This window comes from Lactuca saligna, chromosome 8 (genome assembly GCF_052625555.1).
Source record: "Lactuca saligna cultivar CGN05327 chromosome 8, ASM5262555v1, whole genome shotgun sequence".
In the NCBI taxonomy this organism is placed as follows: Eukaryota; Viridiplantae; Streptophyta; class Magnoliopsida; order Asterales; family Asteraceae; genus Lactuca; species Lactuca saligna.
The window spans coordinates 83,314,961-83,387,049 of record NC_136424.1 but is presented as its reverse complement, the minus strand read 5'-3'; the positions used below and the strand labels follow the sequence as shown (position 1 = coordinate 83,387,049).

General features: G+C 36.4%; 1 protein-coding gene, 1 long non-coding RNA gene and 1 other non-coding gene across 3 annotated transcripts; 1 reads left to right on the top strand and 2 right to left on the bottom strand.

The window, feature by feature from the left end:
• Positions 1 to 31,679: 31,679 nt before the first annotated feature.
• LOC145013581 (small nucleolar RNA R71) lies at positions 31,680 to 31,786 on the top strand. The gene has a single exon (XR_013665131.1). It is a non-coding gene; the product is annotated as a small nucleolar RNA R71 (small nucleolar RNA).
• Positions 31,787 to 37,880: 6,094 nt separating this feature from the next.
• Positions 37,881 to 40,274, bottom strand: LOC145012492 (chaperone protein dnaJ-like protein). The gene is made up of 7 exons (XM_078971293.1): positions 40,119 to 40,274; positions 39,823 to 40,020; positions 39,287 to 39,353; positions 38,860 to 39,194; positions 38,639 to 38,780; positions 38,446 to 38,571; positions 37,881 to 38,348 (listed from the first exon to the last, which is right to left on the bottom strand). The coding sequence occupies exons 1-7, from the start codon at positions 40,138 to 40,140 to the stop codon at positions 37,964 to 37,966; spliced, it is 1,275 nt and encodes a 424-aa protein (XP_078827419.1). The 5' UTR covers positions 40,141 to 40,274; the 3' UTR covers positions 37,881 to 37,963.
• A 7,959-nt stretch (positions 40,275 to 48,233) lies between these two features.
• LOC145008062 (uncharacterized) lies at positions 48,234 to 63,674 on the bottom strand. The gene is made up of 3 exons (XR_013663246.1): positions 63,537 to 63,674; positions 62,384 to 62,415; positions 48,234 to 48,446 (listed from the first exon to the last, which is right to left on the bottom strand). It is a non-coding gene; the product is annotated as an uncharacterized LOC145008062 (long non-coding RNA).
• Positions 63,675 to 72,089: the final 8,415 nt, after the last annotated feature.

Genomic DNA, 72,089 nt, shown 5'->3' with positions numbered 1-72,089 from the left:
AATATGGATTAGGACGGCAATGAATGTGCCCAAAACAACTCTGGTGTAACGTCGTGTTCTAAAATATTCGTTTATGGAATTTCAGAGGCCAAGGCCAGGGGCATTTTAGTCCTTTATTAAATTTGGAGTTATTATTCGAGAAGTTTTCGGGTCGGGTTGTGTTGTTAAAAACGTAGGGTTTCTCATCACCTTTCCGTGGATATAAAGTTCATCAAAAACGGATCTAGAATAAAGGAGTTATGACACTTTGAAGATTTGGCATAAATGGACCTTGTAGCGAAAAGTTTGCATGGAAGGCCATGCATGAGTGTTTAGTGCACGCATGTTTAGTTAAGTACGCCCAACGTAAGGCTGGTGCAAGCCCAACGTAAAGGGGCAAAAGTTCACGGGTCTTTTAGGAGTACGTTGACAGCTTAAAAACCCGAATTCTTGGACAAGCACTATATAAAGGACATTATACCTCCAAAACTAGCCCCCATATCAACCACTCCAACCTCAGAAGAAACCCTAGAACGTGCCTACCTTCATATTGGAGAAGCACTATATAAAGGACAGTAGAGTGTTATAAGTCTGTGGGGTAGCCGTAGCATTCACTAGCAGTCAGATAGTAGTGGAGTGTTGTAAGTCTACGGGGGTAGCCGTAGCACTCACTAGCAGCCAAATAGTATTAGGGAGTTTTAAGCCTGAGGATGTAGACATAGCATTCGCCAGGTTAATAGTCAACATGAGCGCGTTGTTTGGATGCGGGGGGGGGGGGGGGGGGGAAGCAGTAGTACCCACCAGTTCGGGTGCAGCAGTGAGGATATGGGAATCCACGGGTTAGATTTCGGATTTCCCAAATGGTTCAGTTATGGTTAAGTCGGTGATTTGTTAATGGATCATCACCTCAGTCATGAGATCAGGGAAGCACTGGATCGTTTGGGTTCATGTATGTTAAGAGCTACCGTTAGACTGGGAGCCATCATTTTTAGTCTTGGATTTGATGATGTCAGGATGTGACATTTGGACCTGATCGGTGGATCGGGATGTAGTTAGAGCCACAGTGACAGGATGGCTAGTGAAAACTAGTTCCAGAGAAAGATTTCGTTCAGAAGTCGTGGGAACGACTAAGTAAGGAGTCCTTGGGTTCCACAGTTGAGTTGGAACTCGGTGTTGCAAATTACCGATGAATTATTGGAGACCAGGAAGGTCTCAAGATATTTTGGGAAGCAACCATATAGCAGTTCAGTGTTTCAAGCAGTTCAGAGTTTCAGATAGTTTCAGTGTTATAGACAGCATTAGTAATTGCGTCGGAATGCAAGTGTTGGCAGTATAGTTAGTTGATTTGGAAATGGCAAGTTCCTCTCAGCAGGATCAGTGGAGTCATCTGCCAAGTATAAGTGATATGCAAGGATAATTAGGCAGGTAGCCTTTCTTTCAGGATGGAAGACTCGATTTATTGGAATTCGAGAAGTCAGATGAGAAATAAGCAGGCTGATTCCAGCAGCATCGACTCAGTATGAGTGTCAGAGTGGATATAACATTTATAGATAGCCAAAGTATCTTTAGAGGTCGTTGGAAGCGACTAGGAGATTGCGATGGGGGTGTAGTGACCGGTGGAAATCCGGTAACCCAGATATCGGCAGATTGGTTGGACCAGGGTGGTCTCAGTGCATCTGGCCGGTGGATGAAGGGCAACAAAATTTTCAGTCAGAGGCAGTAATGATAAGGGAAGTATGGTAAGGGGTAGCAAGTTGACAGAGGGTGCTACGCCTCTCGCAACAGGGTTGGATAATCTCAAAGGGGAGGGTTTGAACTTATTGCGCAGCTCTCCTATGAGTCTTAACCGTTGCAGGGATGAATTTTTTTCACTCAAAGGATTGTATGATCCATTCGTTGGGACGGGTGCTCGGCACTAAGTTATGGAAATACGAAGCATTTAGTGTGTACCAGCAGTAGTGACCAACACTGAGAGTTGCTGGAGTGATGGACAAAAGGGTTACAGTCACCAGACAAGGTGTTGTGAGATAATTGTTCATAGCGGACTTCGAGGACGAAGTCTAGTTCAAGTGGGGGAGAGTTGTAACGCCATGTTCTAAAATATTCGTTTATGGAATTTCAGAGGCCAAGGCCAAGGGCGTTTTAGTCCTTTATTAAATTTGGAGTTATTATTCGAGAAGTTTTCGGGTCGGGTTGTGTTGTTAGAAACGTAGGGTTTCTCGTCACCTTTCCGTGGATATAAAGTTCATCAGAAACGGATCTAGAATAAAGGAGTTATGATACTTTGAAGATTTGGAATGAATGGCCCTTATAGCGAAAAGTTTGCATGGAAGGCCATGCATGAGTATTTAGTGCACGCGTGTTTAGTTGAGTACGCCCAACGTAACACTAGTGCACACCCAGCGTAAAGGGGCAAAAGTTAGCGGGTCTTTTAGGCGTACGCCCGGCGTACGGGAGTTATGCCCAGCGTACGCTGACAGCTTAAAAACCCTAATTCTTGGTCCGATGTAGTAGTTCAGGGTGCTTGATGTCTTTGTGATTCAAGCATGTTTATGTGTTATGTGTTCCAGACTTCAGTCCGATGCAGTATGCAGTATATGTGTTTATGCTAGTTGATTTGTGTTTATGCTATGCTATGCTTGGTCAGTTCTGTACTTCGGTCCGATGCAGGGGACAAGGTCCCAGTCAGTTCCGGACTTTGATCCGATACAGTTAGTCCCGGACTTCGGTCAGATGCAGGGGACAAGGTCCCAGTCAGTTCTGGAGTTCGGTCCAATGCAGTTTCCAGAATTCAGTCCGATACAGAGGGCAAGGCCCTGGTCAGTTTCCGGACTCCAGTCCGATGCAGTTTTCGGACATCGGTCCGATGTAGTGGGCAAGGCCCAGTATGTGCTTTATATGTTATTGTATGGTATGTGGTAGTTTGGGGGAGCTCACTAAGCTTCGTGCTTACAGTTTCAGTTTTGGTTTCAGGTACTCAGTTTTCAAAAGAGGAGCTCGGGAAAATTGCAGTGCACACACCATTTGTTCCGCCTGTGATGTTTATACTCTGATATACTTGACAATTGTTTTAATATTTTGAGATACATTGTTTACTATTTTTATATGAGGTTTATTCACTATGGTTTTTATTATTAAATTAAATGAAATTTTCAGACTGTGTTTTTGGGATGTTACAAGTTGGTATCAGAGTCTTGGTTTAAGGGATTCAGACATACTTGAGAGTGTGTCTGGACTCAAACTGAAGAAACGATGAAAGGTTTTCAAAAGAAAAACATTTTCGAAAGGAATGTTTTTTGTAAAAAGGAGTTTGAGAAAAGAAAAGAGTTTTAGAAAAAGCGAAAAGAATATTTAGAAAGAAAATAACTTGAAAAGAGAAAAAGGGTGTGGTGCATGCAATCAGCCGAGCTCAAGTAAGTACTCCCAAATTACCCATACAAGTTTACGATTATCAGTTTCAGTTTCAGTTTTAGTTCCAGTTTCAGTTTCAGTTTCAGTTTTAGTAGAACAGCATGCTAGTATAGGACGAAGGATCTAGGAGGACGCCTTATGTGCCTAATTATGTGTTTCAGCCTTATGAGAATTGCATACTAGTATTAAGTAAATAGTAGTAGGATAGCCTGTTTAGGTTATGCCTAAAAGTATGAGTTCAGCATTCTATGCTAGTACAGTTTCTTGATTATGAGAATAGTTTGCACGAGTATATTTCCTTTATCCGAATGATGCTTGCTATGTGCTTAGTGGGACTCTGAGTGATGGGAGTTAGCCATTAGGTGAATACGTCACATCACATGTGATCAGGGTTGAATAATCTCAGAGTGCTAGATTTGGCCCTATAGCGCAACTCTCGTCTGAGTCTAACCGTTGTGGGTACGAGTCTTTTACTCGAAGGATTATCTGAACCTCGTCACAAGTGATGGTATTCAGGTGGTGGCTAATTGGCATTACGAGGAGGCCTTCAATAGCTGAGGACTGTTTGGGTGGAGTGAGAGGTTACCTAGGGCAAGCCTAGGATGAGAGTAGCAAAGATTAGCAGTAGAGAAAAGGGACTTGGTGGAGTTGAGGTAACTCTTGAGGAAAGTACGGATAGATGTGGAAGGTAGTATGGGTCCATACTACTGAAAGCAGAGGATCCGTACTCTATTAAATAGGGGTCGAGACAAAACCAGGGAACTAGCAGAGGGTGTGAGAGGTCCCTCAGCATCAGTGTGTATTGATCAGTAATGTGTTATGTTTTCAGCATGGTGATGTTGCGCAAGATATCAGTTGGCAGTTCAGGTGCCAGGGAGGGATCTGGCTCAGGTCCTAGAGTCGGGTAGCTTGATGATCAGATGAGGGATTTTATTTCCACATAGATTATGTGCAACATCATTGATCAGACTCTAGTGATTTTTGGTTCGGTTAGAGAGGCTATCGTAGAGCTCATGGACAGTCATCTTCAGGCCTTTAGGGCCGGGATAGTTGCAGGACAGTTTGGGGCTCGTCTAGAGCCTGATTTCTATGAAGTTTGGGGATCCATTAGAGAGGGGGATTCCATTTCTGACTTTTGCCATTAGGGGTCAGGGGTGAGTGGGACACCCTGTCTCCAGGAGAGACCCTTGCATGATTGGGTAGTTAATGAGGTTTCACTATTCATTCGCGAGGAGTTACCCAACATCATTGGACTGGTCACTGATAGGTTGACCGCAAAGCTCCAGGATCGGACAATGGTTGTTCAGACGATGGATGGGGTCGACAAGGTAACACATGAGCGAGAGACGGGCAGGGAGTCGGAAAGGAAGAGGAAAACGGATGAGACTCAGGTAGCCACAAGTTCGAGCAAGAGTCCCAAGGGGTCGGATTCGAGATCGAGGGACTATCAGAGCCACAGTCGATGCGGGAAGTGTGGTAGGATGCACGAGGGTGCGTGCAGGCATAGAAGTGGTGGTGATGCTCCATGTTTCAAGTGCAGCCCGATTGGCCATTTTAGCAGAGATTGTACTGTTACCATCACCCAGGGACCTGACCTGATATGTTTCCATTGCAGTCATAGGGGCCACAAGAAGGCCCATTATCCGAGTTTGCATACAGCATGGTAGGTGCCAGCTCCTGCCCCTGGGAATTCGAGAGCCACCAGCAGACATCAGGTTTGGGCAAGCGCGCCTACGGCTCGGAGCTGAGTATTTCGGTTGATTTCAACAAGGATTCAAGCAGCATTGAATGATGGGGGTACGTATCCTTTACCTTTCAGTCAATTATTATTCATGATATTATTGTTATGTTGTTGCATTGATATCAATAAGCATATGTGTTGGGGTATTATATTACCTACCTATGGTTAAGTTATATGCCATTTGCATACCTTGGAATTAGAATGGTGAATTGGAGGTCTTCCCCTCTAGATCAGGTTACTTCGGATACAGTAACTATAGCATGTATGTGTAAGATTCACTAGTGCCTCGCTACTTGGGGAAGGTGTTAGTCGGGTAATGATCAGCTATATTCACAGTAATGACAATCTAGAGCTTCTAGTGGAGTAGCCAGCGGACAGTAAAGAAGTGGGTTAGAGATTTCACCCTGAATGCAGGCTCTCAGGATGCAGTCATTAAAACAAATGAAATTAAGGATTGAAGGGTGCTCGGTCAGTTAGCAAGAATGGTTTGGATCTGGTAAAAGTTAGTTGGAGCGCCAACAGAGGTAAGCGTTGGCGGACAGCAGATCGCCTGTTTAATGGAAGGAAGGTTGGGGAATCCTTTCGACCAGTGAGCAGTAAGGAGTTAGCCGGATCCAAGTAGGGGAGAACCCTCTGAGTATACACAGATAAGAGCATGTAGACCCAAAATGATTACGCGGCCTCTAAGAAGAAAAGATAGTAGCTCAGTGAGGGATGGATTGAGGAGTTCAGGATTGGGAGTTTGAGGAACTTCCCAACAGATAGTTTAGGACTCTAGTGAGTTGGAAAGAGGATCTTGAGAATAGTTAGCAAGAGGTGCTTCCGTGTTTGTAGTCAGTAGCATAGGCAACATGCAGAGCATGGTAGAGCGGCAGGAAAGCCGAAATTTTTTTCAGCAGCAGTCAGATAGTAGTGGAGTGTTGTAAGTCTACGGGGTAGCCATAGCATTCACTAGCAGTGAGACAGTTGTAAAGTGTTGTAAGTCTGCAGGGGTAGCCGTAGCATTCACTAGCAGTCAGATAGTAGTAGAGTGTTGTAAGTCTGCGGGGGTAGCCGTAGCATTCACTAGCAGTCAGATAGTAGTAAAGTGTTGTAAGTCTGCGGGGGTAGCCGTAGCATTCACTAGCAGCCATATAGTGGTAGAGTGTTGTAATTCTGTGGGGGTAGCCGTACCATTCACTAGCAGTCAGATAGTAGTGGAGTGTTGTAATTCTGCGGGGGTAGCCGTAGCACTCACTAGTAGCCAAATAATATTAGGGATTTTAAAGCCTGAGGATGTAGACATAGCATTCGTCAGGTTAATAGTCAGCATGAGCGCGTTGTTTGGACGCGGGGAGAAGCAGTAGTACCCACCAGTTCGGGTGCAGCAGTGAGGATATGGGAATCCATGGGTTAGATTTCGGATTTCCCAAATGGTTCAGTTATGGTTAAGTCGGCGATTTGTTAATAGATCATCACCTCAGTCATGAGATCAGGGAAGCAGTGGATCGTTTGGGTTCATGTATGTTAAGAGTTATCGTTAGACTGGGAGCCATCATTTTTAGTCTTGGATGTGATGATGTTAGGATGTGACATTTGGACCTGATCGGTGGATCGGGAGGTGGTTAGAGCCACAGTGACAGGATGGCTAGTGAAAACTAGTTCCAGAGAAAGATTTCGTTCAGAAGTCGTGGGAACGACTAAGTAAGGAGTCCTTGGGTTCCACAGTTGAGTTGAAACTCGGTGTTGCAAATTACCGACGAATTATTGGAGACCAAGAAGGTCTCAAGATATTTTGGGAAGCAGACATATAGCAGTTCAGTGTTTCAAGCAGTTCAGAGTTTCAGATAGTTTCAGTGTTATAGACAGCATTAGTAATTGCGTCGGAATGCAAGTGTTGGCAGTATAGTTAGTTGATTTGGAAATGGCAAGTTCCTCTCAGCAGGATCAGTGGAGTCATCTGCCAAGTATAAGTGATATGCAAGGATAATTAGGGAGGTAGCCTTTCTTTCAAGATGGAAGACTCGATTTATTGGAATTCGAGAAGTCAGATGAGAAATAAGCAGGCTAATTCCAGCACATCGACTAAGTATGAGTGTCAGAGTGGATAGAACATTTATAGATAGCCAAAGTATCTTCAGAGGTCGCTGGAAGCGACTAGGAGATTGCGATGGGGTGTAGTGACCAGTGGGAATCCGGTAACCCAGATATCGGCAGATTGGTTGGACCAGGGTGGTCTAAGTGCATCTGGCCGGCGGATGAAGGGCAACAGAATTTTCAGTCAGAGGCAATAACAATAAGAGAAGTATGGTAAGGGGCAACAAGTTGATAGAGGGTGCTACACCTCTCGCAACAGGGTTGGATAATCTCATAGGGGAGGGTTTGAACTTATTGCGCAGCTCTCCTATGAGTTTTAACCGTTGCAGGGATGAATTTTTTTCACTCAAAGGATTGAATGATCCATTCGTTGGGATGGGTGCTCGGCACTAAGTTATGGAAATAAGAAGCATTTAGTGTGTACCAGCAGTAGTGACCAACACTGAGAGTTGCTGGAGTGATGGACAAAAGGGTTACAGTCACCAGACAAGGTGTTGTGAGATAATTGGTCATAGTGAACTTTGAGGACAAAGTCTAGTTCAAGTGGGGGAGAGTTGTAACTCCCTGTTCTAAAATATTCGTTTATGGAATTTCAGAGGCCAAGGCCAGGGGCATTTTAGTCCTTTATTAAATTTGGAGTTATTATTCGAGAAGTTTTCGGGTCGGGTTGTGTTGTTAGAAATGTAGGGTTTCTCGTCACCTTTCCATGGATATAAAGTTCATCAGAAACGGATCTAGAATAAAGGAGTTATGAAACTTTGAAGATTTGGCAAGAATGGCCCTTATAGAGAAAAGTTTGCATGGAAGGCCATGCATGAGTATTTAGTGCACGTGTGTTTAGTTGAGTATGCCCAGCGTAAGGCTAGTGCACACCCAGCGTAAAAGGGCAAAAGTTCGCGGGTCCTTTAGGCGTACGCCCAGCGTAAGGGAGTTGCGCCCAGCGTACGCTGACAGCTTAAAAACACTTATTCTTGGACTAGCATTATATAAAGGACATTATAGCTCCAACCCTAGCCCCCATATCATCCTCCCCAACCTCAAAAGGAACCCTAGAATGTCCCTACCTTCATATTGTGAGATCTTGATCATGGAAGGCTTATCTTAGTGGTCTTAGCTCGGAAAAGAGAAAAGGAAGATTAGCAAGGAAGAACCTTAGAGGCCAGGGCTTATAGATCTGAGACAACACAATCCTCTGGAACACCTGGAAGGTAAAAAGCTCATAAATTTATCTATGGATGCTTAGATCTAGTATGGGTAGTTATGGTAGTTTATGGACCAAAGGTCAAAGCTTTATAGCTTGAATCTGATTTGCAGGTCAAGGGTTGCCACCCTTGGTGCTAAATGACTCCCTAGAATAGAAAGTTGATATCTTGAAAGCCCTAATGAGTTCATGCATGAGTTAAGACCTTCTTTCATGGAATTAGAACATGTTTTTCGGAGTTGGGACTTATGTAAGTCATGGAAGCCATAAAGTAAGCAACTTTATGGATTAGGGCATGGAATAAGACCTAGATATAAGTTTATGGCTCTTGAGTCGGAGTATTAAGCGTTTAATGGAAAGATTATTAACAGAATGAGTACACCGAGCGTAATTGCAAGTACGTCCCGCGTACTCTCTAGCAGGCCAGTACACTAAGCGTACATTAGAGTATGCCCCGCGTAACGCAATCAGTTGGGCTTATTGCATTTTGGGCCTCGGTGTGGGCTGAGTTGAGACTTAGGGTCCTTGGGTCTTATTGGGCCATCAAAATTCGGTTGCTAAGGACCAAGGATTTAGCATTGGGCTTGAGTAAGGTCTAATTAAGGGTTTTGGTCCCAATATGCAAAATTAGGCAAATAGTGAGCTTGGAAAGCCTATCTTGTTATTGGACCTCTAGAAGTTAGATTATGGGCCAAGGTTATGGTGGAGCCCATATGAGGAGATAGACCCAATTCAAAATTGGGCCATTAGTGGGCCTTTAATGGATCATTGATAGACTTAGAATAATTTAAAGGTTTGGGCCTTGGTTATGACCCACACCATAATAGGGGTAAAATGGTCATTTTACACATCAAAAGATTTCCCTTTTTGATTTAGTGTTTGACTGTATAAACGGAGAGTAGCTGGGACAGCAGTCGGCGATCTTTCACTCGAGTTTTCAGCAGTCAGCATTTCGAGGTGAGTTTCCTTCCAGTAGGAATGGGTCTACCGCCACAATGTCGGCCCATTTAGTTAGCATTTAGTTCCAGACTTCGGTCCGATGTAGTAGTTCAGGGTGCTTGATGTCTTTTTGATTCAAGCATGTTTATGTGTTATGTGTTCCGGACTTCAGTCCGATGCAGTATGCAGTATATGTGTTTATGCTAGTTGATTTGTGTTTATGCTATGCTATGCTTAGTTAATTCCGGACTTCGGTCTGATGCAGGGGACAAGGTCCCAGTCAGTTCCGTACTTCGGTCCGATGCAGTTAGTTCCGGACTTCGGTCCGATGCAGGGGACAAGGTCCCAGTCAGTTCCGGACTTTGGTCCGATGCAGTTTCCAGACTTCGGTCCGATGCAGAGGGCAAGGCCCTGTTCAGTTTCCGGACTCCGGTCCGATGTAGTGGGCAAGGCCCAGTATGTGTTTTATATGTTATTGTATGGTATGTGGTAGTCTGGGGGAGCTCACTAAGCTTCCTGCTTACAGTTTCAGTTTTGGTTTCAGGTACTCAGTTCTCAAAAGAGGAGCTCGGGAAGATTGTAGTGCACACACCATTTGTTCAGCCTAGGATGTTTATACTCTGATATACTTGACAATTGTTTTAATATTTTGAGATACATTGTTTACGATTTTTATATGAGGTTTATTCACTATGGTTTTTATTATTAAATTAAACGAAATTTTCAGACTGTGTTTTTGGGATGTTACATCTAGAGCAGAAAAATGTTGATGGACTCGGCGAGTTAGGCGTGAACTTGGCGAGGAGATCATCAATTTGCAGTAATATCGCGTAACTACACATGTACTCGGCGAGTACTCCAGATGCACTCGACGAGTAGGCGCTGAGTTGAAAAGAAAGTTTTCTGCTTGTTTACTCTTGACTGAGGTGCTAAATCGGGATAATTCAGTGACTCTTGTTCTAATTCCTTCAGTAATAACACACTTGATCACTCCCAATCCTAACGGACTCAAGCTTAATGGAAACACTTCACACTCTCATCTAAAGCAATCCTCACTTGAACCTTGACCCATAAGACTTCTAAATGCATCATAACCTTCCAACCTGAAAAACATGTAACCACGAGTGAAAGCAAACAAATATAAATATCCAAGTTCAACAAAGTTCATAATCAAAAACCATAAAAACATATGACAACATAAAAACAACCAATCTTCAATCTTCCCTTCAATATTTGCCCCTCCTGCGCCACTTCTTCCTTCTTCATTGTTTCCTCTACGCATCCTCTCCTCCCAATTCATGATGTAGCGATATTCGGGCCCGGGCCTTGGGGCGATGTTCATTTGTTCAAAAAGATATTCGAATGACTCATTGTTGTAATTAACACCTCGCCCAATGTCATCCAAGTATCTTCAATATTCCACTTAATTCCACCCATCATTTTCATCTTCCACCGGAATAATCGGTGGGTCTTCTCGGGCCCGTTCATTCCTTTGCCGAACCCTTTGTCCCGGCTCCTCGGGGATAACCACCTCGTCTTCATGCGGAATTGCATAAGAATCTCCAATTTTTTCCATAATTTTCGCCCTCCGATATAGTGTAGTGTTGAACGGAGGAGGAGAAATGACAGTTAAGGCCCTTGCCTATTGTAAGTCTAAGATCCCATATGATCTCGCGAGTCTTGTTACAAACATTCCTCCATTAATTTTGGAGGTCACCTTTTCCTTAATAGCTCCATCCGCAAGATACTTGGCTAAGCAATAGGGCAGGTTGCAGAAGACGTCTGGAGTGATGATGCTCCAAAGGTAGAAAATGTCAAGGGTTGGGACCTTGTCATCATCCGTCCTCATATTGATGGTGTTGGCAATGAGGCGGTGAATGAGACGATGAGTGGGAGAGTGGATATGGCCTTCTTGTGCAGAAGATGAAATCTACACCCGGTTAGCAATGGTATTCCACCACGTGGAAGCAACAACTTCTTCGGGGAGATCTTTGTGGCATTGCTCCAAGAAGGTCTCGAAATCTTCATTCAACATGGCACTTTGATCATAAATGCCTATCCTCCAAGCAAGTTCCGCCATACTGCATTGTCGTAGCTCCCCTCCAAGTGAAAAAGAAATGACATTGGGGTTATAATGTTCACTACCACCCCGGAATGAGATGGTAGAGAAAAATTCCCAACATAGCTCCGCAAAGACCGGTTCTTGGATCTTGAATAGCTGCAACCATCCATCACAAATTATTGTAGAATCCCCCACATCACAAGCTTTCACCAAATAAGGTGTCAACTCTTCTTCCAAACCAATTTTTCCCAACCAATCCTAATTAATTGCATTGGGAAGGTGGATTTCTTTCTGCTTGAGAGCCTCCAATCTGTTCTTACCACGGGCTTGTGAAGATTTTGAAGTTATTTGTCGAAAAGAAAGCCATAGAATATCTCCTTGGCCTCCTCCCATTGAAGTCTGCCCTCTTCTAGACATAGTTCCTGCAGAATAACGTTAAGAAAGCAACAACAAACAACTCCCAACAATTAAAATTGAACAAAACAGATTTGTCTTGGCACCTATTCGCCGAGTTCATGAACTACTCGCCGAGTAGGAAGAACTTCGGGAACATGTTTCAATCGGACCATGTTAGGTCATTCCAATTAAAGTTGGATTTGAATATGAGTTCTTAGAGTTCTCAATTGGTTGCACAACAACTTGGAAGCAATGGCAGGCCCTTGAGCTGCCAGATGGCAAGAAATTAAGATTGAGTTCAGTCCATATGAGTTTGGATTTGTCATTATCCTTGTCTTGAGACTATGGTTTTGACAATTCACATGGATAAGAACACATACACCATTAAATCTAAGTGTCATAAGGTTTATCTCCGATTCAAAAAAATAATGGTGAGGAAACACTTTCATTAAGTAGATTTTAACTAGATAGCAATTGTGATATTTACATTCTCAAAGTCGTTAGTGGAGCGTGTGTGGTTAACCGGCACACTAACCTGGACTTGTGAGAAGTGGCAAAGGTCTAAACAATTGAGACTATGATTACGACATCCCTTTTCATAGTTCTTAAATTGTTTAGATACACCTGTGAGCTATCTAATGAAAGTTGTATGATTTTGATAAAGTCTTATCAAAGCAATCTAGTATCAGAAATCTGAACGTTGGTAAGAAAGTCAATAAAGTATTGATTTCTAAAAGTCCACCTGATTTCTGAGTACATGTCAAAGCTAGTGGGAGCATAAGTGTTATGCTAATAATCATCATGTTAGTGGGAGCATGATAATTATGATAAGTATTACAAGTTAGAAATGTTAATTATAGAAAACAAAAGTTTCAATTCGTTGAAAAAAGGTGTTTTGCTATAATTAAGGGAGAGGAAATTATACTTCGTTTCAATTCTAAAAGCTTAGATTGAGATTTTAATCAAATTTAGTAAAAAGAATATATGTATATGAATTTCATAAGGAAATTCTATATATGGGTTCATTATTTGCGTTCTAAAATTCGATTATGATTACGACATCCCTTTTCATAATCTGAATTATGAGAACTAGGCAAAATGAAATAGAAATATTATAGCAAAAGACTGGTTTAGTCTTTATGTGAGACATCATGAATCGTGTTCCATATGCTTCGGATATAGGATCGGTTACATGTGCTATATTCATCCTTTCTAAAATTTTCCAAATGCCTGGGGCATTAACCAGGGAAAAGGTCTAGAATTGGACATGACAAAAATGATTAAGCAATTGTCGAGGACAATCTAAGGTTTACCAAAGATTGGTTGCTCAAGGACAGTTAGAAGTATAGTGTTAATTGTTGGAAGGACCATATTGACATATTCTGAAAAGAGGCAACTCTTGTTCAGAAGTGAGAGTCAAAAGGGGAATGTGGAAATGATTCCCTTGGTGGAAGTTGTTCAATAAATCTGTGTAAGATTAGGAAACTTAATGCAAGAAGGATGTTTCCAAGGAGTTGATCTCCTTTGGAATGCTCTGTAATGTTTGTTGTCAGGTCTTTGTGACTTTCTGCATAATCATTACAAGAGAATCATTACATATAAGTTTAGAATCTAACAGATTTCGGTAAAATGTCATGAATTTGGAGTTCCTACATTTTCCATAAGAATTCCGGAGTGTGAAATTAGAATCATTGAAAGTTTGGTCAATTGGTTTATTTCACAAAGTAAGGATCATAGACAAACATAGAGTGCATACTTGGTGTATGGAAAAACTATTGTTTAGAAAAAACATAGTGTACATGCTTGGAGCATGGGATAACTAGTGTTTTTAATTCAAGTATAAAATTGATAAAACCGAAACAATGAATAATAAGTAATAGTATTGTGACATCCCCAAAATCACGGCCAGAAAAAACCGATTTTTTTGTTTATGCTTTATAAAACTCAGAGTACTTCATTTTATAAAAAGGTTGCGGAATTTGTTCCCAGAAAAACATGGTAAATACGTTATTAAAACATTTTCGAAGAAACGTATTTATTTCATTTTCAAATGTTTGGGATGTCATCGTTAATACCGAAACATAAGCATAAACAGAACTTACAATGATTTACACTAGTGATCTACATCTCTTTTAAATCTCTCAGTGTAATGTCACTTCACTTCGTCACCTGTGATATACATAACCTGAGTGGGTCAGGTTGGGAAACCTGGTGAGTACATAGGGTTTTCAACCCACAATAATATAATTACTATGTTCAATCAAACAATCAACCCAATTACCCATCCCCATTATCTTCTTTACTCTTTAAGGATTTAACCTAAGAGTCATCTATCCTGCATTCGTTTATTCCGAAGTCCCTTACCTCCAGGGTTATAGGACTGACACTAAATCCATAGCTGCCAATGTTCATTCATAAAGCACTAATTCCATAGCTGCTATGGTCTATTCATCAGGTACTAAATCCATATCTACCAGTCTTTATCTAATAGGTACTAAGTCCATAGCTACCAATGTTCAACAGGTACTAAGTCCATAGCTACCAATTCCCAACAGGTACTAAATCCATAGCTACCAACGTTTAACAGGTACTAAGTCCATAGCTACCGGTGTTTGTCCCATAGGCACTAAGTCTATAGCTGCCAATGTATCATCTTCTATCTCTCATCATTCATCTACCCATCTCATACCCAACATATTCGTATATATAAAATACGTATACAGCTTAAATTCTTTAAAACATGTATAAAACGTTCATCAAGCATAGACAGCAAGTATTCAGATAATATGCACACATAGCACGTAGTTTATATAAAATACTTCATATCTATGTGTAAGATGAAAGGGACTATGCACTCACCTGAGAAGGTGGTGACTCGGTACTCGGACAGCGCTTCGAAACCTAATATTATCACCACTAGATTTTAGTCTAATATTACCGTCACTAATTATTAGTCTTATTATTATTATTATTATTATTATTATTATTATTATTATTATTATTATTATAATATAAGCATTTAAACAATACTTTCCAACTACTATGTACAGACAGGGGTCAGACATAAAACACCGGAGGGCAGGACCATTTTGGCGTATAGCACTTCTGAAATCCAACAACCCTATGCGGCCCTTTAAACCAGATTCCTCGTACCGCGAGTAGTTAAAAGATATTATAACGACACTTATATAAGTCATAATAATAGCTCAAATATTTATTATAAATTTATAATAACAATACTAATTTTAAATATAAACTATATTTAAAATAGGGTAAGCATAACTTACTTTGAAGGGGATTTTAGCTAGGAGTCGGGCTCTGCAGGGGCAGAACTTCGTCGCTGAATCTTTCTAAGAAAGATTCGTGCAGCGCTTCAGCGCTCACCTTACTATACTAAAACTACAGAAAGAGAAGTCGAATCACGAGGGACCGAAATGCTCGGGGGATAAGGAGAGAAAGACTCTTGAATCAAGAGAATGGTGCAAGAAATATGAGAGCCCAAGGCTCTTATTTATACTAATTGAATTTTCAAAAACTACCCTCCATAATTACTTAATGACCTTTTAGTTATATAAACAACTAAACACCCCTCTATAATACTATTTTAAATGGATTTAATGATATTTGTACTAAACTAATGTCGAAAGAACTCAACATTAGTCTTATAATGACCGCATCGTCGATACCTTTCTAATGATATATACATATGTATATATATGTGTACGTATACATGATTTATACTTTATTTTAATACGTAAATATGCTATTATAATTTGTAACTCGTTCATACGAACTCCGTTTTTGACGTTCTTTATATCCATGCGTAGGTGGAGACGTACTCTACAACTTTCGTTTAGACTCCGTCGGCTAATTTTGACTTTATTTTTAAAGTTATATTTTTAACAGGCCGGGACAGGATTGGTCCGTTAAAATCTCATAACTTCTTTATCCGATGTCCATTTTCGTCTGTCTTTTTATCGTTACGCTACTAATAACGAGATATTCGATTCTTGTTTAGGTTGTGTCGGCTAAAAATCAATCGATCTAAAATTCGAATTTCGGGCTGTACACCGCTAATCCGAAACTTCGAAAAATCATAACTTCTGCATACGAAGTCAGATTTGGGCGTTCTTTTTATCGATGTTCTTAGTTTAACATATTCTACGACTTTTGTTTAGAGCGCTAAGGTTAAATCTCTCTCTATCATAAATTTACTATTTACGCTTCCCGGCGCCGTGCCGGTTCCGACGCGAAACTTCGACGGGTCATAACTTCTTCGTTATAACTCGGATTTCGACGTTCTTTATATGTACGGAAACCTTGTGACATATTCTACAACTTGGTTAAGATTATTTATTCTAAATAATCTTTTTGTCGAAAAGTCGTTTTTGACCCCTATTGCCTTTAAATTGACTAGCCCGGATCTGCGGGCATTACAATTATCTCCCCCTTAGGATGATTACGTCCCAGAATCATAAACGAAAAAGGGCTTGTATAATGACTCCATACGTCATCTCTTCATCCTAGGTAATAATTATAACTTTTATATTCCTTCAAGTCTATCTCTTAGACTCATTGACTGTAAGCAGTACTCGATCGTGCACCTGCTCTCTACCTCAGGCTAGACTTTAAATTATGACCTATCATCATGTGATGCACGTTTAGACTTAGGTCTCTTAGAGTTAAATTCTAAAATAGACTATGCCTTCCCTCATGTTCTAATATGATATAATCACACTTTAACATGTAGCGTTTCTGGCTACCAACTTCTTTAACAACGAACGCGATACTTCTATTGATCGCTTTGATTTCAATTGTTTGGTTTAAGTTGGACGCTACATTGAACTTGGTTCCCTGAACCACACAACATACTCATCGTAGTCGGACTCAATTTGGTATGACCACTAGGATCAGAAATCAACAATCTTTTTAGTCATTATCGAAACGATGGTAATGACATACTTGAAAAAAATGAAATCAACTACTAGCTTCTTGGTAACCTTGTGACTTTCCCCGATCCAAGTGTGAGTCCTGTGCTTCCGGTAGTATAGGCCTCTACTACCATTCACACCTACTCATACTCGTCCTAAGTATTGTCTCGCAGTTTCCCAAGTCACCATGCAGCAATTCATACAATCATTCAACACATCAGATAACAAAACGAATGTTTTATATCATTTCTTGAAACGATTACATAGGTGTTCAAGTTCACCCTAGACTATGCCTCTACTAGGCTACATCATACGAAACTATGACTACTGCATAATCCGATCCTCGGGTAAGAAGTCCTCATTCTTGATTCCTCGCATGGTTCTCTGCTTCGTCGAGGATCATGTGAAATGCCCTTGGCCTTGGTGGCGTTTCTGGTCTTGCTGCTTTATTTTTCCTTGGGCAGTCTCTGGACATGTGCCCCTTGCCTCCACATCCATAGCATACTTTGTCATTATGCGTGCAGCCTTTGGAATAGTGACCAGTCCTCCCACACTTGTAACAAGTCACTTCTTCGTTGCACTTTCCACCATGCTTCTTCTTGCATCTATCACACCATCTTGCTTCACCTCCATTTGCTCCTCCAAGCTTTGAGAATTTGCTTTCCTTGTTCGGCCTCGAAGATCCTTCAAATTTCCGCTTCTCTCCTACCTTATCTTTTTCTAGACCCTTTTCTCTTATCTGGGCCTCTACGTTCTTAGCTGCCCTAACAGCTGCTTTCAAGGTAGTTGTCATTTTGACCATTGGGCCAAAGTCAGTGGGCAGCCCGTTAGCAAACCTATCAATCTTGGAGAGTTCAGTAGGCACCAAGTAGGGGAATAGCTTCATCCTCTCAGTGAATGCGGTGGCATACTCATCAACACTCATCTTTCCTTTCTTCAGGTTCTGAAACTCGTTGTTTAGGTCTATCAGATCTATCTCCGAGCAGTATTGCATTTTTAACTGTTCCAAAAACTCTTCCCATGACATCCTTAAGGCTTCTCCTCGTGGCATCGTATCTACCAATAGCTTCCACCAGCTCAAGACTCCAGTTTTCAGCTGTCTTACTGCGAAGACAGTCTTCTGTTTCTCGTTACAGCTGCAGCTCTCAAACACCATCTCCATCTTAGAGATCCAATCCATAATCTCAACCGGCTTCGGGCTTCCTGAGAGACTTGGTGGTTTCGCACCCAAGAAATTCTTTTACATCCGCCCATCCTTGTTGTTTCTCCCTTCTGGGCCATCCCTTTGCTCACCTTGAGTCCCTACTTGACTCACTTGGCGGCTGTAGTTCCCTTCCTCAGATTGCTCGGGAACTGGCTCCGTCGGTTCAACATATACGGTAGGTTCGTCCCTGTTCAACATTTGTCTCATTTCTTCCCTTTGTTCAGCTAACATAGCCCGAATCATGGCTTGAACTCCAACCATGGTGACTGGCTCAGGCGCAAATTCTTCAACAACATGTATTTGCTGAACCACTAGGGGTTGGTTTCGGTTCCCATTCGCATTTACGTTTCCGCTACAGGTTCTTGCCATCTTGATCTCTACACCGAATAAGGTGAATCTAGATCTTAATTTAGGATTGACATCTTAAATCATCCTTATCACCCCGAAACGTTTATATGCTAGTTCTAATATCGTAATTAAACGCTTAGAATCCTAAACACATAAGGTTTCCAGATCCGGTCGGCAACAGACCATAGATCCGAACAAATCATATCATGCGCAAAGCATTTAGCACATAAAAGCAATTTAGGCATTATTCCTAAAATAAGCTAGTGCTCACACCTCACAATCATTGCTTAGCATTCTAAGTTTAAGTCTAGAAATAAATCCATATTCCTAGTTCTCTTAAACTAATGCTCTGATACCAACTGTGACATCCCCAAAATCACGGCCAGAAAAGACCGATTTTTTTGTTTATGCTTTATAAAAATCAGAGTACTTCATTTTATAAAAAGGTTGCGGAATTTGTTCCCAGAAAAACATGGTAAATACGTTATTAAAACATTTTCGAAGAAACGTATTTATTTCATTTTAAAATGTTTGGGATGTCATCGTTAATACCGAAACATAAGCATAAACAGAACTTACAATGATTTACACTAGTGATCTACATCTCTTTTAAATCTCTCAGTGTAATGTCACTTCACTTCGTCACCTGTGATATACATAAACTGAGTGGGTCAGGTTGGGAAACCTGGTGAGTACATAGGGTTTTCAACCCACAATAATATAATTACTATGTTCAATCAAACAATCAACCCAATTACCCATCCCCATTATCTTCTTTACTCTTTAAGGATTTAACCTAAGAGTCATCTATCCTGCATTCGTTTATTCCGAAGTCCCTTACCTCCAGGGTTATAGGACTGACACTAAATCCATAGCTGCCAATGTTCATTCATAAAGCACTAATTCCATAGCTGCTATGGTCTATTCATCAGGTACTAAATCCATATCTACCAGTCTTTATCTAATAGGTACTAAGTCCATAGCTACCAATGTTCAACAGGTACTAAGTCCATAGCTACCAATTCCCAACAGGTACTAAATCCATAGCTACCAACGTTTAACAGGTACTAAGTCCATAGCTACCGGTGTTTGTCCCATAGGCACTCAGTCTATAGCTGCCAATGTATCATCTTCTATCTCTCATCATTCATCTACCCATCTCATACCCAACATATTTGTATATATAAAATACGTATACAGCTTAAATTCTTTAAAACATGTATAAAACGTTCATCAAGCATAGACAGCAAGTATTCAGATAATATGCACACATAGCACGTAGTTTATATAAAATACTTCATATCTATGTGTAAGATGAAAGGGACTATGCACTCACCTGAGAAGGTGGTGACTCGGTACTCGGACAGCGCTTCGAAACCTAATATTATCACCACTAGATTTTAGTCTAATATTACCGTCACTAATTATTAGTCTTATTATTATTATTATTATTATTATTATTATTATTATTATTATTATTATTATTATTATTATTATTATTATAATATAAGCATTTAAACAATACTTTCCAACTACTATGTACAGACAGGGGTCAGACATAAACACCGGAGGGCAGGACCATTTTGGCGTATAGCACTTCTGAAATCCAACAACCCTATGCGGCCCTTTAAACCAGATTCCTCGTACCGCGAGTAGTTAAAAGATATTATAACGACACTTATATAAGTCATAATAATAGCTCAAATATTTATTATAAATTTATAATAACAATACTAATTTTAAATATAAACTATATTTAAAATAGGGTAAGCATAACTTACTTTGAAGGGGATTTTAGCTAGGAGTCGGGCTCTGCAGGGGCAGAACTTCGTCGCTGAATCTTTCTAAGAAAGATTCGTGCAGCGCTTCAGCGCTCACCTTACTATACTAAAACTACAGAAAGAGAAGTCGAATCACGAGGGACCGAAATGCTCGGGGGATAAGGAGAGAAAGACTCTTGAATCAAGAGAATGGTGCAAGAAATATGAGAGCCCAAGGCTCTTATTTATACTAATTGAATTTTCAAAAACTACCCTCCATAATTACTTAATGACCTTTTAGTTATATAAACAACTAAACACCCCTCTATAATACTATTTTAAATGGATTTAATGATATTTGTACTAAACTAATGTCGAAAGAACTCAACATTAGTCTTATAATGACCGCATCGTCGATACCTTTCTAATGATATATACATATGTATATATATGTGTACGTATACATGATTTATACTTTATTTTAATACGTAAATATGCTATTATAATTTGTAACTCGTTCATACGAACTCCGTTTTTGACGTTCTTTATATCCATGCGTAGGTGGAGACGTACTCTACAACTTTCGTTTAGACTCCGTCGGCTAATTTTGACTTTATTTTTAAAGTTATATTTTTAACAGGCCGGGACAGGATTGGTCCGTTAAAATCTCATAACTTCTTTATCCGATGTCCATTTTCGTCTGTCTTTTTATCGTTACGCTACTAATAACGAGATATTAGATTCTTGTTTAGGTTGTGTCGGCTAAAAATCAATCGATCTAAAATTCGAATTTCGGGCTGTACACCGCTAATCCGAAACTTCGAAAAATCATAACTTCTGCATACGAAGTCAGATTTGGGAGTTCTTTTTATCGATGTTCTTAGTTTAACATATTCTACGACTTTTGTTTAGAGCGCTAAGGGTAAATCTCTCTCTATCATAAATTTACTATTTACGCTTCCCGGCGCCGTGCCGGTTCCGACGCGAAACTTCGACGGGTCATAACTTCTTCGTTATAACTCGGATTTCGACGTTCTTTATATGTACGGAAACCTTGTGACATATTCTACAACTTGGTTAAGATTATTTATTCTAAATAATCTTTTTGTCGAAAAAATCGTTTTTGACCCCTATTGCCTTTAAATTGACTAGCTCGGATCTGCGGGCGTTACAATTATCTCCCCCTTAGGATGATTACGTCCCGGAATCATAAACGAAAAAGGGCTTGTATAATGACTCCATACGTCATCTCTTCATCCTAGGTAATAATTATAACTTTTATATTCCTTCAAGTCTATCTCTTAGACTCATTGACTGTAAGCAGTACTCGATCGTGCACCTGCTCTCTACCTCAGGCTAGACTTTAAATTATGACCTATCATCATGTGATGCATGTTTAGACTTAGGTCTCTTAGAGTTAAATTCTAAAATAGACTATGCCTTCCTTCATGTTCTAATATGATATAATCACACTTTAACATGTAGCGTTTCTGGCTACCAACTTCTTTAAGAACGAACGCGATACTTCTATTGATCGCTTTGATTTCAATTGTTTGGTTTAAGTTGGACGCTACATTGAACTTGGTTCCCTGAACCACACAACATACTCATCGTAGTCGGACTCAATTTGGTATGACCACTAGGATCAGAAATCAACAATCTTTTTAGTCATTATCGAAACGATGGTAATGACATACTTGAAAAAAATGAAATCAACTACTAGCTTCTTGGTAACCTTGTGACTTTCCCCGATCCAAGTGTGAGTCCTGTGCTTCCGGTAGTATAGGCCTCTACTACCATTCACACCTACTCATACTCGTCCTAAGTATTGTCTCGCAGTTTTCCAAGTCACCATGCAGCAATTCATACAATCATTCAACACATCAGATAACAAAACGAATGTTTTATATCATTTCTTGAAACGATTACATAGGTGTTCAAGTTCACCCTAGACTATGCCTCTACTAGGCTACATCATACGAAACTATGACTACTGCATAATCCGATCCTCGGGTAAGAAGTCCTCATTCTTGATTCCTCGCATGGTTCTCTGTTTCGTCGAGGATCATGTGCCCTTGGCCTTGGTGGCGTTTCTGGTCTTGCTGCTTTATTTTTCCTTGGGCAGTCTCTGGACATGTGCCCCTTGCCTCCACATCCATAGCATACTTTGTCATTATGCGTGCAGCCTTTGGAATAGTGACCAGTCCTCCTACACTTGTAACAAGTCACTTCTTCGTTGCACTTTCCACCATGCTTCTTCTTGCATCTATCACACCATCTTGCTTCACCTCCATTTGCTCCTCCAAGCTTTGAGAATTTGCTTTCCTTGTTCGGCCTCGAAGATCCTTCAAATTTCCGCTTCTCTCCTACCTTATCTTTTTCTAGACCCTTTTCTCTTATCTGGGCCTCTACGTTCTTAGCTGCCCTAACAGCTGCTTTCAAGGTAGTTGTCATTTTGACCATTGGGCCAAAGTCAGTGGGCAGCCCGTTAGCAAACCTATCAATCTTGGAGAGTTCAGTAGGCACCAAGTAGGGGAATAGCTTCATCCTCTCAGTGAATGCGGTGGCATACTCATCAACACTCATCTTTCCTTTCTTCAGGTTCTGAAACTCGTTGTTTAGGTCTATCAGATCTATCTCCGAACAGTATTGCATTTTCAACTGTTCCAAAAACTCTTCCCACGACATCCTTAAGGCTTCTCCTCGTGGCATCGTATCTACCAATAGCTTCCACCAGCTCAAGACTCCAGTTTTCAGCAGTCTTACTGCGAAGACAGTCTTCTGTTTCTCGTTACAGCTGCAGCTCTCAAACACCATCTCCATCTTAGAGATCCAATCCATAATCTCAACCGGCTTCGGGCTTCCTGAGAGACTTGGTGGTTTCGCACCCAAGAAATTCTTTTACATCCGCCCATCCTTGTTGTTTCTCCCTTCTGGGTCATCCCTTTGCTCACCTTGAGTCCCTACTTGACTCACTTGGCGGCTGTAGTTCCCTTCCTCAGATTGCTCGGGAACTGGCTCCGTCGGTTCAACATGTACGGTAGGTTCGTCCCTGTTCAACATTTGTCTCATTTCTTCCCTTTGTTCAGCTAACATAGCCCGAATCATGGCTTGAACTCCAACCATGGTGACTGGCTCAGGCGCAACTTCTTCAACAACAAGTATTTGCTGAACCACTGGGGGTTGGTTTCGGTTCCCATTCGCATTTACGTTTCCGCTACGGGTTCTTTCCATCTTGATCTCTACACCGAATAAGGTGAATCTAGATCTTAATTTAGGATTGACGTCTTAAATCATCCTTATCACCCCGAAACGTTTATATGCTAGTTCTAATATCGTAATTAAACGCTTAGAATCCTAAACACATAAGGTTTCCAGATCCGGTCGGCAACAGACCATAGATCCGAACAAATCATATCATGCGCAAAGCATTTAGCACATAAAAGCAATTTAGGTATTATTCCTAAAATAAGCTAGTGCTCACACCTCACAATCATTGCTTAGCATTCTAAGTTTAAGTCTAGAAATAAATCCATATTCCTAGTTCTCTTAAACTAATGCTCTGATACCAACTGTGACATCCCCAAAATCACGGCCAGAAAAGACCGATTTTTTTGTTTATGCTTTATAAAAATCAGAGTACTTCATTTTATAAAAAGGTTGCGGAATTTGTTCCCAGAAAAACATGGTAAATACGTTATTAAAACATTTTCGAAGAAACGTATTTATTTCATTTTAAAATGTTTGGGATGTCATCGTTAATACCGAAACATAAGCATAAACAGAACTTACAATGATTTACACTAGTGATCTATATCTCTTTTAAATCTCTCAGTGTAATGTCACTTCACTTCGTCACCTGTGATATACATAAACTGAGTGGGTCAAGTTGGGAAACCTGGTGAGTACATAGGGTTTTCAACCCACAATAATATAATTACTATGTTCAATCAAACAATCAACCCAATTACCCATCCCCATTATCTTCTTTACTCTTTAAGGATTTAACCTAAGAGTCATCTATCCTGCATTCGTTTATTCCGAAGTCCCTTACCTCCAGGGTTATAGGACTGACACTAAATCCATAGCTGCCAATGTTCATTCATAAAGCACTAATTCCATAGCTGCTATGGTCTATTCATCAGGTATTAAATCCATATCTACCAGTCTTTATCTAATAGGTACTAAGTCCATAGCTACCAATGTTCAACAGGTACTAAGTCCATAACTACCAATTCCCAACAGGTACTAAATCCATAGCTACCAACGTTTAACAGGTACTAAGTCCATAGCTACCGGTGTTTGTCCCATAGGCACTAAGTCTATAGCTGCCAATGTATCATCTTCTATCTCTCATCATTCATCTACCCATCTCATACCCAACATATTTGTATATATAAAATACGTATACAGCTTAAATTCTTTAAAACATGTATAAAACGTTCATCAAGCATAGACAGCAAGTATTCAGATAATATGCACACATAGCACGTAGTTTATATAAAATACTTCATATCTATGTGTAAGATGAAAGGGACTATGCACTCACCTGAGAAGGTGGTGACTCGGTACTCGGACAGCGCTTCGAAACCTAATATTATCACCACTAGATTTTAGTCTAATATTACCGTCACTAATTATTAGTCTTATTATTATTATTATTATTATTATTATTATTATTATTATTATTATTATTATTATTATTATTATATAAGCATTTAAACAATACTTTCCAACTACTATGTACAGACAGGGGTCAGACATAAAACACCGGAGGGCAGGACCATTTTGGCGTATAGCACTTCTGAAATCCAACAACCCTATGCGGCCCTTTAAACCAGATTCCCCGTACCGCGAGTAGTTAAAAGATATTATAACGACACTTATATAAGTCATAATAATAGCTCAAATATTTATTATAAATTTATAATAACAATACTAATTTTAAATATAAACTATATTTAAAATAGGGTAAGCATAACTTACTTTCAAGGGGATTTTAGCTAGGAGTCGGGCTCTGCAGGGGCAGAACTTCGTCGCTGAATCTTTCTAAGAAAGATTCGTGCAGCGCTTCAGCGCTCACCTTACTATACTAAAACTACAGAAAGAGAAGTCGAATCACGAGGGACCGAAATGCTCGGGGGATAAGGAGAGAAAGACTCTTGAATCAAGAGAATGGTGCAAGAAATATGAGAGCCCAAGGCTCTTATTTATACTAATTGAATTTTCAAAAACTACCCTCCATAATTACTTAATGACCTTTTAGTTATATAAATAACTAAACACCCCTCTATAATACTATTTTAAATGGATTTAATGATATTTGTACTAAACTAATGTCGAAAGAACTCAACATTAGTCTTATAATGACCGCATCGTCGATACCTTTCTAATGATATATACATATGTATATATATGTGTACGTATACATGATTTATACTTTATTTTAATACGTAAATATGCTATTATAATTTGTAACTCGTTCATACGAACTCCGTTTTTGACGTTCTTTATATCCATGCGTAGGTGGAGACGTACTCTACAACTTTCGTTTAGACTCCGTCGGCTAATTTTGACTTTATTTTTAAAGTTATATTTTTAACAGGCCGGGACAGGATTGGTCCGTTAAAATCTCATAACTTCTTTATCCGATGTCCATTTTCGTCTGTCTTTTTATCGTTACGCTACTAATAACGAGATCTTCGATTCTTGTTTAGGTTGTGTCGGCTAAAAATCAATCGATCTAAAATTCGAATTTCGGGCTGTACACCGCTAATCCGAAACTTCGAAAAATCATAACTTCTGCATACGAAGTCAGATTTGGGCGTTCTTTTTATCGATGTTCTTAGTTTAACATATTCTACGACTTTTGTTTAGAGCGCTAAGGCTAAATCTCTCTCTATCATAAATTTACTATTTACGCTTCCCGGCGCCGTGCCAGTTCCGACGCGAAACTTCGACGGGTCATAACTTCTTCGTTATAACTCGGATTTCGACGTTCTTTATATGTACGGAAACCTTGTGACATATTCTACAACTTGGTTAAGATTATTTATTCTAAATAATCTTTTTGTCGAAAAGTCGTTTTTGACCCCTATTGCCTTTAAATTGACTAGCCCGGATCTGTGGGCGTTACAAGTATGGTGATAAATAAAAGGTGTTTTATTTATATTCATAGGTTTTGATACCATATTAGATTCAATTATTCTTGTGTTTCATTTTGCATGTTTTGACTTCCAGAATAAACTAGGTTATTCTTCCGGAATGACTAAGTTATGCAAACCATCCATAGTCGGTCATATGCTGGAAGTAGATATGAATCAAGACTGTCATGGGTTGGATTGTAGAGGTCCAAGTTGGTGGAAAAATTTGTGCTACAACACTCATGAGTGCTCATAAGTTTTGAGTATTGGATTGGATTCAACCCGCGCTCATTGGAATCACTTCATGGATTTTATCACGAGTGATCATGAGATGATAATATCTTATATTCTTCAAAACTAGAGATATGAGTTGTTACTATAAGTTGATAGTATATTGATTGCACGAAAATGCATTGTAACTCGATGTTATAAAACGTGCCTTTTTATATGATTCAACAAGTACCAGAACAAGCCATATGAGTCAAAGTTTATCTATTCCTTTTACCTTCGAGATAAAAGCAATATCTGTGGGCCCCTCGATGATTTAGTGATGACACATGTGAGTGCTTGGCCAAGCCAGGACTGATTTGATTTGTTCAATCAGTTAGTCATCATGAATCGGAAATCGGGAAACAACAGATGGACAGAGAAAATGATTTACAATCCATGTCTCAGTCCATATGATATCTAGAATGGAGGAATGTATGATCACTTATCTAATGGACAAGTCATTGTCAACGGTCAGAGATCATCGACAAGGTCAGAGTTCGACAAAAGCTTTTGAGAGCTATGATTTTCAGTTGGTTCTTGAAGTCATTCTCAATAATAGTTTTAGACTTATCCTAGTGGGAGACTGTTGGATTAATGTCTAAGTCCATAACTATAATTGGTAAGACTTGACCCGACTCGGCATGGTCCATTTGGGTTGCATGGCATCATGCACTTGGATACACTATAATGAGAGAAATAACACTTAAGGTTGATTACTATATTATAAGTTCTAATATATAAATAGGATTATTTAATTAGTATTGATCAAGAATTAATCTAGAATTAATTAAGTGATCAAAAGAAGACTAATTAAATATATGGGTTGATTGTGTAAATCATCCATACTTGTATAGTGGGCTAATGCTCCATGGATAATCAAGTTGGGCTAAAACCCATAGGATGGTCCATGGATGCTCCATGGTGTATTTGAACCCATGGATCCAAGGAAATAGAAGGCCATGACAATTAGGGTTTACCCTAATTGTAACAACTATATAAGATTATATTCTTTGGGAAAAATCGGCCACTATGAATAATAAGAAAGGGCTAGCCAATTTTAGGAGTGTTCAAGTTTCTCTCAAGTTATTCCTAGTGTATTTGGTGTTGTGTGAACCATTGAGGTGTCACACTTGAGGCACTAGGCACTCAAGCTTCATGAAGACATTCTACATCAAAGAGGTATGTATTCTATCTTGTTATATTCAATATTTTGTATGCTAGATTAGGATAATACCTTGGATGTTCATAATTGCATGTATAATAGAGAAAACATAGATCCAAGGTATTTAGGGTTGTATGTGCACCATAGGATGTTGTAGTATACTAAAACCCAACAATGCTGTGGCATTTCATTTCGTGATGAAATGTTTCCCGCTCTTTGGCATGCATCACATTCTTTGACATATTGGGCAGCATCTTTAAAAATTGTCGGCCAATAAAACCCAATATCAAATATCTTCTTAGCGGTGTAGTGTGCTCCATGATGTCCTCTAGTGGGCCCGCTATGACAATGCTCCAAAAAATTTCGGCTTTCATTTCTGAATATACATCTTTGCATGATTCCATCCGCGCAACTTCGGAAAAGATATGGCTCATCCCAAAAGTAATATTTTATTTCTGAAAATAATTTCTTCTTTTATTGGTGGGTAAGATCTTTTGGGATGTACTTGCTAGCTAAGTAATTAGCTATGTCCGTGAACCATGGCTCTTCCCCCGTGGTCACCATAATGTACTTGTCCGGAAAGTCATATCCAACTTTATCTTCTTCCAATTGCGGGTTTTCAAGCCTTGATAAGTGGTCGGCTGCCACACTCTCCATTCCTTTCTTATCGCGTATCTTGATGTCAAATTCTTGTAGAAGTAGAACCCAACGTATCAATCTTGGCTTGGCATCCTGCTTGGCAAACAAATACTTGATAGTAGAGTGGTCAGTAAAAACAGTGGTTTTAGATAATTAGATAAGGGCGGAATTTGTCAAAAGCATACACCACAGATAGTAATTCTTTTTTGGTGGTGGTGTAATTCTCTTGGGCTTGATTTAAAGTCTTACTTGCATAATAAATGGGTCGAAAGTGCTTATCAACCCTTTGACCAAGGACAGCTCCTAATGCAAAGTCACTAGCATCACACATTATTTCAAATGGTAAATCCCAATTCGGGGCAATAATGATCGAGGCATTAGTTAATTTTTCTTTCAAAAATTCAAAAGCCTCTAAACACTCTTTAGTAAAATTAAATGGTGCATCTTTTAAAAGCAATTGTGTTAGAGGTCTAGTTATTTTAAAAAAATCTTTTATGAAACACTGGTAAAATCCCGTGTGACGTAGAAAACTTCTAATGCCCTTCACATTAGTTGGCGGAGGTAATTTGGCAATTGTGTCTATTTTTGCCCGATCCACTTTAATTCCCAATTTGGAAACTTTGTGGCCTAAAACTATACCCTCCTTGACCATAAAGTGACATTTTTCCCAATTAAGAACTAAGTCGGTTTTTTTACACCTTGCAAGCATTAAATCAAGGTTAGTGAGACAATCATGGAAGGAAGATCCAAAAACAGAAAAATCATCCCTAAAGACTTCCATTAATTTTTCCACCATGTCGTGGAATATGGCCGTCATTCACCTTTGAAATATCGCAGGTGCATTGCATAACCCAAAGGGGATGACAGGCAAAAGTTCCACGTGGGCAAGTGAAAGTGGTATTTTCTTGGTCCATAGGGTCTATGGGTATTTGGAAATAACCTGAAAATATGTCTAAGAAACAATAATAACAATGGCCCGATAATCTTTCTAGCATTTGATCAATAAAAGGTAAGGGAAAATGGTCTTTATGAGTGGCATTGTTTAGATTTCGATAACCGATGCACAGTCACCAACCGGTTACCATTCGTATCGGAATAAGCTTGTTCTTCTCGTTGGTTATGACCGTCATCCCTCCTTTCTTGGGCACCACTTGGACAGGACTCACCCACGGACTATCGGAAATAGAATAAATGATCCCTGCATCTAAGAGCTTGACTACTTCCTTCTTGACCACTTCTTGCATGTTTGGGTTCAATATTCTTTGGTGTAGCACAACCGGCTTTGCTCCTTCCTCCAGGTTAATCTTGTGAGAACAATAAGAGGGGCTTATTCCCTTGAAATCGGTAATGCCCCATGCTATGGTTCGCTTTCGCTTCTTCAAGACTTGAACTAATTCTTCTTTTTCAGATTTAGAGAGGTCAGAAGCTATTATAACTGGTTTTTGATGACCATCTTCGAGGAAGGCATACTCCAAGTGATCTGGTAATGTTTTGAGCTCTGTTTTTACGTTCTGCATGTTGTACTCGCCGAGTACAGGTAAGGGACTCGGCGAATCTTTTGCAGAATTTACGAATTCTCTGGTTTCTTCAAATGGACTCGGTGAGTAGATCAGGTCTACTCGGCGAGTAGCTTGCTCATAATTTTTCACTAATTCTTCATAATCAGCTTCTTCCAATAGTCTCTCAAATTCCAGTAGGTCTTTTTCAGCATCAAATTCTTTATTAAAGATGATGGTGGACTTGTTTGGTTCTTCATTATCCCATTCCTCCATCAATTCATCAAACATGTCAATTGAAAACGCCGTGTCATCACTATTCCTCGCATGCTTCATAGCTTGATCAACCCCGAAAGTGACTGAATCATCCCCCACCCATAGAGTAAGCTCTGAGTCTCTCATGTCCACTATAACACTTGCTGTGTTAAGGAAAGGTCTTCCAAGGATGATCAGGACTTGAGGATCCGCTTCCATGTCTAGAGTTATAAAGTCTGCGGGAAATACGAACTTGTCCACCTTTACCAATTAGTCCTCACATATTCCTCTTAGAGATGTGACTGTTTTATTTGCTAAGTGAATTGCCATTCAAATTGGCCTTGGTTCCGGGAGATCCAATTTCTTGAAAAATGAATAAGGCATGAGGTTCACACTTGCTCCCAAATCAGCCAAAGCATGAATGGTAGCCAAGTTACCGAATTGGCAAGGCAAAGTCAAGCTTCCCGGGTCACCCTTCTTCTTTGGTAGTTTATTTAACATGGCAGCTGAGCATTTTTCATTAAGAACTACCTCTTTTACTTCCTCCATCTTCTTTCTATTGGTTAGAAGCTTCTTGAGGAATTTGGCATATTTTGGCATTTGCGCAACTGCTTCGATGAATGGTATGTTGATTTGAAGAGCTTTTATATGGTCAAGAAACTTCTGGTATTCCTCTTCCTGCTTTTCTTGCTTAGCTCGGGCTGGATATGGCATTGGAGGCTGAAAGGGCTTTTCAAGAATCTGACTTTTCGGGTTAGGCAATGGACTCGTCGAGTCCATATTCTGGACTTGGAGAGTAGGGTCTGTATCATGCAGATTTTAATTTTGGCCTTGTTTTTATGCATCCTCCTTTTGCAACTCCTTGGGCACTTCAGTCTGAATAGGGGCTAGAGGAGTAATTATCTTCCCACTTCTTGTTGTCACTATATTTATGCGCATTCCTTGTGGGTTATTTTCGGTCTTGTTAGGAAGTTCTCCCGGTGATCTTTGATTGATTTGTTGAGCAAGTTGCCCCAACTGTGTTTCAATGTTGTGGATGGATGCTTGTTGGTTTCTAAGCATTGTTCTTGTTTCTTGGATTGCAGCATCATGATCATTATGTCTCTTTTCTTAAGCAGCTACAAACTTGGTAAGCATCTCCTCCAAACTTGGTTTCCTTTCTTGTGCCGGCTCCTCCTTTTGGTAAAAACCTCTTCCTTTTTGTTTGTACTTTTCCTCCTTAGCCTTTTTGTACTCATCATAAGGGAGCCACTCTTTCTTTGGTTTTCGCCGATCTTCATCATATCGGTCCCCACTTGAGTAGCACACTTGCACCTTCTTATTGCCATTTTCATCCAAGTCACAATCTCTAGTAAGATGAGGCCCATTGCAGTTCTCACAACCCACCCGAATAGCATGTATCGTTTGATCCATTTTGTCCATCCTCCTATCCATGGTTTTCAATATAGCCATGACTGCTGACAAATCTTCTGAAGCTGCATACGCTACCCCCCTTGTCACATCATTTCCTGGATTATGGTATTCTCTAGAATGCTTAGAGAATTCTTCAATTAGTTGCTTTATCACTGTAGGTTCCTTCTTCTTGAGTGGACCTTACGAGTCAAGTAATTGCCTTGTTGTAACATTTACTCCATCATAAAACATGGAGACTTCTTGTTGACTATTAAGGTCATGATGTGGGCAATTCCTTAGTAGGCTCTTGTACCTCTCCCACGCTTCATATAGTGACTCTCTAGCTTGTTGTTCAAAGTTGGCTATGGCTTTCTTTAGCTTAGATATCTTGGATGGTGGGAAGAATTGATCAATGAACTCTTCTTTCATATGGGCCCATGTACTGATGGATCCGGGGGGCAATGACTTGAGCCAATCCTTTGCAGCACCCTTCAATGTAACCGGAAGCATGCGAAGTAGCTGAGTTTCCCGAGGCACGTTTGGAACATTGAAATAATCAGCTACATCATTAACTTCATCCAAGTGTTTGCAAGCATCTTCGTGGTGTTTGCCGGTGAAGGTGATCTCCTTAAGTTGAGCAAGGATGTGACCCTTGAGCTCAAAAGTAGCAGTTGCGGGAATTGCGGGTTGCACAAGTCCCGGGCCAGTGTCATTGCGTATCCTCTTCTTCCATTCCCCCATGGGAATTTCATCGATGTTAGCCATGGTAATAGCTAAATCATCACTGGAATCGGAGTCGTGCCCGTATGTAGGTTCTTCTTCTTCCTCGGTTTCGTACTCGATGTCTTCTTTGATCGGGTCTTCGCTTGCTAAAGAGGCGTTGGATGCTCCTGATTTGCTGGTCTTCTTCTTCCCAAAAACAGTCTTAAAGTTAGATAAAGGTTGCTTGTTAGGTGTATTCGGGCTTTCCACGTCTTTGCCTCTGTTCTTTCTCAATGCAGATTCTGGGTCTTCAAAAGGGGGTACCAGCGGAGTGTTGGATCCTCTGGTCATGAAAATCCTGCAATAAAACAAGAAAAACACGTAAAAAGAACAAAAAATGAAACTGAACTAAATGAAAAGTAACTACCAAACAGTCGGGTACTCGCCGAGTAGGTGCGAGTGCACTCGGCGAGTAGCCTGTCTCAACTAAAAAAATTAAAACTAAAGAAAAACTTCTAAAAAAAACTAATAAATTCTAAAACCTAACCTACTTACTGAATTACTAAAAAAAATTAACTTTGTGCAAGAAAAACTCACACAAAGGATCGAGAAAAATAGGAATTAGACTTAATTTTTGAACCGTTCCCCGGCAACGGCGCCAAAAACTTGATGTGTGTAAAATGCACTGGTTTTATTCCTACTATTAAATTATAAATTTAGCACACAAAGGTAGTGAACCTGTCTTTTAGTGGTATAGTTGGATAAGTAGAGTGTCGAACTCAGGGAACGGAAATTAAACTAATAACTAATTTTAACTAATAAGTAATAAAAAAGGTTTTTCTCTAGTTTTTCAAGACTAGAAACTTAAACACACCACCTAGCAAGTGATTAACTAAGCAACTAAAAACAAGTAAAAATTCACCAAATTTGATAAAGAGATTATGTTTAGGTCCAACCAATTCACTCCTATGGTTATTTGTATAATAGAATGATAAATTAATTGTATTGATTACCAACTATAGTGGTTAGATTCATGTTCACTATTAGTAACACTTAGTAAATTAATCAATTCAAGCAGTAGCCAATTGTTTAAACTAATTAACTTCCTAGTTCATTTATTTGGATTAAATAAGATTTGTAATTGGTTAATCAAGTTGGTGATTCAATTAACCTCTTGTTTGTTGGTTTCTCAAACAAGCTCACACATTAATTTACCCATTCTCTAATTAATCCTAGTTTCATGTTCATTATTTCTAGACATATGATGAAGTGTTCACATAAACATATGAGGTTAACAACTAAGAGATGTTCATGCAGCTTAATTGTCTTCCAATTAACAGAAAACGGTTATGGTTAATGCATAAGGTTCTTTAACAAACTTAATTTAATAAAATCACCAATAAACAATTAATAAAAGTAATAATCAAACCATAGGAGTAACTTGGTTTTTCCTAAATAGAAACAACACGAATTTAGCTCATGATTACAATGGAAACAAGCTCAAACACGAATTTAACTAAGCTAGTCATGATTCAATCCTAAGATTAAGTGGAAAATATAACCTAATTCGCCTTGAGTCTTCAAAAGATCAAAGGTTAGGGTTCTTCAGGTCTCCAAAGGGTTCTTCAATCACAAGAGTATCTCCCAAAAAGCCAGAAAAGTCTCCAATTCGAAATAAGATTCAATATTTATACTTATCACAAAACAGGGGCAACTCGGCGAGTAGGTCCCCAACTCGCCGAGTAGATGTGGAAAATCCGTGTACGGCAATGATTCTTGACTTTTCTTCGGGAACATTCTCAGGAACTCGCCGAGTAGCTCCAGATGTCTTCTTTTTCTTTATTCTTTGGTCTCTAATTGCTTCTCCTTATTCCTTTTTGCTTCCAAGCATGTCTTCTGGACTGAAAACACAATTTAGACATTATTAAACACCTTTTGTCCATATTATTCACATAATTAGCTAAAAATGAATAAAAATCTATACTAAACATATGGCTATTATGCACATATCAGTCCCTATCATCAATCCCAGAGTAAATTCTCTAGCATGCCACGCTTGTGAATAACTCATATTTATTTGTAGCAAAGCATTCATATCTCTAATTATATCTTTATGATTTGGGTGTATAAGCAATGAAGAACATGTATGCTCGTCATTAAACGTCTTAATTTCAAATATTTATGTTCTTTTAATGAGAGATGTGTATAAACGCCAATGATAGTTTTCTTGCATACAAACAACTTGGTATCGAGATTTTGAAGATTTTTCAACCTTTATCTGAAACTTTTCTCTAACAACTTTCAATTTAACAGCAAACGCTAGCTCTTTTTGGTGTTAAAGGTTTGATTGACAATAAATTTATCATTAGGACATAAACTGTGAAATGGTCCAGCTTCAAGAATAGGTTATGGACAATCAGGAATAGAAGGAATACAATACCATGGATTAAAAGCAGTTTTCTGTTTCGTGTACTCATCATCCGACCACCCTTCATTTGATTTTTCCTCACATCTTTATCATCAATTTCAGGAACTTCACCAAACTCGAACAAATTTTGACGTTGTAATTCAGTCATGCCCACTTTAGCTTCTTTATCAATATCTGATACAAAAGTATCATTATCAGATACAAACTTATCAGTAACTGAAACTTTTTTTTCATAACCCATTAGCACTTCATTTCCTCTTCCTCTTGAATGGTTTCTATCACATAGGATTTCTCTACAACCTTTATTAGTTTTCGCTGGATTAAAGTGGTTGTTAACCACTGCTTGTTCTTCAACTTCTTCACCTACCACCATTAAATACAAATGCACCGTCTTCTTTGATTTAGACATTACATGTCTCAATTGAAATACATCAGTTTCATCTCCAAGCTCCATGACATACCCTAACTCCGGGTGCTTAAAAGACAAACATATATGACTATTTAGCACACCTGCCTTACTTCTAACCATTTGTAATAACATTTCATGGTCGATGTTAGGAGAAATATTTAAACCATTGTTTTTCACATTATTTCTAATGTAAACCTCATCTCCATTAACTAACTGTCAAGACCCTCCCATACACATAATAATAAAACTCATTTTACAAATCATTCTCCACAAACACAATGAAAAAACAACTACTGGTAATTGAAACTCACAAACTCACAAAAACCCATTAAAATACGTTTATAACTTTTATAATTGATCTGCAGAGGTGTACACTGATCCACAGAGGTGTACACTGATCCGTAGAGGTGTACACTGATCCGCTAATAACAATTCTGTGGATTCCCAAACAGTTCTGTAGACAGATATTAAACATAAGGTCATTATTTTTAACCTTTTTTTTGTCAAATTTTTTACATAAAACATAATGTATTAGTATATTAAAAAAAATATTAATAAACTAAAACAAAAAATAGAAAAAACGAAAAAATAAAAATTAAAAAACTCAAGATCCGTAGAGGTGCTTCGGTTCCTCAGAGGCAAACGTATTACATAAAACATTTCATTATTTTTAACCTTTTTTGTAGAATTTTTTACATAATAATCACATAACGTATTAGTGTATTTAAAAAAATTATTATTAATAAACGAAAATAAACGCAAAAAAAACAAAAAAACGAAAAAAAAATTTAAAAAGCAAAGATTTCGCAGAGCTGTAGAGGATCCGTAGAGTCTTTAATGGATTCGTAGAGGGTGCTCTGCGAATCCTTTGGTTAGGGCTGACAATTCTCGATACGACCCACGATACGACCCGCAACACGCCACGAAATAAATTGGTTTGGGTTGAGTTTTTCAACTCGCCAACCCACCAACCCACCAACCCGTTTATTAAATGGATCATATATGGGTTTCTCAAAAAATAAACAGGTTGACCCGCCAACCCGTTTATATTTTTAATATAAATTATATTTTTTATTTTTAAATGTATTTATGTATCAAGTATCAATATGTAATAAGTATTATCTATGTTTGTATTAATGTTTAGTTTGAACATGTTTCTATGAATGTTTTTAATTTTCATTTGGATGTTTAAGATTTAGTATAGGGAAATGAATTAACCATGTATTATATATCAATCAGTTATATCAATCAATTTGGTCACATGATCATCCAATCATTTGCATGGGTTTCTAGAGACGTAAGAGAATGAAGGAAATATTGGTTGAATTATTGAAAGGGTGTTGCTATTAACACTCCCTTTAGATATCGTATTAGGATATTTATAAAAAATTAATCAATAATTAACTATTTATAATCAGTTTTTTCGAAAAACAATACAATTTCAACCAATAAAAATATTTCAAAAATTAATTAGAATGTCTATATCGCAAATTAAGATGTTTTTTTAGCCAACATCTATAATCAAAATTTGATCAAATCAACTTAACTTTTATATTATTATTTTTTAATATTTGGATTTGAGCTAATGATTCTATTATTATTTGTTGTGAATGTGAACTACGCTAATACTTTATAAAGAAAAGCTTTGTCGATTCAATAATAGAGTTTGTTATAAGAAAGTTTTTAAGTTTTATCCTTATTTTTTGGTTTTTTATATACCCATGATAAATCGTCACATAGAAAATCTAATTTTATATAGAAATATAATAATGTAAAAAGTCATCGTTGATGCTCCCACAGCCACACATTGTTACAAGTTCAACGCGGCGGTCTAGACTCTAGAAGTCAAGTCAATCATGTTTTTAGCTTTTTTTTTTTTTTTTTTTTTTCTTTTTCTTTTATATTAAGCAAAGAAATATTAAATAAAGCTAAGTATAGTTTTAATTTTATTAATTACATACTAAATACATAATACATGTATTTATATTTTTCAAATCGTATCTGTGTCCCCTAAAGATACAATATCCTTACGTTTAAGGTTATATTCAATAATAAAATCTCTTAAAAACTTTTCTTTTCAATATATGGTGATAATGGAGGGTTCGGTTTGGGCAATATTGCAAGCCTTGGGAATGGTCCTTGGGCCAAGATTATTGCTTATATTAATCAGCTTAAAGAAAATGACTTTATTCAATTAGAGAATTTTTCTTTCTTTGGGTTGGTAACAGACATAGAAAATGTACTTTTAATTGGAATTGTTGGATGCATTTCTCTTTAAATAATTTGTAATATTTTTTTCTTGTTTTCTAGCTTTTTGCAAGAGTTCCCTTTCTATTATATGATTGGTTGTTTCTAAAAAATATATATATTGGTGATGTTGGTTTATGATAATTTAAGTAGATTGCTTTTTATTTTTCCACAGAAAAAAATTTGTTAGGCTATCAAATGCTGAATTATGTTGAAAATTGAGAGACTATATAGATTACTTTTGTCAAAATTTTCTAAACTAAATTAACCAATATTGATCAATTTGAGAAAGTAGCATTGAAGAAAATATCCATTTCGTCTGTGTATTAATGATCTACGACAAAACATAAGCATATACATACGTATTTATCATTTAATTTTCTAAGTTTCTACAAGATAGGCAAATTACTAGAGTTGCAAGGATTTTGAGCTTCATAGGTTGATAATTACATGACTCTATTTCATACAAATCTAATTACTTACTAGAAAAAAATACATATCAACTACATAACTGTATAAGGTGAATATTGTGAAATTTATCTTTTGGAATGTAAAGGACAAAATATCCATATAACCTCATTCAAACAATTTCTTCAATCTTATACATACATCACTATATCCAAACAAACACATATCATAACTCAATTCAATCACTCTATCATACCATAAAGAACTTAACAAGAAAAACAAAAAAAACATCTCCATGCTTCACGCTCAACCACAATCACAATCACAATCACAAACTTACATATAAACTGTTAAAGACAATTTATTATAACTTGAGCCACTCTAAGCAAGGGCACAACCCCCAACAAAACCTAGAAGGATAATAATCCTTAAGATACACCTCACGACTAAACCCAACAACATAAAAACTAAAAGCCTGACCACGATGTACCATGGTGACACGTGTAACAGGGATGACAGAAATTGTATGCCTCTCACATATAACTCTCGCAGTCACAGGTATGACAGGTCTTTCAGATATGACCTCTGAAGAAAACTGATTCAAAAAGAAGGAATCAGCAAAAAAAGCCGGTGTACAATTGTACGCCTGCGTGTTACACAATTGCACCCCCTTCGCTCTGTGGAACACGTCATCAGGAACCGAGGCGGCCCCACTTGTCGCATTCAGCTTACGTGTCGCGTGTGTGTCCCTACAAAACATTAATTAAAAAAAAAAAAAAAAGTTAAATTCAATTATCACTAAAACTTCAAATATTTGTTTAATATATTAATATTATTGTAACATACCATTTAACAAGCGCTATTTTGCGTGTCAAAAGCGAGCCACTTCCTGAACATGTCGTGCATTTGATTAAGCCACGAGATCCACAACTTGCACATGGTAGCTTTCCTTTCCCATTACATTTCACACATCTGAATACAAAATATGTTTCAGTTATGTGTAAAAAGGTAAGTATTTTGCTATTTTATTATGGCTTACATTGTGTCAGATCCATCTCTATGAGCAATTAAACCCCTTCCATAACAGGCACCACACTGAGTCATCTGATTTTCTTTATAAACTCCTGGTTCTTGATCTGCATTGCATTTACCACAAATAGTATCTCCTCTTCCTTCACAATCTGTCATCCAACCAAGATTGGATAAAAAGGTAAGAAACCCAAAACTAAAAACATATAAATTTGATGGGTTATTTATTACCTGAGCATTTGATGATGGATTCTGAATGGGGGATTTGGGCACGGGATTCTTTGTGGTGAGTGAATAGAACTGGGAATTCTGACCTTAAATCCAGTTCCCAAACACCAAGTTCAGGGGCTTTATCTTTTCCATCAATGTTGCTGTTTCCATGATATGGTTCTGTTTCAGTGATGACTTCTCTTTCTTCCACAAAAGTTTCAAGGGTTCCAACATAGACATTGCAGTCTTCTACAGAATGGATCTTCCATGTTCGAGCAGGCCTGCTTCCCCAACAGCATCGGTGGCCAACATGCTCAATCAGTAACTCGCGTATCTCAACTTCATCCAAGATTTGTCTGTATACATATAATCTCATAGAATTATGTTTAAAGTTATGTGAATTAAGGATCAAATTGTATCACAGAAGCAAACAGAGTAGACTGTATACCTATGAGCTTGATGCTCAGTTTGACCATATTGCCCTCCATAGCCACCCTGGTATGGAAACGGTTGCTCTGCAACAAAACTGGATAATTTTAGATATATTAAATGTTTAATATATCTGAAAAGTTCATAGAAAGTGAACGATGGGTTCCATAAAAGATGATAGAAGAAAAAGTTGGAGTGACATCATAAAAAGAAGTTGAGAAACACTTTTTTAGGTGGAGGATTTATCTCTTAAAAGAGTTTATTTGTGTTCTTTTTGGAAGGATTTAGCTCTTTTTACTGTTGGGTTCCATTTTAGACCCAATCTACATAAATCGTTTTTCTAAATATATAAAGTTAGGTTATAAAAAAGGGCATCTCTAACTCAGATAGGAAATTACAGCAATATTCAGCTAAAAATGATGACACACAAGTTCCTACGATCATCATATAAGGCAGACACGTATCTGCTTTGACAATCTAAGATAATCATTGAAGTTGAAACACATACATGATGTAAACTGGATAAAATTCTAAGGCATTTGAGATATATTGTACCGGGAATATAGGGGGGAGGCTCCGGAGAACTCATCAAGGGGGCATGTAGAGAAGTAGGGTAACGATCAGAACCGGTAGCAGCCGATCGAATTTCGTCAACACTAACATCAGAAGCAGTCGGGATCGTCGACCCTGTTCGTCCCACCGATGGATAAGAATGCCATTTCTCGTTTTCTTTACCCTCAATTTCACCTTTTTCTGCAAACAAACAAGGGATTCGATAATTATAGAATCGGAAAAAGAGTAGACGGAATTAAACTTAATATTGGAGCAGTAATTGAAGAGAGAAATTCCACCACTGAGCAGTGGTTGCTCCATTCTTGTATGAACGATGGGGGGGAAACAGGCACCGGTAACCGATTACTTCTACGGTGGGTTTGTAAAGATGGAGAAGAGGGTTTATAAGCAACAAAATTCCTTAGACGGGAAGGAAGACGAGGGAGTCAATCTCATCTTTCTGGAATTGGAGAAAGATTAATCGGGAGCTAATCTTAAAAATAAAAAATAAACAATGAAAAATGAAAAATAAAAAAAATAAAAAAATAAAATTGACCAAATGATAGCTATTAGACCCAGGTTTTGATCCTGATCCGATCCAAACCTTTAACAATTATACGGGTTTAGAGCATAATTTTTTATCCGTATACTCGTTAACAACCCATACCCATTAACCTTTTATTAAAAGGGTCGGGTATGGATCATTACTGATCCGCTCCATTTATAATGTCCCATTTGAATTTTAGAATTCTACATTTATATTTTATATTGCCTAAAGTTTAATTTAAATTCCAATCGAAAGTTCAAAGAGATCAGACCAAAAACTAAACATTTTTTACATAGAACTCTAGGATTTAACTTCTAATCTTTAGTTTTTTCCTAAAAATCATGATATCATTTCATTTATATTTCTTCATGTAATCACAAATTTCATTTAAAAATCAATAAATTCATTTATCAATCGGAATAAAGTTTGCAATTGATATTTTCTATCAATTCAATCGATGGTCAAAAACCAATCGGAAGTAACTACGATAATGATTTTAATTCGATTCGAAAGTCTTCGAGTACCTAATGTGTTTTCTAAATAAACATTTATTTATTTAATAAATGTGGTTTTATGATTTAAGTAAAATTTGTTTGATTACTCAAAAAACCTACGGGTTACAGGGCGGGTTTGGATATATGTTGATTCGGTGGATAAGGGTATGAGTTTGATTATTCAAAACCCTGCGTGTTACGGAGCGTGTTTGGATAAGATTTTGGAATTTATTTAAAGGGTTTGGATTAAGGTCGATTCGCTCCAAACTCGCCCAATTGCCAGGTCTAGTAGCTATTGTTTTGGTAAAATTAAGTGATCTGACTCAATAGTATTTTAAAGATAATAACTATTTAAAAAAGAACGACTACAAGGTCCAAAACAGGTCATTTCGGACCTGTTTGTAGGAAAATGGTCATTGATATAAGATCCAACCCAATCCAGTTTGTAGCCCCCTGTAAATTCTATTTCATAGTTCAATTTTGAGTTCACTTATCTACTTATAGAGCTTGAACATTTAAGTGGGTGGAGGGGGAAATAATATCTACAAAATTTGCAGAACAAGGGGAGCCATAGTAAAAAAATAATAAATTTAGGCCTAATATGTAAAATTTAATGGACTGGTTCTAAAAGAAACAGGGGAAGATGATGGGGGACAGCCGCTACAACCATGACCGATTCTACCATTTGCAAAACTAAGCAAGGGATTAGGGCCCTCAATTTTAAATTTTATTGTGTTATATATGTATATATACGTATTTCTTGGGATACAAAGACAAGTTGAAGTTTGGTATGGTGGTAAAAAAATTTGTTTATAAAAATAAAGGTCTCAAGTTCGAAACTATTTGCTTACTTGAAGGTTCCGAATTTTTTTGTGTGTTTAGAGCCTCTAAATTGGTTGAACCGCCCCTGGCTAAAACCTACATTTTGAACTCAATAAATTACAAATTTCTTCTTCTAGCGGTAAAGAGATTCATTTTTATATGTAAGGTTATAATTATATGTCTATGTTAACACCTATATAATCTATGTAATTATATAGGTTTTATTTGTTTTTCTATGATTTTTAGTAGTTCAAAGATAATTATTTGATTACATTACTATATTTTATACTATATTATAAAACATATTAGTTATATTTTGAAATTTAAGAGGTATAAGTTATAAAACTTTTTATACAAATCAATTATGCATAAATAAATCATTAATACTTGTCAAAAGTTTGAAAACTTAAATTAAAAAGGTTATTAATAAATTCAATTTAGAACAAAATAAAAAATTTTAAATATTAAATTTATTTATATAAATTAATATATATTTTTAACTGTAGACCAATATTAATTAATTTACATCAATACTATAAGTAGTCAATATAAATATAATGTATAAACATAAATATTTTATATCTAAGTGGTAAATTTTTATTATTTAATAACTAATAATAAAATCTAATAATTACTTTCCGGTAAGAAACTATTCACTATAAGTGTTATTTATCGTCGTCGCTTTGCGTGGGCAGAAAGACGAAAGCCTTAAGGAACAAGTTTGTTGAGTTGGTAAAAGTACAGTGGCAACACCCCAAGGGTTCTGAGTGGACATGGGAACCTGAGGATGAGATGAGGAGGGCATTACCCAAAGTTATTTGCAACAACAGACCTTGAGGATGAAGTTTGATTCAAGTGGTGGAGAATTATAGCATCTGAAACCTTGAGGTACTTCAATTCTTGAATAATTGAATTTCTAAGGGAGCTCACGACGTGAGTCATAGTGGTCATGATGTGAGAGTGACCATTGGCTATTTGACCTATATTTTCAAACCACACAACGAGATCCATAAGGTCTCACTACGCCATCCATATCTGATGACCTAAAAGCTAAAACCCTAATTTTCGAGTATTTAAAGGAATGAGAGGGCTTGGGCTGCCCATCCTCAGCCCCTCTCACTCTCTAGCTCCCTAAAACCCCTAAATTCGTCCTCCTTAAGACATTTGGCCATTGTTGGTGATCTTGAAGAGCTTACTTGGAGCTTTTAGGTTCTTTGAAGTGGAAGAAGGCTCTTGTGGTGTTTCATTTTGGCAATCTAGCTTTTACCTCTTGGATTTGTTGAGCTTTTGAGCATCTGTAAGTCATAAACCTCTTATCTTTTTGCCTTAAGCATGCTAGATCTAAGCTTTGGAAACTTTCTTTGCATGGTTGGGTTGTTTAAAATGCATGAAATCTATAAAGTTGGCAACTTTATGGATCATTTAAACATCTTCTATATGTGAGCCCTTGGATCTAAGTTTTGGTGTGGGTTTTGGAATCCAAGCTTGAGTCTTGATCCTAATACCTTTCTTTTGACATAGTTAATGTCTAAGTCATGCATTGGACATACACGACTGAAAAGATACAATTTTATGGTCCTTAGGGTCACAGAAGGTGTTCTGGAAAGTCTCAATGTATGTCTTAAAGGATTAAGAGTTTAATGTTGAAAGTTGGTCAGAATTGTTCTCACGACTTGAGAAATAGAATCTCATGACATAAGCAAGGTGGTTGTCCCGATCTGAGGATCCTGTTGAATGAGTGAAATTGAGTTGACTCATTGAGTGGGTCCGGGTCGAGTCTATCCTCACAACGTGAGCCTTATTGGTCCCGATGTGAGAGTGAACTAAGGGGAAAGTTGACCTTTGAACCTAAAAATTGACTTTTGATCAGAGTTGACTTTTGTTCAACTCTTGGTTTAGGAGGGTAGACTTAAGGTTTGCCTTCAATGGTTATCGAGGGTGGAGTAGCACCGGTGTAGCTGATCATGTGAGTAACAGTAGTCGATTATCGATCGAGAGGTGAGTTTCCTTCACTATATTTGTGGGTCGAAGGCACCAATGTCGGCCCACTAAGTTATGTTTGTAGTATGATGATTGTCTTCGTGACAATTGTTTTTTATGCTTGTAACTGTTTGATGTCTTTATGATTCTTTTGTTATGAGATTATGTGGTAGAGGTAGGGGTGAAATAGACCCGATATCTGGTTGAAATAAACCGAGGGGGATTGCAAGCACCCATATATGCTTGACTGTCTCCGGTTGAAATAGACCCAAGGGGACTGCAAGCACCCAGATATGTATGACTATATCCAGTTGAAATAGACCGAAGGGGACTACAAGCACCCAGATATACTTGATCGTATGATTGTATAGTATGGGATATTTTAGGGGAACTCACTAAGCTTTGTACTTACGGTTTTCAGTTTATATTTCAGGTACTTCCAGTTCAAAGAGGAAGGGTCCGACTTAATCACCACATCACCCTATGATTTCTATATTTTGAGATTTTGTGATATTGTACTATGATAATGTGTTTTTATGATACACTTTTGATTGTTATGATATGGGTATCCTATGTTTGAATTAATTTAAAAACAATTTTTTTATCTATATCTTTGGGATGTTATAGAAAAAGAGAAAGGCTCCTTCCTAATCTGGCAGGAAATGGAAGGCATATGCTGGAGGGTCTAGCAGTGGGTCAAAGTTGAAGCCCAAATTTGATGTGCCTAGCGTCAGTGATCTAAAGGATGCTACTTGCTTCCATTTTGGTGAAAAGGTCATTGGAGAAGAAGATGCCCTAAGTACCTATAGGAAGGATAGTAAGATCAAGGCATCCTCTTCAGGGATTTACACTATTCAAGTTCATAACACACAACTTTCTGATTCATGGGTCCTTGACATAAGATGTGGTTTCCACATTTTTCTGATTTTTAGGGGCTAAGTGAAAGTGAGGAGGTGGAGCATGGGAAGCTCAATCTGATCATGGGGAATAGGCGATCTTCACATGTTACCAAGATTGGAACATATGAGCTTATGCTTAGTAGTAGTGTGTCACACCCCAAACCGGAATGGCGGAAACGTTCAGGGGCGACGGATGTCATATACAATATCACAACAATTTTATAATATGAATAAAAGCAAACACAACCATTACATTTAATAAGTAAAGTTTTTACATTCGTTCGATACATATTTTGTATGACATCAAAACGTATAACAAAAGTATAAGAGACGCGACTCTAAAAGCTATGTCTTCTCAAAACCCTGCGGGCGTACCTGTCTACCAGTTGCCTGAGAATACAAGTGGTTTTGAAAGTGTATCAACATTTAAGTTGGTAAGTTCATAAGTATGTTTTTAAGATTGAAAGCTTGTCTTTGTTTCATTGAAAATGTTATAGTGTACTTCTAGAAAATCCAATATTTTCTTTAGTGAATGTAATGAAGTCTTAGGCCTTAAGACCAAAATGTGTGTAGTTAATGTATTATGTAGTAGTAAATTGTAGTCTTATAAATAAAACTATTTCATGTATGTTCCTTGTAATTGTATGTCGTATTAGTGTACTCAGTACTAGAAAATAGTGTACTGTAACTATATTTGTATGAAAACCTTTGTATGCATGCCTGGATACCACCAGCTGTAGTGTAAAGTAGTGTATTGTAGTTTTTCTAATTAAAATAAAACCCTTGAAGTATCTTTAATCCCGTAAACAAAATTTTTAGTTAATATTATTGTAAGTTTCATATAACCATGCTAAACTGACTAGTGGCCTCTGTGGTGTTCTTTAGGCATCGGAAGACGTTTGTCACCCTAGGCCTGCCGGCCTAATTGTAGCTAACAGTTTAGGTGCGGGGTTGTCAATCCTGTGTAGATGTATACACAAAGTCATGCTATCCCTCCAGGAGACTCTTGCTATACTTTATAGGACTTAGACATGTATCTTGATGGGTACAATTGAAGTAGTGTCTCACAACCCTGTAATTACTAGTTTACGTGTAGTGTAGTAGTGTTCTCTTGTACTTGAAATTGTATGTATTACCTTGAAGTAGTGTACTTTGTATTGTAAAATAATTGTACTTAAATAATTATTTAGTAGTGTATCATTGAATCAGTGTAAAATAAACTAGTGTTTCCCAAAATATACCTATTATAGTTTGAATGTATGTTCTTGTACTTAGTAAAAATAGTGTAGTAGTTCACAAACTATACCAATTATAGTTTAAACGTAATGATCTATAATTTACTAAAAATATTTTCAATTTAACTGTGTGTATGAAGTAGTGAAAAATACCCTTTTTGCTCGACATGTTACAAAAGGGGTTAACATATACATAAATATATTTTAATAAATTGTAGTGGTAAATCAATTTGAATCAATTGCAAAAAGGTTTTGAAATCGTTTGAATATTAACTGAAGAATCCTTGTGTTTTACTTGTATTCCCCCCTAAAACATTGAAAATAATGAAAATGTAGGGGTATGAACTCGCCTCTAGTGCGTAATTGCGTTGGATAGTGTACACTGAAAAGATGATCATCGGGCTAGCGCACGTGGGAAGGATGATATCCTAGAATTATTTAAACACGTAATCGTATTTAAATTAGTGAAATAATAAACTAAAGTGTTAGACAACACTTGATTTATGTAAGGAATTTCTTGCAAGAATTACCGAAAATTGTATTGAAGTATTGAGAAGGGTTTTCGGTCAAGGCTCCACCGAAATCTTTGATTTTGGTCCTAAATCCTCAACCGAGGACCAGGTTCTCGGTTCTAAGGTGTTCTCAGTCCTGAATGAGTTTTCGGTCCAGGGAGTTCTCGGCTAGCTTGAAGATTTGAAGATTGCTCTTGGTGAAAATTATGAAGATTTAAAGGATTTTTATTGAAGGTATGAATGTTCTTGGATGATACTTGAGAGAAAAATAGGAGTGATTTTGAGTGAAAGAGTGAGAAAATGACTTATTTTTTGGGGAAAATATATATTACGGTTGGGTTTTCGGCCGGAAAGAGGTTTCTCGTCCGAAAAGGGTTTGTTGTCCGAGACCTGATTTCGGGTGAGAGGGTTTTCAGTCCGAGGGTTCTTGGTTCCGAAAGGAAAATTTTGATTTTTAGTGTATTTTATTTCAAATACTTATATAAAAGCATCATTTATATAATTTAAATCATTTTTAACCCTCATGGACTTAACGAAATAAATAAAATTCGAAATTTTATTAAAGAAGGTTTGACTTTTATTGACTAGAAAAATAATGGGTTGTTACATAGCGTTAGGGTTAAATTGATTAATTTATGTTTTTCGTCAGATATGACGCCAAACATTACTATTTAGACAAGGTTTTAGATATTCATTTGATAATGAAGTTGGTTCTATATCTGCTTAACATAATGGTGTTTTTATGTTTAAAGCTTTACCTTGTAATAGTGTGTATGAAATTGTGACTTGTGTTGATAACCTAAGCAATAGTATGTTTCATATTGATTCGTCTAATGGTGCGGATAAAGCATGTGTCAAAACTAGCAAATTAGGGATAAATTTTAATCCGTGTACAAGATGATTCCTCCATGTAAACTTACAAGGACACAGCTAGTAAAATTTAAAACTCTAATGTCATTTAAGTTCATACTTTCATATATTGTGATTTAAACCCAAAACTCGATCAAATAAACCAAGCCTATTTTTTTTTGGGGGGGGGGGCATAGCCTGTAAATTCTCAACCTAAAACTCTTCTTGAACCTTATTTGGGTCGTAAACAACCTTCTTGAACCTCATTGGGCCGAAAACCCACTTATTTAATCAAGTTGGGTCGAAATCTCCTATCTTTGGGCCTTAAAACCCGAAAACCCTTTCATTTGGGCCAAAAACTCCCTCTTGGGTTTGGTTAGCCCATTTTAAAAAAAAGGAAAAAAATGCAATAAAAGTGACACATCATTTTTACTCAACAAATAACAATGTGTTTAGCTCACAAACATCTAGGCATTGTGCCATTGTCCAACATGTATCAAAGCCACCAATATCCATTTATTTCCCCTCCGTTCTCTACTCTCGACCACAACTCATCACCCCACCCCCCCCCCCCCTCCATCACACTTCAAACATTTCCTCTCTAAGTTACAAGACATATCCTCCACCCGTCTTCAAATTTTCGAGTTCATCATCTTCAAAGACCAATCCTAGGCTTTTTGGTAAGATCTACACTAAACTCAAGTGTTTTGTTTCATATTTATGCTTAGAACATTCAATTTACACACTTTGTTGTGTGTCAAACTCCTTAAAACAGCCATAATTTTCGAGATCTCTTCAAGGCACACGCTAGGTTCAAAGTTTCTATGTATATATGCATGTTTATGTGTTTAACTTTTAGATCTTTACTTAAAAATGAACTTTATCACTTGGATCTTCATAAAAACCTTGAGAAAGTAGGTGTCATCACATATAATACATGTAAACTTGTAGATATGGGATTTATCCACTTAAAATAGCAAAACCAAGTGTTGTGAACAAACTTAAATAACTTAAACTCAAAAATCAGCCCTTGACAGAAAACTTTTAGTCCAATCTCGAACTGTTTTGACCTTGTAACATCCCAAATTTTACAAAGAAAATTTTTCGTTTTAATAAGTAATCCGATTACATATTCCATAAGTTTTTAAAACATTTGTTTCCAATTCACATTCATTACATCATTTTTGTGTTTTTATGAAATCATCAGAGAGTCCCTAAAACGTCCAAAAGAGAGGTAGAGTACACGCCACGCCATCACGTCTTGCCTTTGCCCTTAGGCTCCGAAGTACCTGCAACAATCAACAACCTGTAAGCGAAACGCTTAGTGAGTTTCCCAGAGCATACCACACACAATCACATATCCTGATAGCCATAAAGCTACACACATAACACATAAACCATGCATACATCAAACCTGTAATAGTGCCATGGGCTACCCCACATGGTCTTTACCTAGGACTGCCATGGGCTACCCCACATGATCTTTCATCCAGTGTCGTGGGCTACCCCACATGGTCTTCACCTAGGACTGCCATGGGCTACCCTACATGGTCTTACATCCAATGCCACGGTCTCCCCTCGGGGTCTTCATACAACATGCAATCACATAGCAAATCAAACACAGAGTATCTAGCAAATCTACCGTAATCACATAATGGGCTGGCCTTGGTGCCTTAGACCTATAGGTATGGTGAGAAGACTCACCTGACACGAATGCTGAAGTAATACTTTTTGGACTGGATATGCTCCACGAACTGCTCCAACTTAACTACCTAAAAGTGACATATAATACCCAGTCATTAACCTTAAAGTCCGCCCTGGTCCACTTCAGTTAGGATCAAGTCAACAGTCCATGTTGACCCTAACTCGCCGAGTACAACTAGTGACTCGTCGAGTTTCCCAGGATAACATCTACTTGCCGAGTCATCGAGGTGACTCACCGAGTTCATACGGTCTTGACTGATAATCTAAGGTCCACTCGTCGGGTTTCCTTTCTTGCCACTCGACACGTTTATGACCATCGAATAAATTAGGGAATCTTACTTGACTCGCCGAGTTGTTCCTTCAACTCGTCGAGTTCTAGGCAATCTTCATTCAGCTCGCCGAGTTGTTCATCCAACTCATCGATTTCATAGCAATGTTCATCGGGGTCGCCGAGTTGTTCATCCAACTCCCCGAGTCCATGCCTGTCCTCATATGACTCGCCGAGTCTCCCCCTGATACTCGCCGAGTCCTATCAGATCTCGAGCCATACAGACTCCTTGGAGCCATGCAATGCTTCAAAGTTACATATCTAGGCTCCTGAGGCATGCTTTTCATGTAAAGTTGCAAACTTTACGTGCATGCAAGGCTTTAAGGCCTTAAAATAGCAAATCTAAGCTTGGGATTGAATCATACACTTAAGGGGAGGCTCATGCTAGGCTAAATGGATAACTTTATGCATCTCAAGGTCAAAAGGAGTCCAGATCTGAAGTTACAACTTCAGATCTTAGCTTAAACACAAAACCCCTTTCCTAGAATCCATGCACAAAAGGGCTTTGGAAGGAAATGAGCCAAGGAACAACTTAATACCTTATGAAAGTGATCCACAGTGGTAGATCTTGAATCTCTACGAGTCCTTTGCTTCTTCTAACTTTTTTCCTCAAGTGCTCCCTTCACCAAATCCTTCCTTCAAGCTTAAATCACCAAGAAACACACTCACACTCGAATCAGGGTTTCTGGGAGGAAAAGAACTGTAAAGGGGAGGCTAGGGGAGGCTTATGACCCTTTAAATAGGGTGCAAGGCCCCGAAGTTTAGGGTTTCATCTGCCAACATCTACTCGTCGAGTACCATAGCAAACTCGGCGAGTAGATCATTAAACTTCACTGGCAAACCCGCTACTACTCGACAAGTAGGGAGGCCAACTCGCCGAGTAGCTATTTTAAAGACAAACCAAAATATCATTATTAATACCTGAGGATCAGGGCGTTACAAACCTCCTTAATGGTAATATTTTTCAAAACTGTTTTACACGCAAATAGATCAGGTTATTACCTTTAAAATGACTATTCTCACATTTTCATACAAAATATCTACTATTTTTGGCAAATTTTACAAAACTGCCTATCAGGTTTGAAATAATTTCAGACCAACTTGTGAAGTTGAGCAATTTCACACTTGTTAGAGGCCAATAAAAATGATGAGAAAAATTGTGAACAAAGTAAACAAAATTTCTAAACTTCCAGAATTTACGGATCCAAATTTCGACTGACGATGTTTTTTCTACAAATTTTCCAACAACTAGGTTAGAAAAGCCAAAAACCAGAAAAATGTGTATTTCACAAAAATCAAGCCAAAAATGATATTTTTGACAAAAATGAGTTTAAAATGTTATTTTTACAACAACTAGTCAAAAAACACAAGTTTTGAACAAAATGGGGACTAAAGTGTTATTTTTCCTATAATTGGACCTTAATTGAAAATTTTGTGGCTTATTGGGTCATGAACATCATTTTTACAGAAAGTGGGCTTTTTATATTAATTTTGTAAATAATCGAACTAAAATAAACAAAACAATAACAAACGGGTTAAAAACGATATTCTTATCCTTACTGGGCCTGGAAATAATATACATGTTTAGTGGGCCTTAGTGCCCTTTCATATGTATATTGGGCTCAGGATAAACATTCATATTCCTTTTGGGCCTGGAAATAATAGACACGTGTAGTGGGCCTTAGTGGTCCACTTACATGTTTATTGGGCCTCAGAATGAGTTTTATATCTTCGATTAAGGATCTAGTGACTTGTTAGTTGGCACCTTTGAGTGTACAATCCTATTCTATCGGCGTCCCAAAGACGCAAAGACAGGCAAAATTGTCATTATTTAGTATGGTTATAACGACTCACTTAGAAAAATTAATGTTATAAGATTTACGGGAAATCATCCTATGTTTTTTTGGATAAAACGGGAAACCTTCTTTTTGATAAAGTGGAAATCTATATGCACTAGTACTCAACCACGGGGGTTGAGATCCCAGCATCATCTAACGCAGACAACATCGGGTTGTCTGGAAATCATTCTCTATTTATTTTTGTAAACATTAACACACATGCATTAGTATAAGACCGGACACAAATATTTCAAACCATTTCTTTTTAGAAAATATTGAAATTTTGAAAGTACTATGAAAACGATTCTAAACAAGTACAAAAAAACCATTTTTATTCAAAACTGCTTATGAACTCACCAACTTTTTAGTTGATGCTTTTCAAAACGACTTGTATTCTTAGGAATTCCAGTAGCAGGTAATAAGCTCGAGTATGAGGTCAAGTGGTGCAACTTCAAGAAATTTTACTTTCTTACTTTTGTGTAATTGATGAGCAAATTCAATATGTAAACTATGTAAGTGTGTATCTTCAATGTATGATGTTTGGTTGCTATGTTTCATTCATATTCAATTGTTATGATACTATACACGAAGTCATCCGCCCCCGAACGTTTCCGTCATCCCGGTTCGGGGGTATGACAGGTTCAGAGCATTGCTTATATTGAGCTTGTATTTCTAACCATACAAGATATACAACTATAAATACAATGGGACTAAAAACACTCTGACTAAAAGTATACCTTAAGAATATAAGTATCTTCTAAAAGTATACATACTTGCTAGAACCGTATCATAATACGAACAAAACAAAAGTATTTAGATGTTAAAGAATATAGTCAAACCCTGGCAGTTATGTAATCATATCTGGGATAAATAGAGCCTGATCAACCGTATTTATTCAAGATACGACCAACATGTGTTTGGGAGTGATGGTGGTGTTGCAACGAGCCTAAAACTTACAAACCCTACATGCAAGGGAGCATTAGAATCCGACCTAAGGTATAAAATACTATAGGAGTATTTTATGATACTAAACAATAACAACAATTCTAAAAACGTATCGATTTCGTACATCAGGAAGCCCTAGGATCAAACAAGTAATACTGTAGTAGCATTTTAGAATACCATACGACCTCCACACTTAAATCTTCTACATATATCTCATACTTCCACTCTCATGAAGACAACATGACTGAGCTTCACCTCGAAGACCCCTACTACCCTACGGTAATAGCCAACGAATGGATCGAGGGAGAACCAAAGGAAGTGCAAAGGGAGAACCCAAAAATGGGTCTTAAAGAATACCAAGAGATGAACCACAAAGGAAAGGATTCTGATGAGGAGTCAGACATGGAGGAAGGCACCGAAGAGATCCTTAATGAGCCTTACCCCTAGGAAGAAATATCGAACCAACACGTAGAAAGGGATGACCTTACCAATCATCTCCATCTCTTAGAAGAGGATGTGGCCACCCTAAGACAACAGCTCATGGAAGCTAAGGCTAAGGCAACCTTAGCAGAGCGAGGAGCAGAAGAGGCCACTCGTGAAATTAGCGAAATGGTTGGACACCTTTACACTATTTAGGCATATGAGAGTCATCACACTAAGTCCTAGGTCTACCATGTAATTCGTCACAACTAGTAGTAGTAAATCAAGAGAGGTACACCTTACGAGAACTCATGTAACCTGAGCCAACTTAAGGATTTGATATATATAATTTATTAGTGTAACTTAAAATTTACACAATACTTATTTCTACATACTACCATTAATACATCATAGGGATGTAGGTCGAAACAACAAGAATTGTACAACAAAACATGTGATTCATATGCGTACATGCATAAGTTCATATCTATAATCATAGATAATATACGACTAGAAATAACCATAGTTACTCACGAACCAGTTTCTCATCATGCAACAGAATCATGTCTTCCCATGGAAACAACCAGCTAGCTGGTGAAACACCAGTTCTGTAGATGGACCCCGCAACCTTCCAAGCCGCTGTAACAGCTGCCGTGACAGCCGTCATGGCACCACTCAACGCCAATAATCCTAATGGAAATGTAAATGATGTCGATAACTCCAAACGTAGTATCAACCAAGGAAACCGACGAGGGACAACTTACCCAAACACCCCAAACTCCAAACCGAAGGTCATGAAGCGAAAGCGAGGGAACAAGAAAGGAAGCGGATCGACTCAAGGGCCCACCAAAAGGCAGCAATTTGTAGCACCCTCTAACCCCACTAGCCCCTACCCCAGCACCGAGAAATCTGTATCATGGAAACCTCCCTCTCTGCAGCAAGTGTCGCTACCATCATCATGGAGTTTGTCGGGAATTGCATTGCAATAGGTGCAACAAGAAGGGGCACATCTCCCGCTTCTCTAGGGCGCCGACCCCATGCGTCGCCCCAACCTTCAACCCAAAAGTAAGTCCAGTATGCCACGCATGCGGTGAGACGGTACACTTCAAGAGGAATTGTCCAACAGAGAAGAACGACGGAGGACCAGGAGGAGTTTAACAACAAGACATGATGAAGCAACAAGGAACCTTACTGGGATTACCGATACGTTTCAAAACATCAAAAGTTAAGCACTGAATTTTCACAAAAAAATTACCAATTAAAAATCATAATCATAAAGTACTCCCTCATCGGAACTAATTATATCTTTCATAGGAAAACTAAAGATCCTTGCAAAAGTTAAGATAACTTAGTGTAAACGTAAGGCCGTATGTAATTAAAATCCTAGAAGCTTAGGGAAAGTAAATCCATCTTAAATCTCATTCCTAGTCTGACTGTGGATTTAGGGCATAACCACTCAATCTACAACCTTTTCAATCTTGAATTACATACAACTAAGCTACATCGAACCATTATAGAGAGGTCCAATAGAAATTAGACTATGAAATCACATCGTTTATACCAAGGCACTCGTATTGCTAGGGCACCCAAAAATTCAGACCGAGACAACCACAGTAGTAATACCAAGAACGAAATGGGTGACATTACAAATGTGTACATAGAACGCACTATAATTTCCAACAATTATCCCTTTCAGATCAATCCAACATCTATTATAATAAGGAGCCTAACGGTGTCAATTGACATGGGCTGACTTGATCCTCACCATACGAGAATTCATCTACAAACGAGACTCTTCACCTTAACCAATCGATAAAAAAACTCCTACAACTTATAACGACAATCCTCGAATCATCCCGAGCATCTAGACCCTTAGGTACCCATACAAGAAATACCATGCTCTCTCCAATCCCATAGTAGAGATAAGAAACAAGGAACAAAGGACACCAAGGGTAACCTAGAGATTTATAACCCCCTAAGATGTTTCCAAAGCCCTTTCGGAAACATCACCTACATGCCAAGTTGAGTTCGGAGATCGACTCAACTCATGGAGCCATCCTTGTAGCCAGACCACCAAGACCACTTAGCACCAACATAAGCACCAAAGGTATCCGATCAATGGAACGACCCAGTAAGTATGAAGTTATCAAATCAAGACTAGAACCTCATAGAGTGCCTATCCAACTCGTAAATAGGAAAGGCTAAGTGTCCATAGGACCACTGACTACTAAGGATCAAATGAACCTATCCTCAAGGATCGATATCCCCTATCCCAAATAAAAAACGTACTCGACCCACCCCCAAAAACAAGCAAAGATCGACCTCCTACTAGCTCAAAATCTCTTAGTAAGAAACTCCAATGGCAACCTAAGCAGTATGAGTCCAACTTTACCGCACGAGACTTTAAATTTTGTGACAATAGTGTTCTCCCTAAGGTTTAGAGGCACTACTTTTGGGGGATCAAATACACGATCCTCATTAACCGTGACCATCCATTCACTTCACCATATAGGACCTAAAGTCAGAATACTTTGGTGATTGGGATGAGATGACCAACACTCAACTAACCAAAGGAGAAAGGTCAAGGTCCGGTAGCAAAGGTCCACTAGATCATTAAGGAAGGACTTAAATTTTCGTAGGAACGAAGAGACTAGACGATACCAAGATACCTACACCTCTTCCTTAGTACTTGGGATGCTGATTTAGAAAGAATTTTAGGATGAAATTCTCTCTAACGGGGGGATGATGTTACAACTAGCAAGTTAGGGATAAATCTTAATCCGTGTACAATATGATTCCTCCATATAAACTTACAAGGACCTAGCTAGTAAAATTCAAAACTCCAATGCCATTTAAGTTCATAGTTTCATATATTGTGATTCAAACCCAAAACTCGATCAAATAAACCAAGCCTAATTTTTTTTGGGGCCATAACCCATAAATTCTCAACCTAAAACCCTTCTTGAAGCTTATTGGGCCATAAACAACCTTCTTGAACCTCATTGGGCCGAAAACCCACTTATTTAATCAAGTTGGGCCAAAATCTCCTATCTTTGGGCCTTAAAAATCCTAAAACCCTTTCATTTGGGCCAAAAACTCCCTCTTGGGTTTGGTTAGCCCATTTAAAAAAACGGAAAAAAATGCAATAAGAGTGACACATCATTTTTACTCAACAAATAACAATGTGTTTAGCCCACAAACATCTAGGCATTGTCCCATTGTCTAACATGTATCAAAGCCACCAATATCCATTTATTTCCCATTCCTTCTCTACTCTCAGCCACAACTCATCACACCCCCCCTCCATCACACTTCAAACATTTCCTCTCTAAGTTACAAGCCATATCCTCCATCCTTATTTAAATATTCGAGTTCATCATCTTGGATATTCATAAAAACCTTCAGAAAATAGGTTTCATCACATATAATACATGTAAACTTGTAGATATGGGATTTATCCACTTAAAATAGCAAAAACAAGTATTGAGAACAAACTTAAATAACTTAAACTCAAAAATCAGCCCTTGACAGAAAACTTTTAGTCCAATCTCGAACTGTTGTGACCTCCTTAATGGTAATATGTTTCAAAACTGTTTTACATGCAAATAGTTCTGGTTATTACCTTTAAAATGACTACTCTCACGTTTTCATACAATTTTTCTACTATTTTTGGTGAATTTTACAAAACTGCCTATCATATTTGAATTAATTTCGGACCAACCTGTGAAGTTGAGTAATTTCACACTTGTTAGAGGCCAATAAAAATTATAATAAAAATTGTGAACAAAGTAGACAAAATTTCCAAACTACTGGAATTTACGTATCCAAATTTCGACTTAAGATGATTTTTCTACAAATTTTCCAACAACTAAGTCAGAAAAGCCAAAAACCAGAAAAATGTGTATTTCACAAGAATTAAGCCAAAAATGATATTTTGAAAAAAATGTATTTAAAATGTTATTTTTACCACAACTAGTCAAAAACACAAGTTTTGAACAAAATGGGGACTAAAGTGTTATTTTTACTATAATTGGGCCTTAATTTAAAATTTCATGGCTTATTGGGCCAGAAACGTCATTTTTACAAAAAATGGGATTTTTATATCAATGTTGTAAATAATCGAACTAAAATAAACAAAACAATAACAAACGGGTTAAAAACGATATTTTTATCCTTATTGGGCCTGGAAATAATATACATGTTTAGTGGGCCTTAGTGCCCTTTCACATGTATATTGGGCTCAGGATAGACATTCATATTCTTTTTGAGGCTGGAAATAATAGACACGTGTAGTCGGACTTAGTGGTCCACTTACATGTTTATTGGGCTTGAGAATGAGTTTTATATGTGTTCTTCTTTCTTTTCCGTGTAAATTTTTGATTAAGGATCTAGTGACTTGTCGGTTGGCACCTTTGAGTGTACAGTCGTAGTCTGTAGTTATAACCAGAGTTTCCTGGAGGGAAAGCGGAAGTTTGTGGATAGATCTATACGTGGGTAACACCTCATACCTGAATTGTTCGCTACAGTTAGACTATGCCAATCTAGGGTGACAAAACACATATCCTATTCCGTCGGTGTCCCAAAGACGCAAAGACAGGCGAAATTGTCATTATTTAGTATGGTTATAACGACTCACTTAGAGGAATTAACGTTATAAGATTGACGGGAAACCATCCTTTGTTCTTTTTGGATAAAACGGAAAACCTTCTTTTTGATAAAACAAAAATCTATACGCATCTATACTCAACCACAGGGGTTGAGATTCCAGCATCATCTAACACAGACAACATCAGGTTATCTGGAAATCATTCTCTTTTTATTTTTGTAAGAATTAACACACATGCATTAGTATAATATTGGACACAAATATTTCAAACCATTTCTTTTTAGAAAATATTGGATTTTTGAAAGTACTATGAAAATGATTCTAAAAAAGTACAAAAAAACCATTTTTATTCAAAACTGCTTATGAACTCACCAAATTTTTAGTTGACGCTTTTCAAAACGACTTGTATTCTCAGAAATTCCAGTAGCAGGTAATCAGCTCGACTATGAGGTCAAGTGGTGCAACTTCAAGAAATTTTACTTTCTTACTTTTGTGTAACTGATGAACAAATTCAATATGTAAACTATGTAAGCGTGTATCTTTAATGTATGATGTTTGGTTGCTATGTTTCATTCATATTCAATTGTTATGATACTATACACGAAGTCATTCGCCCCCGGACGTTTCCGCCATCCCGGTTTGGGGGTGTGATAGCATGTTTGTGGCATTGTCGTCTTGGGCACTTTAACAAGAAACACATCACCCAACTCCAAAAGGATGGTGTGTTGGAATCATTTGACCTTAGGAGAAATGATGAATGTGAATCTTGTCTCTTGGGTAAGGTGAAAAAATCAACTTTCATTAAAACTTGTGAAAGAGGTGAAGGATTGTTGGACCTAATCCATACGAACATTTGTGGCCCATTTAGATCAACCACAAGAAATGCTAATCGATACTATGTTCATTTACAAACGATTATAACAAATATGTTATATCTACTTAATCAAACATAAATCGGAAACAGTTGAAAAGTTCAAAGAGTTTAAGCATGGGGTTGAGAATCAATTAAGCAGGAAGATAAATATGCTTAGATCTAATATAGGTGGTGAATATCTTTGTATTGAGTTCCACGAATATCATAAAGAATATGGAATTATGTCACAATTGACTCCTCCCATAACACCACAACTTAATGGTGTGGCTGAGAAGCATAATCGAACCTTACTGGATATGGTTCATTCTATGATGAGTCAGCCACCCATATCGTGAATCTTGTTCTATAAAAGAAGGTTGTCAGAATACCTCATGAGATGTGGACAGGGAAAGCTCCCTCGCTCATATATATATATATATATATATATATATATATATATATATATATATATATATATATATATATATATATATATATGAAGTTCTGGGGTTGTGAAGCACTCGTAAGGCAAGATACACATGAAAAATTTGAACCCAAAGCCGAGAAGTGTTATTTTATTGGCTACCCACAAAATTCATTTGGATACTTTTTCTACAGACCTAGTGAAAATGTGTTCTTCGTAGCTCGAAGAGGAGTCTTTCGTGAGAGAGAGATCATATGAAAAGAGGAAAGTAGGGTGTTATTGATCTTGAAGAAATTCAGGAATCATCTAATCAAGGAACCTCAGACAACACTAGCACTCAACATGAGGAAGAGGTTCTAGTTGATCCAATTGATAATTCATTACACCTTTATCGTTCTAGTAGGGTTAGCTTTCCATTTGAGTTCTATGGTTTCCATATTACTACAGATGGTGATACATTTGTCAGTGAGCATACACTGGTAAATTTAGATAAACCTGCTAACTACAAGGAAGCAAAGGCAAGCCCTCAAGCTGCTAAATAGAATGAGACAATGAACGACAAGATTTAGTCCATGTATGATAATAGAGTATGGAACATGATTGATCATGTGCCTGGTCGAAAAACATTCCGGTACAAATGGATCTTCAAGAAGAAGACTGACATGGATGGGAAAGTACACACCTACAAAACTAGGCTGGTTACAAAGGGCTTTACTCAAACCTAAGGGATTGAATATGATGAGACCTTTTCCCCAGTAGCTAATATAAAATTTATCAGGATCATGCTTGCCATAGTTTCATTTCATGATTATGAAATTTGGTAGATGGATGTTAAATCTGCTATCCTTAATGGGAAACTATCTAAGGATGTCTACATGAGTTAACCAGAGGGTTTTGTACATGTCACATTTTCTGATAGGGTGTGTAAGCTTGAGAAATCCATTTATAGATTAAAACAAGCATCTTGTAGTTAGAATCCTTGCTTCCATGAGAAAGTCAAAGAGTTTGTGTTCACTGGAAGTAAATATGAGCCCTGTGTATATGTCAAAGCTAGTGGGAGTATGTTGACTTTCCTAGTCTTGTTTGCCGATGATATACTCCTTATAGGAAACAACATTCCGGCCTTGCAAGAAGTTAAGTCTTGGCTTGGGAAGTATATCGCTACGAAGGATCTATAGGAAGCATCATATACTCTTGGAATTAGGATTCATCAGGATAGAAAGAATCGTCTTATTGGTCTTAGCCAAAGTACATATTTGGATAAAATACTGAAGCATATCAGTATAGAGAATTCAATGAAAGGGGAATCGCCTATGCATAGTACTATCAAGTTGAGAAAGACTCAAAGTCCAAGTACTGATTAAGAGATAGCTGACATGAATTGAGTCCCATATGCTTCGGCTATAGGAACGATCATGTATGCAATAACCTGTACTCTCCATAATGTGTCTTATGTTTTGAGCATGGCCAGTCGATTTCAGGGAAATCCTAGCAGAGCCCATTGGATTGTGGTGAAGAATATTCTTAAGTATCTGCAATAATGAAAGACATGTTCCTAGTTCTTGGTGTTAGTGATACATTAACAATGAGTGGTTATAGTGACGCCAATTTTCAAACAGACTGGGACAAATTTTGTTTGCAGTCTGGCTGGGTATTCTTACTGAATGGAGGAGCAGTTACTTGGAAAAGTTCTAAGCAAGGCACAGTGGTTGATTCCACGTGTAAATCTGAGTACATTGCAGCGAGTGAAACATTGAAGGAAGCAGTTTGGCTGAAGAACTTTATCGGAGACTCAGAGTCATTCCAACTATTTAGGAACCTATGGAACTCTTCCGTGACAATGAAGGCACAATTTCTTTGAAAAAAGGACCAAAGGATCATGGTACATCCAAGCATATCGACAAAAAGTATCATTACATTCAATATTGGATAGAACAAGGACACCTTCTGGTGAAGAGTGTATAATTAGAAGATAATGTTGCAGATCCATTCACAAAGGCTCTGAGCAAAGTCAAACACTACCAGCATGCTAGGAGCATAGGTCTAAGAGAAAATATTAGTTATAGTAGTTAGGTGATATGTTTGAAACTTGTAACAAAATAAATGTAATTGATTTGGTGAATGAATAATGGTGAATTATTTATGAGTATCATACTGCCTTATATAGTTATTTATTCTGGTGTTTCTTTTTTCATGTTTACACTTCCTGAGTAATTTGAATTATTTAAACTTGCACAGTCAGTCATAATTATGGAAGTAAGTAGTGAATTAAGACTTTCATGAATTGATTCTAGATTGTCGATTGATGTTAAGGCATTGCAATTTAAATTGTTATAATATTTATGAGTACTTTGAAAATAGAGATTTTAAGTATTGGATAAACCCACACTTAGAGATTACTTCGTGGGTCTTGTCACACATAATTATAAGATGATAGCTACCACTATTCTTAAAGCAGAGATATATAGTTTGTAGTTCACAGATCAATTATGCATTGGTTGACTCAAACACATCTAGTAACTAGATATTATAAAGGGTTATTCAATATGTAATTTGATATGTAAATTGTATGACTACATAGTCCAAGCAATTCGTTCCTTCTTCCTTAATAGGGAAAGCGATATCATTGGGCCCCTCTATGATTTGATGTTGACTATATAGTGTTGTGTCAGCCATGACTAATTAATGTGTTTAATTTGAAGTCCAATAAAGTCGTTACAAATCAGGAAATTAGGAAATAGAATTTTGGAAAATGATATTGATTCTGATCCATGTCTCGTGTCCATACAATATTTTGTAGAACAAAGGAATAACTAATCCATTATATTAGGGCTAATAGCTGATTTGAATCAGAGTTTGGCAGTGGCTTTCGAAAGCAGTCTTTGTTGTTTATTTCAAGGTCTATACTTGCAATTGTAGTTACAAACTTATCCAAGTGGGAGACTGTTGGATTAACGTGTCTAAGCTAATAACTAAATTGGTATATTCATGAATTAAAAGCAAAGTCCTTTTTGGGTTTCTCTCAAAACTAGTATTTGGATAGAATGAATTTTGGAGGAAGAAGCTGATTTGTTAATTGATTATACGGTTAATAAATCAATTAGAAATTAAAATAAATGGTTTTAATATATTAATTGGAAATAGTAATAATTAATTGAGAATTATTCATAAAATAATTGAAATTAATTCCAACTTAAATAGAATTAATTGGAAGTATATTCATGAATTTAAAGCAAAGTCCTTTTTGGGTTTCCCTCAAAACTAGTATTTGGATAGAATGAATTTTGGAGGAAGAAGCTGATTTGTTAATTGATTATACGATTAATAAATTAATTAGAAATTAAAATAAATGGTTTTAATATATTAATTGGAAATAGTAATAATTAATTGAGAATTATTCATAAAATAATTGAAATTAATTCCAACTTAAATAGAATTAATTGAAAGTATAGGGACTAACTTGTAATTGTTCAATAGTTGAACAAAATAGGGTTTCTAGATCCTTCTAGATTGGCCTGAAATTTGGCTAGTCTTTTAGGATTTTAGGATAATCCTATTAGTTAATTAAGGGCTTGAATAAATACTAATTTGAAATATATTATTATATTGTACGAATTAGCATTTCTAGGTTTCCATATCAGCTATAAATAGGGTCATTTGTCATCATATTTTCGGACACTTAATACCCAAAGACAATAGCCTAAAATCATCCTATCTCCTCTCCTCAAGTCTTCTTGGTACTAGGTTTTTTGGTACAAGCCATTAGAAGTACAATACCTTTGATGCTAGTTTTTCAAGGTCTTGAAGAAGGATTCTACTTTGATTATTTACAATAATAATCAAAAGGTATGTAACCCTAACTTGATGTGAATTTTGATTTCATAGCCTCTCTCCTAGGTTTTCTTGATATTCATAGTTAGTTGTTATCAATAGAGAAAAGATAGATCCTTTCTATGTTGCATGTGAACTTAAGGGTTTAAGTGTTTTTCCGTCACATATAATTTTTTTATAACCTAGAAAACTCATCAAAGAATTCTTGAAGAATTACTTAAGAATATAATGTGCAAAAAAGTTTATCTTTTCGTTTTCTCCAATTGATATCACTTACCACTTGCATGATCGTCCTCTTATGCCATCTACCTACAAAAAAATACCAACAAGACTTCATCATCCGTAAAAATTCACATTTCATGAAAAAAAATTCATCATATCCCTTCAAAACTCATCAATCCCATTTTATCGTAGAGAACAAACATTTTATCTTTCATTCGAATAAAACAAACCATTCCATTCAATACTTGTTTCTATCATGTCAAATAATATATATCCTATGAAAATTCATAGAGAAATATACATTGGATTTTACCAAGAAGTCGAGAATATTACAAACAATTTTGTAAGCAAGACTAGGGATATTATTTGGTCCAAAATTGGACCGGAACCAAGAAAACAGAAAAAAAGAATTTGAACAATAGTAGGAACCAAAAACCGGACCAGTTATACAAATGCCAGACCGGTTCCGATATTAACCGAGAAGGATAGAAAAACTTCTACTTTGCGTTGGAACCGAAAAGAACCGGTCAAAATCGAAAGAACCAAAAAAACCAAGTTGTTTTGATAAAATTTCGGGGTTGTTTGTTAGTATTCTTAAACTCATGGACTGTTGGGTAAAAAAAGCCAAGTATCATTTTGTGTTTGTATATTGCAGCTAAATGGTGGATTTTGGAGGGCTTTATGGTTGTTGGGTTGGGTGGAGGTGAAGAAAAGAAGATGCAGACAACTAGTGAATGAGATCGGTGGAAAATTGTGATATGAAGTTAAGGTTGGACCGATGAAGCCAAAATCTGGTTAGGCTGGACTGAAATATCCGAAACAACTATTGTTAACATCCTTTAGTATATTTAGAACCAACACATTCTTATCAAAATAGAATATAGGACTTAAAATATATAAAAACAACCTAGTTTTATTTCCATCGAACAATAAAAACAATACATCACGTTCTTTTGATTCTTGAAGTAGCTGTCGCAACCCAGCATATAGCCACTCTTTATTCTTTATGAATCAAAAGCAAACAGACAAAATTTTGAAATACTAATTGAAACTAACAAATAAACAACCTGGCCCAATTCACAAAATTAAATTATTTCAATCCAAAGCAACTGAAATTTCAAACCAAACCAAAGTGGCAAATATACATACCGAGATCAAATAATCAGAGAAACGTTACAAAATTAGTGACAAACTAAAGATTTACATACCTTAGTCCTTGGATAATGAGAGAATCGTTCCATTACTCCAATTGATTAATAATTTTTTGTTTGTGATGGGAAGCGAGAATACGCGTGGATTGGAAATTGTAAACAATGTTTCAGATATCTAATAATTAGATAAGTAAGAGAAATGATTACGATTGGGGGGGGGGGGGGGGGGGGGGGGGGGTAGATTACATCTGATGGGAAATCAACAACACCACATGAATCGCAACCTACATCAGTGTCAAAGGAAGACTTTAAAAATCGGATGAAAATAATATACTGTTAACGTAGAGAGATATAAGAAGACAGCCTAATTGAAAAAAAAATGGGGTTGTCTTCCTTATCTAAAAAAACGAAATAAAGACCTTTATCCATTAAGTTAACAACACCATTTAAATGTCTATCATAAAAATGGAATTACCCAAGGACTTCATAGTATAATTCAAAGTTCTTAAGGCTTGAAAAAAATAAAAAATTTGAAAAATAAGTGAGATAGTTTGCTGTGCTACCGTCGATTGACATAATGGTGGTAGAAAAATATCGATAAACATGAAATAGAGATATTTAGATCAAACCTCACCAATATATTTCACATCTGCTGTTCTAACTCTCTAGCACACTGTTGCGGTGGATCAGTTTTAATCATAAATAATTATATAGAGTCGTTCGTTCATTTCTCCTCTGCCATCATCCCCATCACCACAAACGCCACCACCACTATCATTACCTCTGCCACTAGCCGACCCCACCACTGCCACCTCCATCACTTATACTACCGCAACCTCTGCCACCACTACTTCTTCTGCAACTAATCGTCATAATCATATATGATTACTTAATCTGTGAACAGAGATATATTTATAATCTTTTATGATTAGGCATATACATATAAACATATATAAGGGAAAAAAGTTCAATAGAGAACCATTATTAATCAATGAACCATTATAAGGGAAAAGTTCAATATACTTTTACAATGGACGCATATGTACCGGATTAGAAAAAAAAAAACTCACTTCCTTTTTTTCGTTTAAAATTTTTTTAGACCATGTTTTTTATCGAAAAAAACCGAGTATACCGTTGTTCACGATTTTACGTCCTATTTACAAAGAGATCCATGATGATATATAAAAAACGAACTTTTTTTCCCAAAAAAACTCACTTCATTTTCTTTGTTCAAAAGTTAAGGACTATTTTTTATAGAAAAAAATTAATAAATATATCAAAATTCATGCTTTTTTGTATTTTTTAAACATACATTCTTATTCATGTAAAAAAATGATATTTCAATTCATATTCACATTGTAAACCTGTTCAGATTCACATTGTGAACCTTCTCAGATTCATAGCGTGCATAATTGTAAGTCAGATTCACAATGTGAATCTGAACTGATCAAGCTTTTTCACATTGTGAATATTAAAAATTGAAATATTTACAGTTTAGATTCACAGTGTGAATCTACACTGATCAAGGTTTTTTTGTGAACCTTTTCAGATTCATAGTGTGCATAATAGCAAAGTTAGATTTACAATGTGAATCTGAACTGATCGAGTTTTTCATATTGTGAATGTCAAAAATTGAAATATTTACAGTTTAGAATCACAACGTGAATCTACACTGATCGAGTTTTTTTTCCTAGTCGGTATTGATGTTTATTAATAGATTACATAAAATTAATATTGCTTGGTATAATTAGTTTTTTTTTTTTGATAAAAAACTTAAATATTGAAAAAACTAACAAAATGAAGTGAGTTTTTTTTTTCGAAAAAAAGTTTGATTTTTGTATATTATCATGGATCTCTATGGAAATATGACGAAAAATCGAGAACAACGGTACATTCGATTTTTTTCGATAAAGTATGTGGCCTAGAAAAAATTTAAACCAAAAAAAGAGGTGATTTTTTTGGTGAGGAGGTTGATTTTTTGGTATAATCCGGTGTGTGCGCGTCCAATTTACAAGTGTATATTTATTTCCTTGGCCATTGATCATTATGATTTCCGACGCTCACGATTGGTTCCTTGGTTCCTTGTTAATTATGGTTCTCTATTGAACCTCACCCTATAATCATATATGATTATACATCTCTTCCATATAATCATTTATGATTAGGCATACTCTGCTATAGTTGATACATTGGAGCACTAGAACGGCAAATGAGAAATATGTCACCGAGTTGAATCTCAAAATCTATATTATGTTAATCTTATGTAAACTATCATATATAGACACACACATGATCTTTTCGAACCCATATTTTCTTGTGAACCACTCTTAAAATAATAATTTTTTATTTGATATTTTTTTTTTCAAAAAAATGACCTAAAACACCAAATCGGTCCTATAGAAGCATATTTACAAAAAATCCCAAATGATGTCCATATACGACATGTGCATATGTGCATTTTTAAGAACTTTCTGAGTTTCCGATGTTTGTTTACATATGTATCTGTCGTATTTTTCGAGATTTTTTTTGCAAACATGCTTTTATAGGGCCAATTTGGTGCTTTATGTCAACTTTTTTGAAAAAAAAAAAGTCACATAAAAAGTCTGTATTTTAAGAGTAGCTCACAGGAAAATATAGGTTCGCAAAAGATGCTGACATGATATATATATATATATATATATATATATATATATATATATATATATATATATATATATATATATTAAACGACTAAATATCGTATTTATCCGACTTAAACCTTAAATATCTTATTTATCCTTATTAATGTTTTAAAATTTCAAATGTATCCAAATCAAATTTTAATAGTTTTTTATTTTTTAATAAATTTTTTTCATAATTTTAAATCATAAAAACTAAAAAAAACAAGTGAATGGACCATAATATCCTTCTTTTATAAAGGCATCGATAATCACTATTGCTCCTAAATCACTGCTTGTGGGTCTCACACTTATTCCTTGGAGCTGTTGCTAAAGGCACCGATAATCCTTTCTATCCATTTTGTAGTTTTCTTTTTGTTTATTATTAATGGGTTTTTGCTAGATTTTGATTTTGATTTGTGTGGGTTTTTTAGTGTACAAGTTGTTTATATTGAGAATCTTCAAGATTTTGATGAACCCATGTGAGACCAAGTATTAGATTTGTCGATTTTTGTAACATCCTGAATTTCGTATACCTTGATGTATGTTTAACCTTAAGACTTATAGAGTGACTCGACGATTCGTAAGTCCGACTCGCCGAGTAGGGCTGAGTTGCCAGCGTGGATTTAATGAGTGGACTCGACGAGTCAGAGAGCTGACTCGCCGAGTAGGTGCTGGGTAGAGAAACCCTAATTTCCTGGGGATTGGGGCCTATATAAAGAAACTTATAGCCTCATTTGCGGCTCACCTTAACTGAGAGTAAACCCTAACGTCCTTTTGAGCTAGAGAGTGTGAAAGGAGCTAATGTTAGGGTCTTTTGGTACATTCATTTTGAAGAGGAGGGAAGGAGTCATCAAAGAACAAGAAAGGGGCTAATGGATTAGTGTTATTTCGTCAAAGAGCTTCTGGAGAAGGTAAAAAGTTCCCACCTTTCTCCTTGTGGTGATTAGATCTAATGTTTTGATGAATAGGGCTTTGTATCACCTTTTTGTTGATATATGAGTACATGAAGTCCCTTTCTAGGTCTAGACTTCAGATTTGGACCTTGTGAGGTCCAGAGGGTCCAAAGGCTCAAGCTTTATTCAGTCACTTAAATAGTTATTGCGTTTTGGTGCCTTGTTGGAGCATGTATTGGCATTATGAGCCTTATATGCCATGTTTGAACGTAAAACTTGCAGCTTTACGTACCAATCGAACCTTAGGATGGTAGATCTAGTGTTTGGAGTGATAGATCTGCCTTAAATCTTCTGAATAAGGAATCTGATCAAAGGGACTCGCCGAGTCCATGGCCTGACTCGACCAGTTGGTTAGGGTTGTCCCGATGGGTTTGATTGTGCGATAACTCTCCGAGTTAGGGGTCAACTCAACGATGTTGAGCTGGAATTTCTTGAGACTTCTAAGGAAACAAGGGGACTCGACGAGTCGCAAGAGTGCACTCGACGAGTTGGGTCAAACATGGACTGTTAACTCGAGTTTGAATTCTGTTGACTTTAGGGTTTGGTTAACATGATTATTGGAGATCATGGAGGGGTAAAATGGTCTTTTACCAAATTCGAGAGTTAGAGAGAGAAGAGTAACATTTGGTTACTTAGAGTCGAGAATCGAGTATTAATTAGAGATATTTACCCTGTGTGTTAGGCAGTGGCTAGTTCGAGATTCGAGTTCGAGGATATTGTTTGTTGCTTACAAGGTAAGTCTTCTCACTATACATTACCTAAAGTGGTATTTATGTGTGACTAGAGGATCATATATGCTTACTTGAGTTATGCATTTGTCTGTGTGATATTTATGCTATATTATATGCTACTGAGACTGGACCGGAGGGTCCAACGAGTTATGAGACCGGAGGGTCCTCACTGAGACCGGACCAGAGGGTCCAACGAGCTATGGGACTGGATGGTCCCATTGAGACACGTAGACCAAAGGGTCTTATAGAGTTATATCCTCGAGTGGCTAATGTGTTGTATATGGTATTTTGGGGAACTCACTAACCTTCGTGCTTACCGTGTTATGCGTTATGTGTTTCAAGTTCCTATCAAGATCGCGGGAAGGCGTCAGCTTGATTGTACACACCAGTGAAAGAGTTATGTTTTGAAGATCTTGTTTTTTAATCAAACAATTATGGAGTTGCGAATTTGTAAATTAAATAAATGAGATTTTTGTGAAATGTGTTATGAAAAATCTATGATTTTAAATGAAAATTTTATTTGAAAAGGTGTTACAATTTAATTAAATTAGATGTTTTCTTGTTTTGTGAATTTGGGTGTTTGGGTTTATGTTTTCTTGGTTGTATTCAAGAACAACCCTCACTTCGCTGATCTTTGTGCTACTATTATTAGAGTAAATTATATTCCTATTAAGTTTCGTTGTTTGATATGTAAAGTGTTTTTTGTATACAACAACAAATTGGCAAGAAGAAGGTGAGAAAAATAAGCCGCAGGGGTATCTCTATCATTTAGTTGCAGAATAAGGTTTTCTTGTGATTTAGAAGGCAAGGGTATTATCTTCCGATTAGTGATTTTTATTATTTTTAATGTATTTAAAATATAAAAAGATTACTAAATAATAAAAATTTGTTTAAAAAACGTATTTGGGCAAATTCGATATTTTAAAACACTAAGAAGGCCAATACACTATTTAGAATTTAAGACGGACAAATACGATATTTAGTCGTTTAATAAGGGTATATCCGAAATTCTTCCAAATAAATGAGTACTGCAAGAACAAATCTTGACCGCTTAATGATGAAAATTGATGGTTGAGATTTAGTTAGGCAAAATTAAATAAGTCTTAAAAGCCAAAAGTTTATATTATAATTGTCTCACAAGAAAAATGGAATGTCTAAATGGCAAAATGAAGCGTTTAGTAAATTTTCGTTGGAGAAACCGAAACACACGCGTAATCCCTCTGGACACTTGTCGCCATGTCGGTTAGTGGATTTTTTATTTTCATTAATTGTTTTTGCAATAACTTTTTTTCTTTGAAAAAAAAATCTGAAAAAATCAAAGTTCTTAAAATTTTATTCTCTACAAAACGAGCATAATCATGAAAATTTTAAAAGAAAAAAATTATTTTTTATAAAAAGAAATCCAAAAAGAATCTTCAAAAAACATAAAAATTCAAGGGATACTTATACTCAACATATTAGTGACTTTGTAATTTTTTAAAAATAAAATTTTGAAGTGTTTAATTTTAGTTTTGATAAATATTAAATGTTAAATATAATATAATCCAAAATGTGATGATTCAAATAACTTTTGGTTTAACTTATTTATGATCCTTAATTTGTTATAATTTAAAAATATTTCGATTCAAATATTTTTATAATCCTTAATTATATATTTTATGATTCAAAATTAAATGATTCAAAATATACAATGATTCATAATTTTTTTAAAAACAAAAACTTTATTTAATTGAATATATTTTGATCAAAAATAATATGATTAAAAAATGATTAGGTTCAAAATACTATGATTCAAAGTAATTGATTCAAAATACTATTATCCAAAAATAATATGATTCAAAAATAGTTTGAATGGAAAATATTATAATTCTTAATATTTTTCTTATTTAAAATTTTATAGTTATTAAACATTAAAACATTCAAACTGATATTTAGTTTTAAAAAAAAACCAAAAAAGTAGAAAATTAAAAACAAAAATAAGCAAAAACACTAGTATTTTCAAGTATGTAGTGAAAATATTAATTATAAATTAAAAAAAACAAAAAATAAAAAGTAAAACAAAAAACAAAAAAATAAATAAAAATAAAAAATAAAAGTAATGTAAAAACTGAGTGTATACATATATATATATATATATATATATATATATATATATATATATATATGTGTGTGTGTGTGTGTGTGTTTAAAATAAAAGTACTTTCTTTGAATATAAAAAGCAAAAAATAAAAAATAAACAAAAAAACTAAAATAAATAATAAAACTCACTTAAATGATGGTATATGGACGTTTGTCGCATGTGATTCAATCATCGGATCTGTATTAATAATCACGGACATAGGTCCATAAGAAAATATCACGCCCAAGTATTAAGTTTGATGTTTGTCATATTGACGAAATAAATGGTGGAGAATTGTCCTTGCACTCCTCACTATTTTTTTAGTATTACACAGAATCGATATATATATATATATATATATATATATATATATATATATATATATATATATATATATATATATATATATATATATATATATATATATATATATATATAGATATATATATAGGGTTAGGTTCATTTGAGACCACCTATATATTGTGACACCGTGAGACGCATTTTTTTATTTTTTTTATTTTTTTTTATTTTTTTAGTTAATTCATGTTCCGAAAATAATATTTAAAAAAAGAATTTTTTGATTTTTCCATTTATTTTGCATTTTAAAATTATTTTTAGAATATGTACAGTGTAATATTGTATTTAGAATATTTCACGTATTTTTCAAAAAAAAAATAGAATTTTATTTTATTTTTTTTAATTTTTTTAGTTAATTCAAGTTCCGAAAATAATATTTAAAAAAAGAATTTTTAGATTTTTCCATTTATTTTGCATTTTAAAATTATTTTTTAGAATATGTCAGTGTAATATTCTGTTTAGAATATTTCACGTATTTTTCAAAAAAAAATGGAATTTATTTTATTTTATTTTTATTTTATATATATTTTTTAATATTTTTTTTAGTTAATTCAAGTTCCGAAAATAATATTTAAAAAAAGAATTTTTGGATTTTTCCATTTATTTTGCATTTTAAAATTATTTTTAGATTTGGTCTCACGGTCTCGTAAAATTAGAATGGTTTCAAATGAACCTGAACCTATATATATATATATATATATATATATATATATATATATATATATATATATATATATATATATATGCTCGTTTAGGTTCATTAGCTCACTTAATTGTTAACAAGCCGAATTCAAGTTTCATAAGTAATACCTGAATTGAGTTGAACCCAAACTTGAGCTTCTTAAAAATCAAATGAACCAAGGTCAAACTTGGTCAGGTTTGAAATCAACTCGACTCGTTTAGGCCGTAAACTTGACAATCATTCATTCTATATATATATATATATATATATATATATATATATATATATATATATATATATATATATATATATATATATATATATATATATATATATATATATAGGAGTATGATCAAATGAGAACACCAAAAAGGTTGAGAACGCGAGAACAAAGTATATTATTTTGTGATTCCATTTATTAATTTGTGGAGAAATGAAAAAAAATTTCGCCTTTAATTTCATTTGAAGAGAAAAGGTATATTCATGTTGATTGCACGTAAAAAATTATAATTTCTTCACAAATGAATACATGGAATCATAAATGAATATATTTGTTCTTACGTTTTCAACATTTTTGGTGTTCTCATTTGATCCTTTCCATATATATATATATATGTAGTGCTACTATATGTATCTTGTTTATTCACATAAATTGCAAATCATGGTGGTATAGACAATCACCCACACATGGATATACAAAGCAAATGGGGACGAGTACGTATAAAATTAGCCTTTTGCAAGTTGGTTAAGATGTTCATTTGTATAGTTAAAGAAATTCATATATACACTTCACCATACCTTTTAGTCTTAGACATATGATGCTTTTATGTAAATATATTTGTTGCAAGTTAGTAATCGTTTTTCTTTTTGTGTTGAACTATATAGGCTTTGTAAATTAAGAATTTCATATACACACTTTGTTAGAATGAGATGTGGTGAAATGTGTAAAATATCAAATAATGCGTTCCATGAAGTACTTTATTCTTATTCCAGGAACAAACTTTTTTAAGTTCATTCTTTTTTACATTACTATCGACATAATTTGTCCTCGTTTAAATATCAAAAGAAATCTTAATTAAAGTTAACTCTCATCTAAAGAAGAATATAA

Excerpts from the sequence above, each read along its gene's own strand:
- LOC145012492 (XM_078971293.1), bottom strand. The coding sequence starts at position 40,140 with ATGGAGCAACCACTGCTCAGTG. Across the intron at positions 39,354-39,822 it reads GCCTCCCCCCTATATTCCCG|AGCAACCGTTTCCATACCAG; the intron begins GTACAATATATC and ends GTTTTGTTGCAG. Across the intron at positions 38,572-38,638 it reads AGAGATGGATCTGACACAAT|ATGTGTGAAATGTAATGGGA; the intron begins GTAAGCCATAAT and ends TTTTGTATTCAG.